General features: G+C 34.4%; 8 protein-coding genes across 17 annotated transcripts; 5 read left to right on the top strand and 3 right to left on the bottom strand.

Annotated features, from left to right (window-relative positions):
• The first annotated feature begins 1,953 nt into the window (after nt 1-1,953).
• TBL5 (TRICHOME BIREFRINGENCE-LIKE 5) lies at nt 1,954-6,487 on the top strand. Its single transcript, XM_022035788.2, has 5 exons — nt 1,954-2,981; nt 3,889-4,081; nt 4,560-4,753; nt 4,908-5,066; nt 5,659-6,487. The coding sequence occupies exons 1-5, from the start codon at nt 2,125-2,127 to the stop codon at nt 5,993-5,995; spliced, it is 1,740 nt and encodes a 579-aa protein (XP_021891480.2). The 5' UTR covers nt 1,954-2,124; the 3' UTR covers nt 5,996-6,487.
• Nucleotides 6,488-7,138: 651 nt separating this feature from the next.
• On the bottom strand, nt 7,139-9,237 carry LOC110809836 (ribosomal RNA processing-like protein). The gene has a single exon (XM_022035783.2). It carries the CDS (start codon nt 9,025-9,027, stop codon nt 7,345-7,347), a length of 1,683 nt encoding a protein of 560 aa, XP_021891475.2. The 5' UTR covers nt 9,028-9,237; the 3' UTR covers nt 7,139-7,344.
• Nucleotides 9,238-13,308: 4,071 nt separating this feature from the next.
• Nucleotides 13,309-15,301, top strand: PLA2-ALPHA (Phospholipase A2 family protein). Its single transcript, XM_088207689.1, has 4 exons — nt 13,309-13,771; nt 13,898-13,940; nt 14,029-14,154; nt 15,011-15,301. The coding sequence occupies exons 1-4, from the start codon at nt 13,634-13,636 to the stop codon at nt 15,184-15,186; spliced, it is 483 nt and encodes a 160-aa protein (XP_088063815.1). The 5' UTR covers nt 13,309-13,633; the 3' UTR covers nt 15,187-15,301.
• Nucleotides 15,302-16,132: 831 nt separating this feature from the next.
• DOT2 (SART-1 family) lies at nt 16,133-25,824 on the top strand. Of its 6 annotated transcripts, none has more exons than XR_002538889.2 (15): nt 16,133-16,333; nt 16,476-16,554; nt 17,004-17,876; nt 18,522-18,663; nt 18,745-18,799; nt 19,863-19,976; nt 20,076-20,172; nt 20,255-20,321; nt 20,427-20,486; nt 20,594-21,206; nt 21,594-21,967; nt 22,419-22,639; nt 23,168-23,252; nt 23,810-23,953; nt 25,457-25,824. XR_002538889.2 is itself a non-coding variant. In XM_022035733.2 (15 exons), the coding sequence occupies exons 4-15, from the start codon at nt 17,041-17,043 to the stop codon at nt 23,882-23,884; spliced, it is 2,739 nt and encodes a 912-aa protein (XP_021891425.2). In that variant the 5' UTR covers nt 16,133-16,333; nt 16,476-16,554; nt 16,734-16,797; nt 17,004-17,040; the 3' UTR covers nt 23,885-24,187. The 6 variants fall into 6 exon arrangements, 5 of the variants coding, with proteins under 5 accessions (XP_021891425.2, XP_088063813.1, XP_021891426.2 ...); XM_022035733.2 differs by lacking the exon at nt 25,457-25,824 and adding an exon at nt 16,734-16,797 and having other exon boundaries at nt 23,810-24,187; XM_088207687.1 differs by lacking the exon at nt 25,457-25,824 and adding an exon at nt 16,734-16,841 and having other exon boundaries at nt 23,810-24,187.
• GALAK (galacturonic acid kinase) lies at nt 25,211-33,096 on the bottom strand. Its single transcript, XM_022035736.2, has 15 exons — nt 32,916-33,096; nt 32,679-32,779; nt 31,793-31,906; nt 31,511-31,582; nt 31,036-31,079; nt 29,992-30,145; nt 29,425-29,490; nt 28,136-28,215; nt 27,437-27,536; nt 27,117-27,292; nt 26,509-26,549; nt 26,364-26,392; nt 26,187-26,256; nt 25,991-26,080; nt 25,211-25,629 (listed from the first exon to the last, which is right to left on the bottom strand). The coding sequence occupies exons 2-15, from the start codon at nt 32,709-32,711 to the stop codon at nt 25,373-25,375; spliced, it is 1,326 nt and encodes a 441-aa protein (XP_021891428.1). The 5' UTR covers nt 32,712-32,779; nt 32,916-33,096; the 3' UTR covers nt 25,211-25,372.
• A 42-nt stretch (nt 33,097-33,138) lies between these two features.
• On the top strand, nt 33,139-41,023 carry ISA1 (isoamylase 1). Of its 2 annotated transcripts, XM_088207688.1 has the most exons (18): nt 33,140-33,916; nt 34,595-34,777; nt 34,955-35,047; nt 35,334-35,486; nt 35,818-35,909; nt 36,256-36,397; nt 36,475-36,582; nt 37,032-37,117; nt 37,229-37,300; nt 37,407-37,533; nt 37,690-37,776; nt 38,330-38,422; nt 38,584-38,742; nt 38,930-39,013; nt 39,233-39,313; nt 39,407-39,489; nt 39,581-39,698; nt 40,476-41,023. In XM_088207688.1, the coding sequence occupies exons 1-18, from the start codon at nt 33,518-33,520 to the stop codon at nt 40,737-40,739; spliced, it is 2,424 nt and encodes an 807-aa protein (XP_088063814.1). In that variant the 5' UTR covers nt 33,140-33,517; the 3' UTR covers nt 40,740-41,023. The 2 variants fall into 2 exon arrangements, 1 of the variants encoding a protein (XP_088063814.1); XR_015813342.1 differs by lacking the exon at nt 40,476-41,023 and having other exon boundaries at nt 33,139-33,916; nt 38,584-38,761; nt 39,233-39,489; nt 39,581-39,646.
• Nucleotides 41,024-41,935: 912 nt separating this feature from the next.
• LOC110809849 (DBH-like monooxygenase) lies at nt 41,936-43,894 on the top strand. Of its 3 annotated transcripts, none has more exons than XM_022035800.2 (4): nt 41,936-42,085; nt 42,178-42,360; nt 42,496-42,709; nt 43,213-43,894. In XM_022035800.2, exons 2-4 carry the CDS (start codon nt 42,247-42,249, stop codon nt 43,578-43,580), a joined length of 696 nt encoding a protein of 231 aa, XP_021891492.1. In that variant the 5' UTR covers nt 41,936-42,085; nt 42,178-42,246; the 3' UTR covers nt 43,581-43,894. The 3 variants fall into 3 exon arrangements, with proteins under 3 accessions (XP_021891492.1, XP_021891493.1, XP_088063349.1); XM_022035801.2 differs by having other exon boundaries at nt 41,975-42,081; XM_088207223.1 differs by having other exon boundaries at nt 41,985-42,360.
• A 793-nt stretch (nt 43,895-44,687) lies between these two features.
• On the bottom strand, nt 44,688-51,041 carry LOC110809828 (ethanolamine-phosphate cytidylyltransferase-like). Of its 2 annotated transcripts, none has more exons than XM_022035770.2 (10): nt 50,883-51,041; nt 49,850-50,271; nt 48,803-49,038; nt 48,334-48,491; nt 47,537-47,608; nt 46,763-46,830; nt 46,511-46,631; nt 45,996-46,061; nt 45,788-45,910; nt 44,688-45,073 (listed from the first exon to the last, which is right to left on the bottom strand). In XM_022035770.2, the coding sequence occupies exons 2-10, from the start codon at nt 50,200-50,202 to the stop codon at nt 45,002-45,004; spliced, it is 1,269 nt and encodes a 422-aa protein (XP_021891462.2). In that variant the 5' UTR covers nt 50,203-50,271; nt 50,883-51,041; the 3' UTR covers nt 44,688-45,001. The 2 variants fall into 2 exon arrangements, with proteins under 2 accessions (XP_021891462.2, XP_088063348.1); XM_088207222.1 differs by lacking the exon at nt 50,883-51,041 and adding an exon at nt 50,720-50,828.
• Nucleotides 51,042-56,588: the final 5,547 nt, after the last annotated feature.

The raw sequence follows: 56,588 nt of genomic DNA, 5'->3' as shown, positions 1-56,588 counted from the left end.
GATTTGCTTTGTAATTTAAAATATTTGAATAATTTATGACATACGATAAATCATTCTTACTAATTTACTATTATCCTTTTGACGAAATATATAGATCATTAAATATATAAACTCTTTGTGAGCAAAATTAATTAAAAATGTTTATTAATAGATACTCTGGATAATTATTTCTAACATTGTTTTTAACCAAAAGTTTAAAAAAAAAATTGGTAAAATTGTTGATTCTTACCTCTTTTCAGAGTCATAGATTTGAACACTGAAGTAATGGCACTATTGAAACTTTTGCAAGGAATTCATATATGCTCTAGCACATGTTCTCTCCATCTTTATCAGTGTGGATTTATTTTAATTTAGAGATTCTTTGACTATCCATATGGGGAAGAAAGAATTTTGATGGGTCTTTGAACTTTGATATGCTAACACATCCCTAGAATGGTGGCTTTTCCTATTAGATTAGTTTCTTGCCTGCTCGTGAATATTATTAGGTTTACAAAAAAGGGTATTTCTTGGGTTTGTTAATTGGTACTAAGGTCCACAAATATCGTCCTAAGTGTGACTTTAGAAATGCAATTATTGAGTTCTTTGTGAATGGACACAATCGTGAGTGATATGTTTATGTCAAATTGATTCCTCTTATATCAAATTAAATACAACATATAATACCCAATTAAGACAATAAATTATAACAATGCATATTATATTTTATTATATTTATAGAATTTAGGATTCGTTGTTCAGTTTTATATGAAATTTTATGTGATATTAAATTTATTATTTTTTAAGAGAATTTATATCTCTCAATTGAATTTGTTAATGCAATTCACTAAAAATTTTTAATTGTTGGGAAAAAATTCTCAATATAGAGATCAAGACTAGAAATTAATAGAAATAAGCAAATTATTTTTATCTAAAAAAAATAAAAATAAACAAATATATAGAAATAGCCAAATTCAAGTCCGATATAAAATTAAAACTATTAACATAAATAAACAAACATATAGAAGTCGCTAAATTCAAATGCAAACAATTTTGGCATGTTATAGTTAACCTAATTAAGGGATATTAATTGTCACATAATATTTTTTTTTATTTGAATATGTTATAATTTATTAGAATTAAATTTAATGTTATTGCAGTTCTATAAATATATTAATAAATTAAGTAACTGATCTATTGAATCAAGTCACCATTTTATCCTGATAAGTTAAGTTATTTTTTATTAAATTAAGTTCATAAAATAGTGAGTTTTTATATTTTTTTTGAAATAGAGTACAATAATTTTAATCACTAAATTAATTTATCGGTGATAATTTATTTATATATTAAATATATAGATGTTTTAATCAAGAAATAAATAAGTTGATCCTTTTAATTGTCCATTGTAATTTTTTTTTTCATGAGAATATATTTTGCAGTTTATCATATATTTATTTGTATAAATATATAAATTTAACATTTTTCAAACACTCATAATACAAATTAAATAGTTATTTAAAGATAATTAAAATAATATTTTAAATTTTTTATTTTATTATCATTTTTTTCAGTTTTTCACCTTATTTTTTAATAAAATGAAATTATTAAAAAAAAAAAATAATAATTTAAAAAAACAAAATTAAAAGACATTTTTATATATAAATAACTATTGAAATATATTCCTAAAAAAAAAAAATAAGGTTTAGATTTCGCAATTATATAAGTGTGAATTTGAGTTGATTAAAAAAATGCATATTAGGGTGAGATTAGATTTTTCCTTTCACAAGTCGTCCAAATTGTACCTATTATATCTATATACATATATTTAAATATTTTTATTATAAATATTTATATTGATATTAATAGATATTATTTATAGCCAAATAGATTTTTAATTTTTTTATTAATATACATTAATTATATTTGTTAATATAATAAAATAAATAATTATCGGATTCAAATGTGACGGCCAAACAGGGCCGTACTATTTTCGATCCATGACGAAAGCACTGGCAACAATGTCTCTGCCTATTCTTTTCTCTTATTGGGAGCTTTCTCGCCCAACTAGGAGGAAGAAGAAGAAGACGACGACGACGACGACGACGACGACGACAAAAATTGCCATGCTTTTTCTTATGCTCTCCACCAATGGCGAAGAATTCCTCTTGCCCCAAGAACCGTTACGCTTTCACAACTTCCCTCTTCATTCTCTTGTTTCTTCTCAGTATCTTCGTCTTTAACGAGCGTGTTCTCGAGCCTTCGCTCTCTCGCTACAGGATTCTCACACATTCACAAGCTTCCTCGTCCCAATCTGACCTTCTTGAAGCCTCCATCCACCAGGGCAGTTCAAAGTTTTCCGAGGAAGAGGAACTCGACGATGCTAGTATTGTTAGCTTGGCCGGCGATTCTCGATCTGAGGGGGACGAAGACGATTCTAGTTCTGAGAGCACTACTGGCTATTCTCAATCTGCCTCTAGAGCTGATAACCTCCCTGTCGAGGGGATTACGGAAAAACCAGGTGCAGATAACAAGTCTGTTGATGAATCTGGTGACAATGGCGTTCAATCCGGGAGAGGGGAATCTAGCACTGGAGCTGATCGCTTCGAGAGTGGCCTCCCTGTTGAAAGAATCGCGAAAAAATCAGTTGCAGATGACAACTCTTTTGATGTTTTGGGTGATAATGGTGTTCAATCCGAGAGAAAGGAACCTGACATTAAAGCTGATAGGTCCAATGGTAAAATATCCGTTAAGGAAATTACGAAAAAACCAGTTACAGATGACAAGCCTGCTCATGAATCGGATGGTAGTGATATTCAGTTGTTGACGAAGAAGGTAGAAAGTTGTGATTTGTATACGGGAAGTTGGGTGAAAGATGCGGCCTATCCACTGTACGAACCGGCTTCTTGTCCTTATGTGGACGAAGCTTTTGATTGCCAGGCAAATGGAAGGCGCGATTCAGAGTATCTCAAATGGAGGTGGAAGCCTGATGATTGTGATCTTCCAAGGTAAGCACTTCTGGTTTCCTGCTTACGATATTATGCCGTTTTTCTTTAATTATTTGCATTAATAATTTTATTGTCTACATCAAAAGTAATTGCAAGTTTAATGAAGCTTATAAGTTTGGGTAGCAGTTAGAAGCTCTCTTTTGAGAACATTAAACTTGGTAATATCAATATTATCAATATGGCTAGCAAAGCTAATTTCTAGGTTCCATATTGTAATGCATAATTTTGTAAACTAGTAAATTGAAAGTGGACGGTCTGTAATCTCAATTTCCAGACTTTGATGATCATCTGAAGCAATTCTAATTTTTTCAAGTGTGCTTAACTTACCGGACACTTTATTATCTCCAAATTTGCACCTTTTCTTAACCTGGTGTGATTCTGTTCTGGTCAGATTCATTAACAAAAATTTAGCCGGTCCGATTCTAATTGCAGTTTTTGTGGGAGTTTTTCCCTTTATGGTATTTTTAACTTTGAAGATTACATTACTTAAAACTTCAGGTTTAGTCATTATTAGGGTCTTAGGTTTTTGTCTTCTTATTAATTCTATTTTTGAGATCATTATACTGAATTTTACTCTTAAAAACCAAACTCTTCTTTTCTTTTCTTTTCCTAATTACTTAAAATAGGAAAAATGACCAGAAATGAGTTAGTTGATTTCATCTCTGCATTATGAAAGTATTTGGCAACTGAATCCTCATGTTATTGCCACACTTGGACTTCTACTTGTTTTTTCATTTCACTCTACTCTTTGAAACAGTATCAGAAATATTGCCTATAGATAGTTGTTCAATTGCTCAAATTTTTATACTAAGGATTCTCTGTTTAAGAACTTCCCAGGCTAAGTATAATTGTTTCTTCTATAAAAGATATAATTGATTTCTTTTTTGGATTTACTTTTCAATGTCAGGTTCAATGCCACAGATTTCTTGGAGAGATTAAGAGGTAAACGACTAATGCTTGTTGGAGATTCCATGAACCGCAACCAGTTTGAGTCAATGCTTTGCCTCCTCCAAGTAGGTCTGCAGGATAAACGTAGAATGTACGAGATCCACGGCCACAAAATAACAAAAGGAAGAGGCTACTTTGTGTTCAAGTTCAAAGTAAGTTTGAAATTTTGTGTTGGACAATTCTCTAGATTCCAGCTGCATATGGTTTGCAATATCATATTGCTGAAAAGTGGGTCCTGAATGTTGTGTATGCATCCTTCTTTTTAAACCTCTGATTGGTTGTAAATGATAATAGTTTGCAAGTTTTCTGCTAGCTAGTTTCAAATAAATGTCTGTCCTTATTTTTTTTAGGGAAAATTTTTTATCCTGATCTAGATAAATGTCTACTTTTGAGATCATCATACGGATTTCTTTGTTTATTGTGAAGGAGGTCACATCCTGTTGAAGCCTTTTTGTTTGAGATGATAGCTTAATAAGGAGGAGCTATGTGACTGCTAATATTTGTTTTAGTATCTCAGGTTACCAAGGACATGGCATTAAATCACTTCTAATATCATGCTACAGTCATTTGTAGGAAGCCTCTCAGATCTCATATTGCTAATGATTTTGGTATTTTGAATAATTTTGGCAGGACTATGACTGTACGGTGGAATTTGTGAGGTCACATTTCCTGGTGAAAGAAGGGGTTCGCATCAATGCACAGGGAAACTCAAACCCTACTCTATCAATAGATCAAATTGACAAGACAAGTGGCCGATGGAAACGAGCTGATATCCTTGTCTTTAATACTGGTCATTGGTGGGGTCATGGAAAGACTGCTCGAGGGTACATCTACAATCTTACAGCCATTAGTTTGTTTGAAGTTTGTAACATTAAAGTAATTTCCTTCTTGGGGAGGAAAGGGTAATTCAATTTTTTCTTATGCAATCATGAATGGAGCATCAAATTTAGAACTAAATGTTAGAATTGTTTCCTGCAGGATAAATTACTATAGAGAGGGTGATGTGCTTTATCCCAAGTTTGATGCAGTTGAAGCTTACAAAAGGTCGATAAGGACCTGGGCAAAATGGATTCGTGCAAATATAAATCCAGCAAAGCAGCTGGTCTTTTATCGTGGATACTCTTCTGCCCATTTTAGGTACTTTCGACTTCCTTTATTTCAATATTCTCCAAAAGAAGAAACTAACTTGTTTTCTGGCGAAATACTCTTTATTTTGCTACCATTTTCAGGATATATATGGAAATGAACCAAATAAGTAAATAGGCCGACATAGTTTTTGTCATATGAGTACCATAAATATGAAAAGTTGATTCTTAATAAGAAAATGAATTGACTATGAAGAGGACCAGAGGATAGGTACATTCCCACCCAAATACAAAAGGTGTCTTTCTAGCCTTCTTGGTCTTGAAAAGGAAATGACTTCTTGCTTTCTTGGTCGTCAAAATGAATAACTTAAAGATTTAATTCAAGTAACCTAAGCAGTTAGAAATCTAGTTACTTTTCTCAAGGCCATACCATAAAAAAGAATACTTATACATGCACTAAATCAAATTGGGTACAAAATTGACTTGAATTTGAAATGGTATTTTGTTAAATCCTTATTGTATTTTTATCGTGTTCTAATTCCTATTGAAAGTAATAGAAATTTAAACCAAACATAATGTTAGCACTTATTCTGTATACTGTAACACGTTTCCTATTAGCTTGTTGACTGTTTAAAATGAAACAGAGGTGGTGATTGGGACTCTGGTGGTTCATGTAATGGGGAGACTGAACCAATCTTGACTGAGGCAGCCATCCTTGAAACTTATCCTTTGAAAATGAAGATAGTAGAGGAAGTCATTCGAGAAACACAAATTCCAGCAATACTGTTAAACGTTACTAGGTTGACCAATTTCCGCAAGGATGGTCACCCATCAATATATGGCAAGAAGGCAATCAATGGTAAAAAGGTATCCACAAGAAGGCAGGACTGCAGTCATTGGTGTCTTCCTGGTGTTCCAGATGCTTGGAATGAGCTGATTTATGCTACTCTATTGTTTCAACAAACAAAGTCAAAGATTTAACTCATAAACAAGAGTTGGATAAAAGATTTCTTTGGTGCATTCGTTTTTGGGGATGACAAGATAGGATTACTCTCAGAGAAGGATTTACTAGAGTCAAGGAAAAAGGCAGATGGCAGGGAGAGATTTTTTCCTGGTAATCCATTTGTTCAACTTTGATTTTTTTGAAGAATTATTTAAATCTTTGCAGTAGAGTGTGCTTGAAAGAAGAAGATATAAATGCATTCTCATACATAGATGTTAATTGATTGGAAAGCACTTAGGACTTTCTCACATGCTAACACAATTTCTCAAGAGAAGGCGTAGTAAGAAATTTTTGGCATCCATCTGTTATGAGCGAGCGTTGGGTCATTGAAAGATCTATTTAGTCTTGCCTCGTTTTCCATCATTACCAAGACAAGATGAATATAAACTTCTGTAAATTTCATCCAAGCACTGTTGTTCTAGTCCAAATCTTCTTAGGTCTGGATTGCAACATTCTGATGAATTCTCCAACTCATTCTACATTTGTCTGTGGCAAGCATAATATTTTTACATAAAATTTTTTATTGCATCAACTTGTTTTTTCCTTGAAATTATTTTCAAGTGGTTTCCAGGATTCACATTGTATTGTAGATTCAAAATTTCTTTTGTTAAGGGTTTTACAAGGAATAAACTTAGAACAGAATCTTACTAGTCAATATGGGGAGTATATGTAGCACCATCTCTTTTGGGTTACACAATCTTTGGAGCTCATAATATCAGAAAAGAAAATCGTGTAACATTTACTTTCAATACATATTCAATGTGCATAAAAAAATTTAAGTTTCTGAGCAAATTTTGTACTTTTTCTGAATTCATATCTTCCAAACACAAGCTTAAGATGAACAAGGTGTCGTCCTCACCCAAGTTATTCCTAATTGCATCTCTGGACCTCACATAAATTTTGTTCATAAACAAACATATACAGAATTCAATATTGAATTCCCAAATGTAAGAAATTTTTTCTTCAAACGTCACAGACTTGGGGGCAAACGAGGATCCAATGGTAGCTCCCCCTAACTGGGTTTCTTAACAATTGTGAGAAAGCTGGGGGTCGCTAAAACCATAGCAGAAAATCATAAACACTATTCATAGTGGAAGGATTAAAATCAAGGGATCAATCAATTTTCATATGTAAAAAGTTGAGCAATTGTCACTCTTGATCTTTTTCTTTTGTTTAAATCCAGTGCCAACTTTCACATTATAGGGGCTAGAAATCAGCTCTCCACAGAATATAGAAATAACAATAGGGGCAAAAAAAGTAATGCAGGCATCAAAAGAAAAGCTTGGAAGAATTTTGATCACAAGGAGAACAAACATTAAAAATAGCCCTAAGAGGGCGTTAGAGACTTCAACTTCTTGTATTTCTTTACTACGAACGAAATGCTCTTTATTGCCTTCCTTGCCTTCTTCGGAGATTTTGTCTTCTGTTTTACCTTTTTAGTTGGAGGAGGCATCTCCCTAATGGGGCCTGGAGGAACTCCTTTCTTGAGAGCACTTCCTCTAGGAGTAACTGAAGGCGGCAATCTCAAACTTTGTGGAGGTAGGGGATTGTGAGGCTTCCACACCAAGTTGTTTTTCATCGAAAATTTTACCCTCTTTACGCTGTTCTCACCACCTTTTGCTGTTGCACTAGCTTCAGCATCCTCTTCACCCACAGCTAAGTCCATATTCTGAGATCCTTGACTATCCATTTTCTTTCCTCTCTTTCTCTTCTTCGACCCAGCACCATTACCTACTGCCTCAGTCTCATTACAAACACTTGCCATATTGCTTTTCAAGCCCCCTTCAGAAGCAACTTTCTCGAATTTCACCTGAAGATTTGATATCACATTTTCATCGAACGTCAACAAATTCCCATTGCTATTGCCTTCCTTCTTTGAATTCTCGCCATTTGCAACAACAATGCTATTGTGATTACCATCCATTAAGGTATCTTCCGGGTCATCAGAAACTGACTTCTTGCCTTTCTTACCTTTCTTTTCACCTCCACCCGAAGTTTTCTTCACTTTGACGCACTTCTTCAGAGCCTTGTCAGAATTCCCATTACCATTAGCAGGTTTTGCAGCAAAACCTTCCTTCTCATCAACACTAGGAATCAAAGTGGGCACCTCATCTTCCTCATCACCAGTCACCTCAGGAATCGATATCTCAATACCAGATGATGCCAAATCCTTCTCCAACTTCAAAAACTTTTCATGTAATCCAAACAGAGTTTTCCTATTTCCCTGACAGCAGTTGCTTAAAGAACCCAACTCATAAAACCTTGCCGAAAACCCCATCACTAAGGCAATTGATCCCAATACCACTGCATCATCACCCTTGTCAATGTCAACCCCCGATTTCTTAACCTCCAGCAACTTATTCCCCACCTTCAACAACTCATCAAACACATTACTCTTAATCTTCCCAACTAAGACCTTATTAGCTACCGTCCCCATAACCGATACAAACGGCATTAAAACTACTTCCACAACCTCCTTCCTCACCGGTAGAAAAGGCCTGAGTTCCTCAAGAAAAACAGAAGCAATGTGATAAAGAACACCGTTCCCCTGAAACTTATCCTCAGCCAAAAACGTCTTGTCTACCAAGAGACTCATTAAACGACGAGTCAACTCCAAATCCCACGAATTGTTCTTCAAAATAAGAAAATAACAATGCAAAAACCTTCTAATCAAGAGATAAAACTTATCTAACCTGAGCCCATCTATACTTGTCCACTCACGGCGCATAGTCAGCAAGAAGACGGAGAAATAGTGCAGAGAAAGAGGGACGTCAAGAGTGGGAAGCACGGAAGAGATTTGGTCGATGAGTTGGGTCTGAACCGGAAGCTTGTCGGCGTGCCACACGCAGTAGAAAAGACCTTTCCAGAGCTTCTTCATGTCATCATCGGAGATCTCAGATTGATTAGGAAGCCAGTTCTTGACAAGCGTGGCGAGAGCTTTGTCGCGGGTGGCCTTGTCGCATGAAGCCAGCAACCGGATCAGCGACGGCCCAGCTGCCGCTACCTCCATCTTTCTTTTGATCGATGGATTTCTAGACTCTGATTGTTGACGATGGAATTTTGTGGATTTTGGGTATTGGGGGGTTGAGATCAAACAGCGGTGTAGATGAAGAGAGTAGGCATTTCAAACGGAATTATAGTGAGGTTCTCGGTTTCTCCCTTCTGGAACTGGAAACAAAGAGCAGGTATCAAAACCCTAGCCGCATTTCCTTATCCCGTCGGATCCGGATTCGGGTAATTAATTGAACCAACCTTGTTTGGCTTCCTAATTCTTTTTTCAATAAAAAATAATAATCACTTAAATTAACGAATAATATATATGATTTTTTTTTAGACGTCGTGCTAATGTTTGTATATCTCTAATATCGTTCCAATATGCTTTTAATAAGTATTAATCTGTAAGTTAAACTCTCAAAATATCAAAGTTTTTTTTGAATTATATAAAATTATTTAAATTTCTCTTCAAAACATTTTCTGTTCAAATATTTATCTGAACTTTTTAAAAAATAAAATAAAATATTTAATATCTATTAAATTTAACACGATGATAAATTTAAAATAAATATATACGTGGTTTAATATGCACGTGTTACATCAGCATGCACAAATTGTAAGATCGAACATTAATTAAATGATAATAATTTTACTACTATTTTTGAAAGTTTATGTAAAATTTTAAATAAATAAAAAAATACTTCAGGAAAAATTTAAAATTTTTTTGTATTATTTAAAGAATTTTTTGGTACTTCCATCTTAGTTCAATTCTTTTGAGATAATGGAGACTATACAAGTTTTATTGATTATTGTGTTATGTTCTACCAATTTAAAAATATATTATTACTTATATATAAAAAAAAAGGTTTACAACCAAAGACAAAATAACAGCATAAATTTTCTTGTATAAAATAATTTCAATTTTTTTTATGATACACTTTGTTCAATTTTCATCTTATTTTAAGAATTCATAAATTTTTAATTTTTACATTAATTTTAGTACTATGTAATTATAATATATATTATTGTTTTTAAGTCATCATTACTTTGCTTTAAATTGTTTAATGATGAAAATTTAGTCTCCCATTAAAAGGAGCAAATTGATTAAGCTATATACTACAAGTTTATAACACATAATATCAATCTATGGTTGAATTAATTTGATTTTGTCAATTTTGCCTTTTAATTATGTGAAGAATACCATAATTTCTTTTTTTTTTAAAGTTTATGTCATGTTATTGCTATAAAAAAACTAAAGAAATGTAATTGTCATAAATATTCATTTTGATATAATATATTATGCATCGTTTGAATTTAACTAAATTTGATCATCATAACCAAATTAATATACTAATGAATTAAATATTTAATCTTATTAAATTAAGTATTATAAGTTGATGTATAATATAATTAAAAAATAAAAAGTTCTATATCTTAAGTGAAGTAACAATGAAATAGCTCGGGATTAGAAGGAAAATAAATTTATAAATTTAATGCGAAAACGTATAAAAACGTTAAAGTTTACATTTTTTACACATAAATTTAAATACCTAATAAGATTATAGAAATGTTCATTTAATAATAGTTCATAAAAAAAAATAAACATATAAAAGTAGTAAATAAATTTTGTAGGGAGGTTAAATTCTACTAACTCTTGATGGAATTCGAGAGACACCTACTCACAGTTCTCCTGCTTATTAGGATTTGAGTCTTGATATTCTTGATCTGAAATGGTTAATAGGAGTAAGCTACACTAACCCAATAAGAATATCACACTACTCACCGATATGGAAACTTAAGGTTAGTAAAAAAAAAAAACTACTAATGAAATTTTTAATTTAAGTAAGATCATTTATTGCATACTTATCGTTATGAGATTTTCAAAATTAACCATAAAGATAATAACTCAAATAATATTATGATTTTTTATACAAGTGAGTAAGAACAACAACTTTCATTTTTTTTTTTTTTTGCTTACTAATACCTCTAGGGGTCCATAGGGATGTCCCTATACGTGTGAATTCAATATCTAAATTCGTCAATTATCCGGCTGTCCCTGTACTCTGTTCGGTATAAGTACAAAAAATATCATCTCTCGATTCCTCGTTCAGTATAAAGGTGAATCGGGTCGTTCCCATATCATATCCGGTATGAGTGCCAAAAATATCATCTCTTGATACCTCGTCCGATACGAAGTGACGTTCACGGTAAGATTTTTTATGTATTCAGTCCGTCTACCATATTTCAGAATATTCAATAAGACAATCATTTATTAATTCACATCTTGCGTGACGATTGAAAAATGCCATCAGAAATTGAAAAAAATGGTTACGAGCTTGGAAAAGGAAGAGGATTGGAAAACACAGTGTGAGAAAGGGAGTTCTATTGATAGGTACATGCAGTTTGGTAAAAAAAATGAGCCAAGTCAGAAAGGGAATAAGAGGGGAAGGCTTGCGATGGCTATTCGCTGCTTGGTGTTCATCTATGTCTGTTAGGTAAATGTCACATATTCTTGCATAGTATCAATCTACTTATATTATTGATTCAGTGTTTTGATTGTCGGGTTATGAACTGTGTATATATGTATTTGATTTAGAATGTGGCTTCCAGATGTGGTTTGAAATGAACGTTGCAGCCTCACTATTGATTAGTTTAAGGCTTCCATTTTGAGCGAATGAAATGAGTTACATCCTATGCTTGTTTTTCTTTCTCTTTTCAAAATCTGAAGAATGGATGATAATAGCAAGAAGATAATGATTTGAACAGTGCTTCTATAAATGAGATGAGTTGAGTATTTATATACAATACCTAATTCTAATTAGTTACACCAATGCAAATTAACTAACCAATTAATCTAAATTACTTTAATTAATTACAGCAACCTTTTTAACTGTAATACTGATTATAGAATTTGACTTTTCTAACCGCTAATTGTACATGTTGAATCGTTTTACTTCCTATTATATAATAAACATGACTAATCTTATGGATATGATGGAAGCCTTTTTAATATACTGGTATTAGTTGCTCGTGAACTGCTAAATCATTTCGTCAAATTTGTGTTTAAGATTGTTGAAGAATTAGTTTATGTTGGATTTGATGAAATGACAGTGAGTATTTTGTGAAATTTGATGGCATTTGGTCTGTAATTGTACGTGGGATACTTCATTTTCCTTCGGATCTATGTTAGTTTCGGGAAGATTATATTTCAAATTATGTAATCTGTTCTTTAGCTTTAGAGAAAGGAAAACGAGGATTGACTAGCTTTTTTTTATGTTTATTGATTTGTGTTCATTCTCCAACTTTTTTTTTCCTCACACCTCATTTTCTAGGTACTGTTTGTCTTTTCTTTTTAAGAAAAAAAGAACTCTTTTGTTTTGTGCGTTTCATTTGTAAATGCTGTGAATTTACCATTTATTAAGCATCCTTTTAATCATTATCACTTTCATTATGCCTCTAGGGTTCCTTTTTCTCTAGCTTTATTCTCACCTGCAAGGTCTCTGATGCACTTAAAATTCCTCTTGTTTGAGGTGTTCGGTAATTGGTTTAAAAGAGGTCCAAATTTGCATTGCTTGTTAACATATTTTGCTCAAGTTTATTTCAATGGCTGTTTATTTGAAATTATCAATCTTCTTTTTTCCTTACTTTAATTAGTTCCTGCCTGATACTGCAATCTGTTTAGATTGCTGTTCATGCTTGTCATCATCTTTCTACCCAACTGTTTTAACATGTTATCCATTCTTTACTGCTCTTAATTGGTTTTTATTTGAGCACATACCTTTTTGTGTGTTATTTCATTTGTAATTGTTGTTTCATAGGTGTGATTGGCTCTCCCAGCTTTAGTGAAGGATTTTTGGCTTTCTTCTGTCTGTGATATTTCTTTTACTGCCATTAGTTTGTCATTTTAGGTTTTAGGGAATTATGGATTGTAGGTATTTTTGTATTTTATTGCTCATGCTTTCTGGATCGTTCTAATAATTGCTGTTGTCCAATTGTTCTTTAATTGTCTTAGTTTTATGAGTTTGAGATTTGAGGTAACCAGCTGGTAACTCACAAGAACTGAAGACCCTCTTTGTATATACATATTTCATTTAAAGATTTTAGAAATCTAAATCTATAGAGGAAATAATTAGATAAGAGTTTTGTATAACTTAGTCTTGTATTATTTATTCATAAGAGGATTTTGGATTTGAGTTATATTATTCATTCCTACATGTTCTTATTATTAAAAGATTGTATTGAAATTTGTGGGTATGATCGCCTGTGTATTCTATAAAAAATTTATTAGTCCGCGACTCCATTAAATGAATTCTCCCCCCTCAACCAACCATTTTCCACTTGCAACTTCTCTGTGTGTCTATGTTCCTGCTGTGTCATATTCTTGTGTCTCTGTACTACAGTATAAAGAGGGTCCCCGCGTTGGATAAAATATTGCAGTAAATTTGGCTTCTGGTGCCAAACGTGAACAATGATCCAAAATCACTTCACGAGCTGTTACAGGACAAAGACAAAAATCACACCCTTTTAATTTCTTCTTCTACCTCTGCTTCTCCTCCTCCCATAAACTCAGTTGCTTTTAACCAGAACCAGGCTTCCTATTTCAGTGCTTTTGATTCCCAACAATGGCTTTTACCAATCGTTACTGCTTTTCACTGCTCTTTCTCTTCTCTTGTTCTTTTCTCCACTTCATGACCTTTTTCTCTGTTCCCGTCCGCGGCTTAAACATTGGTGTTCAAGCCGCAGATGCCTCTATCTCTGTGGTCAGTACTTACTCTTCTTCTTCTTCATCATCAAATCATCTCCATTAACAGATTTGAAGATTTCTTTATGCCATGTCAGATTGATACTGTTAAATATTGATTTTGTGTATCCTTGATTGTTTGTAGAGTAAGGAGTGTAGCAGAAAATGCGAATCTAAATTCTGTTCAGGTACGCTTTCGATTCTTATCAATCTAATTGTTTATTATTATTATTATTTTTATATATATATATATAATTTTGAGTATGATTTTGCCAGTGCCTCCATTGTTGAGATACGGCAAGTATTGTGGACTTCTGTACAGTGGGTGCCCTGGAGAGAAGCCTTGTGATGGTCTTGATGCTTGCTGCATGAAGCATGATTCCTGTGTTCAGTCCAAAAACAGTGAGTTTGTACTTCCATTTTCAAACCCTAACATTATTATTGGTTTTTGAAGAATATAGTTTATTTGATTGAACTGTCGGTGGCTCTGTCTGTATGAAATAATTTTGTTGGTTCAACCATTTCTGACAGCTTAATCTGGTAAGAAACCGGCTGAGTAATCAGAAGAGGATGCTACTATGAGATTATTTTTGGAATAATTTAAGAAATTTTGTAAAGTTTTATTTTCTATTCAAAAAACTTATTTGTTTCAAATCATAGCTTAAATTTGAGAGTTAGACAATATTCATAGCATTAACAACACAGTTTTCTTAACTGTAACAGGTTGGTCACAATAGGAAGAGAGATCTAAAATTTGATTACAATGACTGTACTGACCTCCTTAATTTTATTTTAGTTTTTCATCATTACCCTTAATCTATGAATATTCATAAATAAATCCAGTTTTTGTTCAAAAGTTGTTTGACAAATAGTTCTTGTGTAGGTAGATATTAAATAGCAGATGCTGTTTATATATATAATACAAAACAAATTTACAGACAATTTTAAATGGTTGAAACAATATGTCCTCCCATTTCATAGTTATAATATATTTATATATATGTAAATTTTTTGATTAATTTTCCTTTGAAAGTCTGTATGTTCCGAACAAGTATGGTGTTTGGTAAGTTATTGTACTTGAGATCCAGTAGTTTTTGATGGTTCTTTGAAGTTTTGCTACAAACTTACTGAGGGCTCAAAAAAACCATAAAGGTTGCCGTGTGTGTGTTATACATGTGATATTGATATATATATATATATATATGTATGTATGTATGTATGTACGTACGTATGTAAAGCAATAATGGGTGTGTTACAGATGACTATCTAAGTCAAGAATGCAGCCAAAACTTCATCGATTGCATGAACAACTTCAGCAAGTCAGGAGCTCATACCTTCAAGGGAAACACGTGTGATCCGGATGAAGTTATTGATGTCATCAATGTGGTTATGGAAGCTGCTTTGCTCGCAGGAGGAGTTTTTCATAAACCCTAACCCATCTATGCATAAGAAGAAGATGCAAATTCAGAAAACAAAATAATGTATTACATTACACTACCCTATTTTTATGGCAAATGCTACCAATAATGTTATTCGCCCATTCTTTTAATTACTCTATTTTTTCGATAATTATTATTATTATCATCATCGTTATTTCTTAATTTTTATTTTACGTAATTTAAATTTTATATTTTTTTTCATAAAATTAGATAAATATTACGTATATATATTTTTTTTAACTAAGGAAAATAAATCTTATTCGTTTTTATTATTATGGTTGTTGTTGTAATATTATTATTTTAGTGTTATTACATTTTTTAGTAGTTTAGCCTGCCCTAGGTTTGACATTCCAACTCCAATTATTTTTAGTGGAAAAATAGAATTACAAAACCATTATAGAAATTCTATATTATTTGAAGATAAAAAATAAATAAATTTATGTTAAAAATTACATATGTTTTTTTTTAATGGAAGACTAATCAAACTTTTATATATATATAGAGAGAGAGAGAGAGAGGGATACGTATGTGCCATTTCTAAGAATGTGATGGGTCACATTATTGAATTGATTAAAATTTAAATTTATTTCTTATTTATTAAAGTACGTGTTTTTATTTATTAATCTTAATAAAAAATGTTTAAACGTATTTACAAAAAAATTAAAATTTTATAATTAATATTTAGTAATTAATTTTTTATTTTCTATTTTTATATTAGTTATTATATAAAAATTTTATAATATTATTTAATCAGTAAAGATCTAGTACATGGTTACTATAAATTTATTATATGCTTTTTGAAAAAGTACATCACTCAAATTACCAGAAAATTATATAATCTTTATTACAAGCATTTCTAGGATTCAGCCCTGGTCGGGTCGGGTATAAAGTAATTGGATATTGCTGGGCAGGAAGGTCCGGGAATAAAAGTATTCGGGTTAATTAGCTCCGGCTATTTTTTCCACCATTGAACACGGCCGTTCCTGGTGTTCCTCTCCTCTTCTCTCTTCTCTGTTCTCTGTTCTCTTTTCTCTGTTCTCTGCTATCTTCTATATCTTCTTAACGATATCATTAACACGCTCGTGGTGGAGTTTGATGGACGCGTGCCTCTGAATATTATTTCACTTCGACTTTGTGAACAGGTACCAATTTTTTCAGTCTTCGCGCAAAGACCGCCTTTCTCCGTCTATCGCAACTGGTTTATCGTGGCTTTCTCTTCTTCAATCTCGCTCTCTCTTCTTTTACTTGGTTCTCACTCTCTGTTCTATATTTTATTGGATCTAGGTTGGCGAATAGCTTTCGTGTTTGGTATTTGCAGTCTGCGATTGAGGCTTCGTTCTAGGTTTCAGTCGGCATAAATAAGGTATGACATTCGAATTTATCTCATTTGTTTACTTCTAGTTTTCAGTATATGTATCCATTTCTTCGTTCATTATGAAACTATATGGAGATACTTCCTTTGTAGAAAATAATTTGGTGCAGCTTTTCAATTTTGCATCAACATTTAGGTTGAGGGTCTATGTGCATGTTTGGTGGCTGCAGGGGTGAGTGTGCCAGTAGGTTGAGGGGTGAGTGTCTGTGTGCTTGGTAGGGGTAGACGGTGGAGGTGAGTGTGTCTGCTCGATTCTGTTGTTTCTTCAAAGTGAAGAGGTTTTTATTCATCTCTTGGACTTCTCTTTGAGGGCCTGTTCGAGGTTCCTGGATTTTCAATTGATCTGTTGATATGTGTTTGTACTTACTACTATATAAATATTGATGTTAGCCACAGTAATTTCTAACTATTATTTTGTGTGTCATAATTATTTGTGGCAGTTGAAACTTCTAAAGAAGTTTGAGTTTTGTGTCTGCAATGGACATGGATGGGCATCAAGATGAGAGGGAGGACATGGACTCACAGATGCGGGAGCACAGGGAGGGGGATTTGGAAACAGAAAAATCGAGTAAGCATCGGAGGAAAAGCAAGGACCATCGAAGTAAAGACCGGTCGAAGAAAACCAGTGATGATGTTTCAAAAGACAAAGAGAAAGGAGTTAAAGATTTTGAGAAAGATAGAGTGTTGAGTGGGGATAAGAGGAAGGAAGATAGAGATGAGCACGATAGAGATCGAAGCAAAGATGCTAAGTCAAGGGAAAGAGACTATGAGAGGGATAAGCATCGGGAAAAGGAGCGTGAGCGGGAAAGGGAAAAGGAGCGTGAGCGGGAAAGGGAAAAGGAGCGTGAGCGGGATAGGGAAAAGGATCGAAAGGACAAAGGGAAAGAAAAGGATCGAGGAAAGGACAGAGATGTTGAGGAGACTGATAGGGGGCGAGATAAGGAGCGAGGTAAGGAAAAGAGTCGGGAGAGGGACAAAGATAAGGAAAGAGAAAGAGAGAAGGCGAAGGAAAAGGATCGAGAAAAAAATAGGGAAAGAGAAAAGCAAAGGGATTATGAAAAGGATAGAGATAAGGAAAGGGCTAAAGAGAAAACAAGAGAAAAGGATAAGGAAGCAGATAAAGTGAAAGAGAGATTGAGAGATAGAGATCGAACAAGCAAGAAAGCTCATGAAGATGTCCATGAGAGTGGTAAGGATGAAGCGGAAAATGACAATGAAGATAATGGGAATAGGGTTGAAGATGAACAAGTTGCTAAGCGTACATCTGGTGGAGTACAAGTGCCAACGTTGGAGCTTGAGGAGCGCATTTTGAAGTGAGTAAATCTAGATGCCTCTTATCATCTATGTTATCTATTAATGTTTAAGATTGATCACCAATATGTTATCATTTCGAACTTTTCAGGATAGTTTTCTGTCCCTTGGAATGTTGAAACTGTCACAGTCAATTGGTTATGTCTCTGAGTTAGTTGCCTCTTTTGTTGTTGGCTTCAATTCTGTTTAACACTAATAAAAGCTAAGGAATTTTCCTGTAACAGCAAAAAAATTTTCAATCTTTTATTCTAGGTGTCTTCCTTATGTATGGAAAATAGAAGCATATCCAAGAATCATGCTTAATGCTTGAGATAAGAAAAAAAAGGTCTTGGCACCAAGAATTTTAATGTATTGAATCTGGTCAACATATCCTGTTCTGTTTTATCCGTACATCCATGTGGACACTCTTAGCTGATCAGTTAACAAGTAGAGAACTTGTGGATTGTAATTCTAGTAATGTTCTTTTGGTGGCCATAAAAATGAAGAATCCTTATTGATGGGAAAATATTCTTTTTTCATGCTCTTTTGCTTGTCAGGTTGAAGGTCTTTCTTATCAGCTATTTCTCTCTTTCATAGCACATGAATGTTGCCCATTTGTGGCTTAGTTATCCCAATTGCCCATGACAATGGATTCAAATCTTTTTCAGGATGAGACACGAAAGACCCACGAACAAGTCTCAGGGTGTTTCTGAGGTTTTAGCATGGGTGAACAGGAGTCGTAAGCTTGAGGATAAAAGATATGCTGAAAAAGAGAGGGCCTTGCAGCTCTCAAAGATTTTTGAAGAGCAGGTTAGTAAGTCTTGTCTTAGTCATTTTCTGCAATATGTAGGATCAAGATTTTCTGATTTAAGCAATTAAACCTTTTATCAGGATAATATTGTCCAAGAGGAAAGTGAAGATGATGAGGCTGGCCAGAATGGTACTTGTATGTTTTTCTTTTACTTCAAGTTTTTCTTACTCACAGCAAGCTAATATCTTAGATTAGTTAGATGTAAATGGATATTTTGTTGCTAAAATTTTGTGGTGGAATTCTTAAATGATGTTTTTCCTTTCTCTCCCTTTGTTGTATTAAGCAAGAGGGTGACATCCATATAAGCAGGAATATACGTTAATGATACCAGTATATAAGATTCCCAGACTCACTGAACCAGAACTTGGGAGACTGTAAAACTTAATATTAAGACTTAGAAGTTTTGGGTCTCGCTGAGGCACTAGAGAGTTTTGTTTCTTCTGCCCTTCCAGGGAATGAGATTGAAGAAGGAGAATAAAGCTCTTTGGTGAGAGGCTTTTTGTGCTTGGCTGTGGGGGATTTGGTTGGGGAGACATGCGTGAATCTTTACAGATCATAGTTTCCCTTTTTGATTCTTTAAGATAAATGTCCTTTTTGGCCTTTATGTGGCAAGCGATTGCCATTTTAAAGATGCTCTTTCTCTATATTGAGTAGAGATTGGTAGTATTCTTTTGCAAGAATAGATGATCTCATTTTTTCTTTCTTTTTTCTTTTCTTTGGGAGGGTATGTAATCCTCCATCTTTTGCTTTCTTCTCCATCATGTTAAAATTTTCTTTCTGTTGAGAAAAAGACTTAAGATTTAAGCATATGAGAACTAAATATCTAACCCTACGCAAAGTGGACTCACCATTTTAATTACTCACCTTTTTTTGCTTTCTTTAAGCCCAGAACATAGCTAGAGGAATAAGAGCAATAACCCTTTTACTATTTTGTCAAATTCAATTCTTCCTGTGCTCTGCTATGATTGAACCCAAAACTACTCAACTAAGTTTCCACAGGCCTAAGACAGACTCCTACAGTTGATAGTTCTGGAGCCAAGCTTGGTGGAATCAATTGCATTTTTACTATCTTATTCTTCATGTAGTATTTTGGCTATAGCTCTCTAGCTGCATGCATGCTTGATGGTCTATGCAATGATTTTCTTACGTTTTTATGTAGTTTTGCTGATCCACTTTGGTTTTGAACATGTCTTGACAGACAATCTGGCTGGGGTTAAAGTTCTACATGGTATCGACAAAGTAATGGAAGGTGGAGCAGTTGTTTTGACTCTCAAAGATCAGAATATCCTTGCTGATGGTGATATTAACAATGGTAGGCATCATTTTGCACCCGCTCATTTGTATTATAAGCTGGATTGCGATAGATAATTGACATTTTTGTTTGACAGAGGTTTTTGATCTGATCTGGCAGAGGTTGATATGCTTGAAAATGTGGAAATTGGAGAGCAGAAGCGACGAGATGATGCATATAAAGCTGCAAAGAAAAAAACAGGGTTGTATGATGATAAGTAAGTTGAAACTTCTATGGTGCTTTATTATTTTGTGAATTTGCAAGAATTAATTGATTAAACTACCATTCATTTGTCTTAGGTTCAATGATGATCCTGGTTCAGAGAAAAAGATACTTCCACAATATGATGATCCAGCTGCAGATGAGGTCTGTCATTTGGCTTAACCTGTTTCTTGAAATTTCTTCTTGAAGCAATCTGCGTAAGTTTATTTTATGGTAATCTTTTTCTTAATTGATATATTCTTTTTTCAGGGCATGACTCTGGATGAAAGAGGACGTATTACAGATGAAGCAGAGAAGAAGCTAGAAGAGGTAACTTACTTATGTCGCATGCATTAGTGTTAGAACGATGGGGAATATGATTAGTTTTCTTTAGCTGATAGATGACCTTTTTTTTTTCTTTTAATTTGAATTGTCAGCTTCGTAGAAAATTACAGCGTCCTTTAACTAATCGTTTCGAAGATCTTGAACCCTCTAGTAAGATCTCCTCAGATTATTACACTCATGAGGAAATGCTTCAATTTAAAAAGCCCAAGAAAAAGAAATCGTTGCGGAAGAAAGAAAAATTGGATATAGATGCACTTGAAGCAGAAGCAGTTGCCGCAGGATTGGGGGCTGGGGATCTCGGTTCTCGTAATGATGGGAGGAGACAAGCTGTTAGGGAGGAGCAAGAGCGATATGAGGCTGCATTGCGGAATAATGCATACCAGTCAGCATATACTAAAGCAGATGAGGCATCTAAATCACTGCGACTGGAGCAAACTCTTCCTGTTAAAGTGGAGGAAGATGAAAATAATGTGTTTGCTGCTGATGATGATGATCTTCATAAATCTTTGGAAAGAGTTAGGAAATTGGCCCTTAAAAAGCAAGAAGAGCCTTCATCTGGTCCTCAAGCAGTTGCACTTCTTGCAACCTCCACCACCAGCAATCAAACTACAGATGATCAGAACCCTACAAATAGGGAGTCACAAGAGAATATGGTAGTCTTTACAGAGATGGAAGAGTTTGTCTGGGGCCTCCAGCTTGATGAAGGTAATTTTTCTTATTAAGTATAAAACTTGTATATTCATGGTTGAAGTGAGGGAAATCTTTTATCTAGTCAGCAGGTAGCAAATCTTTTGTTGTATCAATATTAATGCATCTGGTTACCATCTTTTTTCTGGAATTTGATTATTATTACATACATCCTTGTCATTGCCAGTGCTGCATTATTATTATTATTTTTTGATATTATTATGTCCATATCTTCAATGAATTATTTCTCACTGTATGGTTTCCGAATATATATTCTCAACTTAGTTTGAATTATTCCTGGAAGAATAACTATCATGAGCATTCTATTTCCTTGCTTATCGTGAAGTGAATTTTTTGTTACTGCTTATATTTAAATGGATATCATTTTTTATTTTGATCCTTCAGAAGCCCACAAGCCTGAGGGTGAAGATGTCTTCATGGATGAAGATGAAGCACCAAGAGCTTCTAATCAAGAAATAAAAGATGAAGTTGGTGGGTGGATGGAAGTTAAAGACAGTGTTCAAGATGAAAACCCTGCTGAAGATGATAAGGAGGAGGTAGTTCCAGATGAAACCATTCATGAGGTTCCAATTGGCAAAGGATTATCAGGTGCATTGAAACTGTTCAAGGAGCGAGGAACACTCAAAGAAAGTATTGAGTGGGGTGGGAGAAACATGGACAAGAAAAAAAGCAAACTTGTGGGAATCGTAGATGATGATGGAAACAATGACAGATTCAAGGATATTCGCATAGAGAGGACTGATGAATTTGGGCGAATTGTAAGTACTAATTAACCAAAATTTACTTTAGATTCGTTGTGCTGTAAATTTGTTACTCTTATATGTTTCTGAACCATGTACATATTATATTGCGAAAAAAAAAAATCACTAACTGTATGACACCATGCATGTGCTACATGCAGAAATAGGATAGGCATCTCTTTCTTTTTCTGGCTGAGTGGTATCTTGCCCTATTATATTTGCCATTATGATTAGGTTTTTAACAGTTTGATTAATTATGGTAATAATAATACTTTGAAAATTATTGAATTGTGTTTGTGATTTGCTTAAACTGCATAAAGTGGATGTTCAAATTTTGGTCTTAACTATGATTATCTTCATCTTCATTTGTCGTCTTTTTAGTCTATGATTGTCATAGTTAATTTGAACTGTGGGTAACAACAATTTTAAGCTCTGTTTCCTGTTTTGATTCATTCTATTCCCTTGCCAGATGACTCCCAAGGAAGCCTTTCGAATGATTTCTCACAAGTTCCATGGTAAGGGGCCTGGCAAAATGAAGCAAGAAAAGCGTATGAAACAATATCAAGAAGAGTTGAAGTTGAAACAAATGAAAAACTCAGATACACCGTCACTTTCTGTAGAGAGGATGAGAGAAGCTCAAGCTCGATTAAAGACGCCCTATCTTGTCCTCAGTGGTCATGTGAAACCAGGGTATGCTTTTTCTTAACAATGATGGCTAAGATTTTATTGATGGTAGCAGGACAGCTGTTGTTTCAAAAAGTTAAAAATTATTATTTGGTCCATACAATGTGGTTTAATGACATAATTCTAACAACTTATATAATATTATATATATATATATTATAGCTATCAAGATTTGCCTTCATGAGTTTCAAGGAATTTCTGCACTTTGGATGGTTGAAATCAATTTATCGCACACCCTACTTTAATTCACAAGTCATTATTTGTTAAAATGGTCCTTGATGCAGCCCGACTTGCATTTGATGTTGATGCTATCTTCCTTACATTTAATTCTATTGATATTTGGGAATTTTTATTGGTTGGTTGTCTGATGAATAACTCTGTTGATCTATAAATGATCAACGGACTGCTTGCCTTTGCTAAAAAGTCTAAACATATGTAACAATATGTTTCTTTTTTTTTTGTTTCATACTTTTTCTTTTCTTGTATTGATGTGCTAACATATTCTGCATTCTTTACATGTTGTATTTTCTTCAGTCAAACCAGTGATCCAACTAGTGGTTTTGCTACCGTTGAGAAGGATGTTCCAGGGAGCTTGACACCAATGCTTGGTGATAAAAAGGTCAGTCAATCCCTAAATCATTCTTCACCTGCACATAGATGCATATATGAGGCATATGTTTCTTTGTAAGTGCATGAGGGATGTTTTTTGTGGTTGGATAAAAATATATATATATATATGTGTATGGAGAAAGGCTTGTATGCATGGAGACTAATGCATGCTACGACTGGACTCTTTTTTTTGTTTATTTGATCGGAGATCATAAGAGATGCCTTCTCTTTTAAAAAACCCTACTTCAGAGCTCCCATAGCTGGTGGTAGTTTTGTGCCAGCTTTCTTCAGGGCTTTCACAAAGGTCTGCTCTTATCTGCTCTAGTAGTTGTTTAGTCAGTACGTTTCTGAGTTCCCCAAGTTTTCATACCATCGTATATTTAAGCTAGTGAAATATGAACCATTTCTTGTGATCCAAGCTCACTTGTGGCACTTGGACATGTTGGTTGGTGATTCTGCATAGTCATGATTGTAGAAAACAAGATTTTATTTGTTTCAATCTTCCCCTTTTACAATTTTGAATACGAAAAGCTAAAAGAAGCTAACAACAAGCTGGACGTCTGTCAGGTAGAACATTTCTTGGGGATAAAGCGCAGGGCTGAGACTGGGAACGGAAGCACACAAAAGAAGCCAAAAATCTGAAAGTTTGTATTGCCAGTATACAAGCAAATTATGAATTCTATGCATGGAAAGCAGAATATTGATAATTTGGTACATTAGTTTACTATTACTCTATCTAATCTGCTTGATCATATAATATATATATTTCATGTAGATCAAGAATCTAAGCTTTCTGCTCTGCAACTCTGCATGAGAATCTAAGCTTTTCAACTCTGCAACTCACATAATTTGCATTACTCCTGAGGTGGGTAGAGGATATACAATGATGAATGGAGATTTTTCTATGAATGATGAATAGAGATTTTTCCATTTACAGTTTCTGTACGTACTGATCTTAACCTGTTCTGGCGATGCACGTTATTCTTTATTCCAAGTGACCTATTTCTTGAATCAACGTGGATTATATAACTCAGATTTTTTTTTTTTAAAAAAAAAAACAAAAGTTGATCATAACTCTCCTAATTTTCCTTTGTTGGAGGATATTTTATCGCAAATTCATATAATTTTTTATGATGTATGCAATAATCTTGTATAGATTATAATATTAGAATTCATAAGAATTTTCCTGACCGTGGGCTGGATGTACTTTATGATGGTAGAAGCACATACTTTATTCTGAGTTTTTGTCTGGGTATTGTATTTTTTTTTTTCAGTTTATGTAAATTATTAATTTTATAAGGGGGCACATTTTTATATGATAAATAGCATAGACTTAACAATAAAACTATTACTGAAAGGCCATTATGTGGCACTCAAGTACCCTTTTAGAGAAATTCTTTTAATCTATATAATATTTCTAAATCTACACGATTTATATTAACTATAATATTCAAGTTAATGAAATATTGGGCTGTAAACCACATATGATTCACAAAAGTAGAACATTAAAAGATCATAGTTTTATATTCTATTTGTCTCTATTTTCATTTGATTTTCACATAATTTTTTGAGATTTATATTAAAATAATAATAAAATAAAAATTTAAAAAATAGTCAATATAACTGAAGTATATCTCAGGATAATAGAATTTTAGAAGAAGATAATCTTGCACTTGAATATTAAAAATAAAAAATATATGTAGCTCATAGTTTGATTCAAACTTCGACTTGATATTACCTATTACGGGCTATGCCAACAAGTCGGCTAACCCTTTTAGAATATTTCTTATATTTTGGTCGAGTCCAACCTGCCTTAGCTTTTGTATTGGCTGATCCCAACCCATACTGATCAAATCAGCCCATCTATTTTGACGCCTTTTCTCGGTTATGTAATTGAAATTGAATGTTTAACTGCATAAAGCTACTTTAATGATTACACAGAAAAGAAGAGATGAGTACAGATCAGTATAGAGAAAGAAATGGGTTGCAACATGCCCAAGAACTTGTATTTATGATGAAGTGAATAATTTTCAGTACATTCATAGTTGATATACCCGAATGAATGACAATATACATACATATATATGCTCCTGCAAAATGAAATGGATGAATAAACTTGCAGAGATGAAGTTAATGAGTTGTGTACTTGCGAACATGAGCACAATCCCCAGCCTCACATATTAACACAGCCTTCTCCTCTATATGATTTGCCAGGTCCGGTTGCAGCTTAAGATACTCCTTCCTGACAAATGAAGCAGCTTTTTCAGCATGATCTGTATCTACAAAAGCAAGACAGCATCCCCGGAACCCAGCACCACTGAACCGTGTCCCAAATACGCCAGGAGCCTTCAGGAGGATCTCGTAAAGTTGTATCAGCGGCTCCGAACCTTGATAACCATCAATTGTCAAAATTCTCAATAATGTCAAACTGAAATCCCATTATTGATTTTTATTTTTGTTTGTTTTGCAAATTTTTACTAGTTTCGGAAATTTGTCAATCTACCGGATGATATTAGAAAATATTTGTTAATTAGAATTTTGAAATGAGAAAACCTTGCTTTTAGAGAGTTTGAAATAAGAAAGTCTTCCGTATGTAAAGCTCTCGGTAAAAACAGCAAGGAAAATCAAGTATGGAGAAGGGAAAAGCAACGCTGTCACTACATCACCATGGTTCTATGTGCTGAGCATATACAAGTTTAATGATTGTATAACTTCTGAGTCATGGAAGCTAGAGTTAATAGACTATACCACATTCATAGTTTTTGATGGAACTTAGGCCAGAAGCTGAAATGAGCTTTCCAAATTCTTCCAGATTTCCTGAAGCCCAAGCTTCAAGTCCTGAAATAGCACAATAAGCTCCCAGTTGATGAATAACAAAACATTGCTAATACAGAAACATGATAGCGGAGCAATATATACCATTATGTTTGGCATAGAGCAGTACCTTTCCTAACCCGCATATTCTCAGAGAAATAATGCTCTGCTCTTTTGGCTAGATCATGCTCTAATTTGCTCTGTATGAGAAAGTGAAATATGGATTAAGAATTCCATAGATAGAACTAGCTTGAAATACAATTCTGTTGTTTGATAAATTTCAACGGTATGAATGTATGGCAATTACCTTGTGAGCTTCATAAAACTCTGGGTCAACTGTTTGGGAGAAAAAAAGAAGAAAGAAAACAAAAACCCAAGTATTAAGAGATCTTTTTCAATAGAAACTGATAGAAATTAGCGGAAACTCGAAGATGAAGTCAAAAAATACTTGCCATTGCACAACCGAGGTTCCACTTCCACATTTCCAGAGGCTCTGAACAACATAAAAGAAAGAGGTGTCATAAACCTCTAGTCACATCCTGAAACCTTAGTATTCCGAAATGTAACAAAGATGCGTCGGTTACCAACAAGATAGATTTCAAATCTAAGTTTCTGGTGTAAGCCAACAAGGTTTTCTATCAATTGATTAACGTTGAAGTTAAGTCCAACAGATTTGAAGAGAGTGAGCGTCCTTTTGAATTAACTATAGTTTTCACATGATATATTCTTTGCGCTAACAAACCTAAAACAACTACCAGTTGATTTCCTTCACCAATGCACTATCATCACCTCTCAGCAACACAAATATTGACTAGCAGAATTTACATCTCAGTTAAGTGCTTATTTTGATTTCCTGCAATCTAATTCATTAGTTACATTACATATCAGCAAAACTATTGCAGATAAGCATCAATAGGAATTGACTTTATACTTTACTAATTAGTTAGCATGGTGTCCGAACTCTATGATGCACATACATTAACCAGAAGTAAACGGAAAAGAATAGGAGCATCAAGATACAATTCAGTTAATTTTATATGTCAAGGGAAATGGATCATACTCAAGAAGGATCCTAGCAGCCTCTTGGCACTCTGCAACGCGGTAATTATATCCAGGATTCGTAGTCAAAGCCTGCCTCAAGCCTGAAAATGCCAATAATATCTTGTATGCTTTCTGAAATTCAGTTTTGTTGTCCTTTAGCAACTTCGGTGGATGTATAAGACAGTGTTCTTTAGTCTGCAGGTGTCACATTGGCCTCATGAAAATCAAACTCAATGAATATTATAGAAAATCCACAAATTCCATCTTTTTATTTCTAAAATTGTGGAGTTGGATTCTTCACAACATTCACAACTAATACAAGCAATAAAGAAAAACTACCTTGCAGTCCATGTATGTTAGACACCCATAGCTTGAAAGCAAGATTGCAGATTGGTCCAAAATGCCATTCTTCAGGCCCAAATACTCATTTTCAATAACCCTACACATGCACCAAAGTCAATCTTAAAATGCCCAATGCTTTTACAAAAAGGGATGTGCGGCCTTTGTCCATAATCCAAGTATAATTACAACGAAACTGGTAGAAGCTTACCTAGGACAAAAATCAAGCTCGGTTGCAAGTAATAAACCTTTCCTTTGGTTAACTAGTTAGGGCATGAATTGAAATAAATTATTCTAGTTTTTGTATAAAAAAATTCGTAATGAGGTGAAACTGAATGTTAACTCAAGCCACTCAAAAGATCAAATCACCTTACTGAGTGGCTTCCAAAGTCACCTTCTATTTGAACTTTGGAAAAGTTTACTCTTTGTGAATTTGAGTATTTTCTTTAATAGAGGAATCGTAAAAAATAATATATGGGTTGAAAATAGAAATAGAGAGAATTTAGTCAAAAAAATAAAAGTCCTAAGAGGTTTTTGAAAGCTAATCCTGAATTATCAAGAGGTCTCCAATAATAATGCCAAATGAAAATCCTGAACTAAATATGTAGCTCATGTTTAAGTTCTAGATGTGATGTAAACATATAGAAATCAAGTAGATTGGTTATATGGCTAAAAAAAGAGAGGGCACAAAGAGCACACCTGTCATATTCTATATTTTCAGTAGGTGAAATCATCAAATTATTTGCACTTTCTAAAGCTAGCAAGTAAGCAACTCCAACCTGTCAAAGAAATGTATCATTTAGTTAATAGTAGGTATCAAAAGAAGGATTTAACTTCAAAGGAACTACAAAAACTTCAGAGATTCTATATGTACGAGATATTAGTGAGAAACCAAGAGCAAGTCATAAAAGACACTGAAATTGTCAAGAAACTCTAATAAGTAGCTGTTTCAATAAATTTTGATGGTAACTATATATCTTTTCACACGAGATACCAATATTAAAACCCTCCATCTTAATACATGCCCTGGATGACCTTAATAACAAGGTAAGCACACCAATTACTTTTCTCTAGTTTTCATAGCACTAGTGCCAATCTGAACTTGGAGTAACTAGCTAAATCTAGTTGCATTGAAGCTCCAATTACAACTTCTAAACTATGTAACTGTTGCTTGGAAAGATTTTAAACCAAATTTGAAGTGTTTGCGGAAAGTACAAGAATGACTTTGATGGTTTTACTTTACCTGCAGAAGCCATTAAGATTTTGGTTTGGAAATTGGGAGTGAATACCCGTGCAATATGTTTTATATGTCACTGGATGTTATTTATTGATGATAAGATGTCAAGGTTGTCTCCCAGTCTCCATGTTTTCTATGGCATAAGATGGTATTGTGGTCTTCTTTGTGGGCAAAGGTTCATGATTTTTTTCTTGGGGGTTTTCTTTATCCACTTAAGAAAGGGACTGGGCTGTTTTATTTTTTTATTGAAGTTAATATCTTTTTTACTTTTCTGTGTTTCAGAAGAATTTCTCGTCCTTCTTTGTATTTTATCTCTTTCAATAACTTTTTTTCTTTTTTTAATGAAAATAAAAAGATCAAGCCCCTTTAATTTATCCCCATGAAAAGTTATTGGAAAGAATTTAGTACAAGTATCCCAGTCAAAAGTTTGAAAAGGTAGTTCGCTTTTCTGCTCGATTGTATAATTTTTAGATCCACATACTAAAATCAAATGATGGTTTTCATTTAAACATGAACCAGGATGGCCCAAGATAAAGATATCTCAAGTGGCCCTCAAAGCCAAAATCATCATTATATAAGTCACCATGTTTAACTGAAACAACAGAAGGAAATTCTGCTCAGAGGATTAATGCTGATGCAAATATATGAAAAAGAGTACACTCAACAATAGAAAAATGACATGGTAATTCAAGTATGAATGAGCTGTGGATAGCTTGTAATAAATCAAACAAGAAGAAGAACACTAACTTACAGCAGCAGAAGAGCTAAGGCCTGAGCTGTCCATACCCTCGGAACCACAAATATATCCTATGAAGCCCTGCAAAAGTTGAAACAAACGATGATCTAGATATTCCAAAGTCAAATCAGAGTTTGAAAACGATAAAAGGAGTATCAGCCCATTCCTAATGCAGCTTTCCACAAGGCAGCTATTCAGAAATACTCATTAGACAAGGTAAAGTACTTGAGGCCATATTGGAAGATACTAGTTGGTTTTCTATACTCTTTTGGATCCTAAGAAGTTCATAATCAATCTATGGATGGGAGAAGGAATCCGCTCAAGATGACAGAAAGCATTTTTCTCATAATTCTGCAGAGACGCGTGAACCTGAGAAAGAATGTGTCAAAGGAATCAGAACTCGGCATCATTTTCTCTCACCAGTGTGATTAAGATATCTCTCACTGTTAGACACATTACCATTTGATTAGCCCTTATTCGGTGTGGGGGTAACTTGTAAAAGATTGTTTTTATTTCCATTCTACAAGAAGAGTTATGTAGACCAACATGAAGTTCTTAGAAAAACAGGGAGATATCTCTAACCTGTGATATATGGTTTCCTCTGCTCTGCAGTGCATATAGCGCCCCTCTAGCATAATTTCCCCAGCTCGAATATTTTTTTATCTGGGAAGACTCACTTGCATGGATCTTGCTGTTCTTCAGAGCAATACCTTTTGGGTGCTGGGCTTCATCCACTCTATAAAGCCGTTTGGTTAGCTTTGGGTTATTATATGCCTTACTCTAGTGCAGCTTAATGTGAGCATATGCTCATAGAATAACTACAATATCTTTCTTAAGCAAATGATCGGTGAATATTATCACACAGCTGCTCTTTCAGAAAGCAAAAAAAGTACATATTTTTGATATGGAGTCCGCCATGATGGCTACACCACCAGCACTTAATAAAAGGAATAACCCCAAAATGAAGCCAGAAGCTTGAACTCCTACGTCCAAGGGTGGTGGGTTACCATCCATCAGGTCAGGTCTTTGGTCAGAATGCACCCATTCAGAGTTTTTCTAGAGGGTACCAGGAAATGGTTTCTGTACTCGCCAATCTTGTATTTATGAACAGCTTAAGAGACTTTCAGCAATTGAGAGCATAGTGATTAGCAGTGGAGCAATTTTGAAAGATGTACATAAAATTCAAGGGTATGGTTCTTGCAGTAGGATAAAAACAAAACTAATGTTTTATCACATTCTCCATATGGGCACAAAATAGAAGAAGTATTCAAACTGATATCAACAGATACATCCCCCAACCACCATAGAATAACCACATAATTCCAATTTAAATACCGAAATCTAATTTAGTCATCTGATGACAATGTTTACTCCAATTACCACAACGTATCAGGAATTGTAATACTCAACAGAATAGAGACCCCTAATTAACATGTAAGTCACCATAAGAAGCAAAAGTGTGCCAAGCACCAGTCCTTACAATACACTTCATCCACTGTTACATTTCTTGGCGGTCAAGGCCAATTTACTTTGCCTCTTTATCAAGAATTAAATGCCAAAAATACTAAGTCAATTTTCTAGCATCACATTTTCAAATATATTGCAAGAGATGCATGAAGAATATACCTGAACTTAACTTCTCCGGCAAACTGCTTTGAATGCACTAAAACCTAAACCAAGAAATCCAAGGACAGTTAAGCAGAAGATGACATTGCAAGACAAAAAGGAATGGTTACATAGGAAACATTTTATGTCAAGGCTCTTATATAGGCACTTCTCAATACTTTTGGCCAGTAACTTTATTCCTTGCACCCTGTTAAAGAATCTCAGAGAAATGAACAATAAAACACAAAAGAGCCCACCTTGATTTGTGGTTCAAAACCACTCATGTAGCGATATTTTTTCAGGATATCCAACTTCCATAACTGAACTATCCATTCTTCTTCTCAAATACTAGTAGATAAATATAGTACGTAAGAATTTACTTGCTTTTACAAAGGCTTTTAAACACTTGCATGATACTCAATGTTCTGATACTCTGGAGGTTATTATTCTTTCCTTTTATTGTAAAAATGAAAGACCAAATGATACCTGTAATTACCTCAGGGTTACCAGAAGGAACAAATCCAAGGAGAATTCCCCTATTAACTGTCATAGCTGATACATTTCCACCCTGCAAATATTAAAGGCAATTGGGAAGCAGATTTTTAGATCTCTGCATATTACACTTTGGGAACTTAAGACTTGGATGAAATGTATCACATAGGAATTCCGTAATGCACAATTAGTGGGGGTGGGGCCACAATGTTCATAGCAAAGAGTCAAGTACTGGTATTTTAACAAATTGAGAAAAATGAATCGAATAATGGTACAGTAAACCAACCTGGTGATCGATGTGGGCTCCCAAGGGACATATCCGATAAGGGGAGACAACAACCCGGACTTCCTCAGTGCCTCTTCCAGACAGCTCAGAGACTTTTTCCTTCATTGCCTTAAACTAACATCCCAAAGCATGGCAAGGAATACAATATCAGCATACTAAATCAATACATACAAGGTCATATGCATGAGTTTAATAATCAATTTTGAAGAAAATATTTTTAGCGAGAGAAATGAGGAAAATAAGTTAAGCAGGGGATAAGAGATCCTCTTCAGCAGCTAAAAAAGAAAAATGAAACAAACAAATAAGATCAATAGAGATCGAACCCCATTTCTTTTGAAGTTGTGTTTTTATTAGTTTTATGCAGTAAATTGGTGTTTGGATCAGCTTCCATATATCTCGAAAAATTTATTTTTCATTCTAGTAAAAAACAAATTATCAACATCTAGAATCCCCATTCCAGGAGAATTACTTCTCATCTATTACCACTTCAGTACACTTTGCGAACCAAATAAAAGCTGAGGAAATAAAGGCAGCTCTTTCCAAAAAGGATGTTTCCTTAAACTAAACCTGAACCACATTCCTCAATCATAAAAAAAAAAAAAGAAAAAGAAAAAATCCGCTTAGCATATAGCCTTCAGTTTCGAAATGAGCATTTAAACGACTCCCTAAAAATATCCAACAACAGGAGACTCCACTTGCTGATTTCTTTCACCACGTCAAACCATGAAATGATCACCAATGAAACATTGTATAGAAGAAATTACATACAGATCCCAGCATATTTATCAGAATAAACACAGATTTGGAGTTGTTTAGAAATACCCACTAACGGGAAGAACAACAAGAATGCAGTTCAAATAATCACAACACAGATAAGGATAATCACCTGAGACTCGGTTGGCCAAGAATACTCGCCCATTTTCCCAGTTGCTCTGGTACACTCAGATCTGTCCCTTCTTCTTCAACTCGAACCCGATTAGCAAAATCCTTCAAAACAAAAGAAAGGACCCGATTGAATTCAAGCTCAATCTTTTGCTCTTATAGGAGGTTTCACATGCCTAAGTGTTGTGACGTTTAATATATGCAAAAGAATGAAATGAACGAGGAGGGTCGGTTCGTGAACCGGAAAATTCGGTTGAAACGTCAAATTTATATCCTATTGATTCAGACCAGAGACCACCTCGGTGCATGCGATAGGACTAAACAGAGAAAAGATAATTAGTTAATTTAATAGTAAATTTCTATTTTTTTCTTTCGTCAAAAGTCAAATTTATTATTAGATTTGGGATAAAAAAGGGCAAAAATATTTTTTTTTAATTAAAAACAAGTATCATCTGTATCTTACTTTTCCAATTTTGTACATACAAACACGGACAAAAATAGCTGAACTTATCTGATTTTGCAATGAAATATCTCTCCAACGATCTGGATCGAAATGTTTTGATAAACCTAGCAAGTGGTCCTAATCCTTCCTTGGTTTCCGGAGATGGGGTGAGACGGGACTCAGCAGTTCAGATACGAGTAATAGAGTGTTATGCCATCTGTTCAAGAGTGATTCTTAGCAGCCATGCACGATCTTAAAAAGAGTGCAACCTAAAAAAGAGGTATCTGCTACCCCCCATTTCCGTTCGGATGAGTGAACCAGAAGCAGCTCTACAGTCTACAAAAGCTACTCTCTCAGATATTGGGGAAGTCTAATAATTGATTGGTTTTCTTTCAGTTAAAATGCAAATGGAGTTAAGTCGTTCTAGTTCAAGTTCAACCCTGCTCAATTCTCCCAAGCTCCATCCTCGAAACCCGCGATTCATCAATCCAAACAAGGCATTTAATAGGGAAAAGAGAAGCACTAGTTTGAATTTCAGTTCCGAGTTGAGAAAATACGGTGACGTTTTGGGACGTTTCTCGAGACGGGAGTCGTCGATTGTTATCAGAGCGAGCAGTGGAGAGGCGGAAGTGGGAACTGCAGTCGTGGAGAAGCCCAAATTGGGAAGGTTTCAGGTGTCTGAGGGTTTTCCGACGCCGTTTGGCGCTACAGCTAGAGATGATGGGGTTAATTTCGCAATTTTCTCAGCCAATGCGGTTTCTGCTACTCTCTGCTTGATGAGTCCCGCTGATTTGCAGGAGGTCAGTAGATAATAGTTTAAGGATTTTCACAATTTTGAACGATACCATATTGAATCAACCAAATTACTCTGTAGTGGTGTAAATACAAGACAGTGACTGTTTAATTAGTAGCTATCATGTTCGAAGTACAGCAATTATTTTCCTTTTCTTTTAATCTCTTCATCATATTTCATCTGTTCGCTCATCTCCTATATGGGGAAAACAGAGTGAATCCTTTCGTAGTTAGCAACACTTGGTCCATTTTCTATTCGCCAATTTCTAGTTTTGATTCTAATGCTACTCTTAATATTTATAATTATAATAAAATTTATTATTACTTTGATTTGCCAACTGTAAATTCCCACAATCAAGTACAGAATTCATAAAGGATTTGAAGGTGGGTTACAATCAGTTTAACACTATTTGTCTTTTAGGAACTTAGACACAATGTTAACGTTAAGCATACAAAGGCTAATATGAAATCTGAACTGGGATTGAGTAGGAACCGAATGGATATTAATCCAAATGGAACCTTAGTGAATAGCACTTCACATCAAATCATGTGGATGACAAGAATAATCCCAAACAATATGCTTTTAGAAAAATCCTGCGACTTCGTGTGCATACTAAATCTTAGTATTGTTAAATTTCTTAGCCTTTTAGGTCTGAGTGACAATTCTTTCTAATTCTCTGGTGCAGAATAAGGTCACCGAGCAGATCTCTCTTGATCCATTGACCAATAAGACTGGTGATATCTGGCATGTTTTTGTAAAAGGAGATTTCAAAGATATGCTTTATGGTTACCGATTTGATGGCGAGTTATCTCCTGAAGAAGGGCAGTATTATAATTCTTCTTGGATATTGTTGGATCCATACGCAAAAGTTAGTATTTTGAATTCATGCTTTATTTATAGATTGCCCTCTAGTGACATTGAGTTCATTTGCCTTTGTTTTGAACTGGGACATAATATGCTTCTTGCGTCCTGATCCAACAACTACCAGGGATGGGTTTATATGTTTTGAAGTTTTATAAAAACCGATTTCCCTTCATTTTTCCAGGCAGTTTTAAGCAGAGGAGAGTATGGTGTTTTAGGACCTGATGATAATTGCTGGCCTCAAATGGCCTGCATGGTCCCTACTTATGAAGATGAGGTATACATATCACTTGGCAGTTCAGCATGTATCTTTTTTTTCCATTGTATTCTTTTAATTTTTTTGTTTAGCCATTTAGATGGCATGTGCTATTCGACTCCTGGTAAAATGTAAGAATATAAGTAGAATAGTCTTTGAAACTTCGCATCATTCTTATAGAAAATTGAATTTTTCTTTTCTTGTACTTGAGTAAAAACCAACGAATTTTTGTATCATCTCGAATGTAAAGTTATTTGGATTTCACTCTGAGTCCATTTAAATATTTGGATATTTGATGGTTTTCCAGTTTGATTGGGAAGGGGATTTGCCTCTGAAGTGCCCGCAAAAAGATCTTATAATATATGAAATGCATGTGCGAGGTTACACGAGGCATGAATCAAGCAAGGTTGAATTCCCTGGTACATACCGTGGTGTTGCAGAGAAGCTGGACCACTTAAAGGTAATGACATGATTGGAAATAAGGCTGGACCTTGTAAATATGTTTCATGGGTTGATTCCAATAGAAGTTACCAAGTCTAATTAATGTGATTTGTTTACTATGGGCATCTTTAGACAATAAAGTGCTGCTGCCAATCTTGCATTATACTGATAATCATTGTTGTCATGGCCTTGGCTGTAATCGCCATTTCTTTAAGATATTGCTAGAAAGATTTGTAGGTTTTTGTTGTGCAATTTTAGCTCTATTGTGGATCAAATAATCACAAAATTATCAGTAATTTTGTGTAGGTGATTAATATTCTGTACATATAAGCTCTTTATCTGTTTGGCAGGAACTTGGGGTTAACTGTATAGAATTAATGCCATGTCATGAGTTCAATGAGCTGGAATACTACAGCTACAATTCTGTCTTGGATGACTACAAGTACGATCTTTGACCTTTGGTAGGGAACTTAAATATTTCAAGATGCAAGACTTTTTCAACCGGTGAATTTTTTGAAGTTTTTGTACAATTTTTCACCATTAAAACAAATGTTAGCTTGCATGTTAATTACAAAATCGTAAAATTAGGACTTGTTTTGCTTGGTTTTATAACTTAAGCATTGATTGACGTAAATATCCTCAAATTGAAGAGTCCTTACTTATCTTTCTGAGTAGATGACCTGAAGAAACAGGTTACTTTTTCCTAATTCATGAACTTCAAAAATTTGCCTACCTGTACCTTGACAAATTCTGGTTATAACATGATCTAATTAAAATGTCTTGTCCAGGTATAATTTTTGGGGATATTCTACTGTCAATTACTTTTCTCCAATGATTAGGTATTCATCTACTGGCATTCGCAACAGTGGCCGAGATGCAATTAATGAATTTAAGCTTCTTGTCAAAGAGGCACATAAAAGAGGAATCGAGGTGATTGCTAGTTGCAATATGATTGAGCATTTATTTCTACAAATTGATATACTCCCATTTCGAATTTGCTTATGCAGGTTATTATGGATGTTGTTTTCAATCACACAGCTGAAGGAAATGAGAAAGGTCCCATTCTTTCTTTCAGAGGTGTTGATAATAGTGTCTATTACATGCTTGCACCTAAGGTATTGCTCAAGTAACTATTCTGAGTTTGTTTCTGCTTTTTAAAGAAAAATTAATAATAATTTGGAGATTATTGTTGTAATTGGCATTTCGTTAGTAAAGGGCTGTGCTTCTCCATTCTATTTGCTTCTGCTTCTAAAATAAGTTTTGTAAAAAAAAAAAAGATTAAAAGAATAACAAGTGTTGCTTCTTTCAAACTTCTACTACAACGTGGAACTCACTGAATATGATTCAACTAGAAGAGCTGAAAATTGTGCAGAGCTAAAGTTATATTGGTGAAGTAGTGAAAACACATCCCTTTTAATTAGGCAAACTTTTACTACCTGCTAAAATGGATCTGAGAATATTAGTTTTTATGTCACTTAATGAAATTGACATGCAATGTCATCTTGATGGTTAACTGCTAAAATGCATTACTACTGTGAATTCTATCTTGTCTCTTATTTTACAGGGAGAGTTTTATAACTATTCTGGCTGTGGGAATACATTCAATTGCAACCATCCTGTTGTACGTCAGTTTATAGTGGATTGCCTAAGGTAGTTTAAGTAGAATTGTCTACTTGAGATTGTTTCTTTTTTATTTGGTTCTTCTTCTTTTTTTTTTCTTGACATGGAGTTGAAATTCTGTGTTGCTTTCATGTAAAACAGATATTGGGTAACTGAAATGCATGTGGATGGCTTTCGATTTGATCTTGCTTCTATTATGACCAGAAGTAGCAGGTATCTGCTGATCTTCCACCTGACTTCTTTGTCCTTGCTGAACTAATACAAGTAATTTGGGTTTTATTCTGTTTCTTCTTCAATTTAAGTTCTTCTTTCTCAACAGTCTATGGGATGCAATCAATGTATATGGGAATCAGATAGAAGGAGATTATCTGACAACCGGTTCCCCCCTCAGCTGCCCTCCATTAATTGACATGATAAGCAATGATCGAATACTCCATGGAGTAAAGGTATTTTACTTCCTGCTTGTTGTCACTCTGCTTCCGGATTATGTTATCATTCTGATGAATTAAGTTACTATACCCTTGCTTTCAGTCAGCAGTCCTCCAGGCAATATCTTTAATGTGCCACCTCTCTAATCAAATATCTTGTCTTTTTCCAAGTAGCTTATCGCTGAAGCATGGGATACAGGTGGTCTGTATCAAGTTGGTTCATTTCCACACTGGAGAATTTGGTCGGAATGGAATGGGAAGGTTAGTACAGGAAGTTGAATTTTATGTAATATCAGTCAATCTTTTCTCCTATATTAGCAGGGAAGCAGCGTAAGATTTAAAACATGAATAAGGAGACTCAAATTCCATTATTATAGTTTACAAAACTGCAGATGGTGACTTTGTTTTATCAGATGGTTAATCATCCACTACTTGTTTCACTTTTTTCATGTAAAAAAATATTCAGCAGATAGAGAAGAAGCAGGATAATGGGAAAAACAAGAGCAGTTATGAAACAGGACATTTTAGATCTGTTAAAATATGAAGAGATGCACAGATGTCTGTTCTCTTACATTGCTTGAAAGTGCTTTGCCTTCTGAGACATTTTAACCATCCATATGGAATGTTTGAATTGTCCTGGAATTGCATTTCACTCTTCAATAGCTACCATTACAGCCAAAATGATAAATTCACTACATAGCTTTCACCTCTAGCACAGTTCCTATTTTTCTAGACCATATAAACATCCTCGGGCAAATTTTGACATGATTCAGTTATTGTTGTTAATGAAAATCCATATTGTTGTCCATTTCAGTATCGTGACATAGTGCGGCAGTTCATCAAAGGTACTGATGGGTTTTCTGGGGCTTTTGCGGAATGTCTTTGTGGGAGCCCTAATTTATACCAGGTCTATCTTTGACCTTGTTATTTTTAGTTACTGGTTTTTAAACTTGTGTTTGCTATGATCTCTTTCTGTGCATCTATTGGTAGTTGTCAAATCTCCCACACCATAAATTCTTCTAAGTTCAATTAACTTATTGAACTTCACTAACTGTATTTACGATTCAGGAAGGAGGAAGGAAACCTTGGAACAGCATCAACTTCATATGCGCACATGATGGTTTTACTTTGGTGGATCTGGTAACTTACAATGACAAGCACAACCAGGCAAATGGAGAAGACAACAATGATGGGGAGTCCCATAACAATAGTTGGAATTGTGGACAGGTGCATGTTAATCGTAGAAGTATGTAATAATCCCCCATGGGTTTTTTTTATGCTAACTGTCATTTTCTGTAACTGATATGAAAAAGAAAAAGGCAGAAATGCAGTTAAGATCGTAGCTTGCTCTGATTAGCTTTGTGCTCCCTCACATACTGAACACACATGTTTTACTGAGGGAAATGTTATGTAGGAAGGAGAATTTGCCAGCATTTCAGTTAAGAGATTGAGGAGAAGACAAATGAGGAACTTCTTCCTCTGCCTCATGATTTCCCAAGTAAGATTTCAGTATGGGCAACTCTGTTTGCTTTTTTTTTTTGTGGCATCTGTAGCTTTCCAAGAAATAACTTCTTGTCAGTATCGGTTGATGTAGTAGCCCAAAATGTTGTCTTTACTCTTTAGGATCAACATTTGTGATGAACCTCCCAGCACTTTGTACAACGAATTGTTCTGGAAATGTCTTTCTTCTGACTTCTTAGTATGATTTTTTGGCCAGGGTGTCCCAATGATATACATGGGAGATGAGTATGGTCATACTAAAGGGGGAAACAACAACACATATTGTCATGATAACTATGTTTGATCCTCTATACCTTATGGTGTCTGCAGTTTTTGTTAAACCCTATTATTGAGTTTCAGGGATCGTTGACTTCCTGACAACTGTGTACAGATAAACTACTTCCGGTGGGATAAGAAGGAAGAAGCCTCTTCAGATTTCTTCAGATTTTGCTCTCTTATGACCAAGTTCCGTCAGTAAGTATCTTTCTGCATCATTCTCTTATTATTCTAATTGGTTTCTCAGTTGATGGCATTGGCATATATCTTGTTGAATATGATCTTGCAGTGAATGTGAATCACTTGGTCTAAACGATTTCCCCACAGCAGAGCGACTGCAGTGGCATGGTCATTCGCCTGGGATGCCTGATTGGTCTGAAACAAGTCGATTTGTTGCATTTACCCTGGTAACTTTGTCATCTGTCCTTCAAGTTTTCCTTAGACATTGATATACTGAACATAAGTAACCGTGAAGGATGGCATGAAAAACATAGGCCCTACTGAACACATTTTTGGCAGTCTGGTTTTGAAATAGAAATAAGGTCATAGCTAGGGGAAATTTTGCTTTGAAGTGAGGGAAGAGCACATGTCAAAGCTAGTTTACAACTTGGCCAGACCAAGAGGGTGGCGCCAGGTTGGTCTAATTTAGGTGGTTCTACCCTGGCCAAGAGACCACTTACGTCCCAGACCTTTCGTAGCTCGATATCATTTACCGGTATTTAGGTTGAAATTTATTATATTCTCATTCTACTTCTAAAACTTAATTGTTTACTACATAAAAAATTTAGTCATAATCTACATTTTGATGTTTATTTGAATTAATTTCAGTTATATGTCCAATTAACAATTATTGATTTATATTTCCTCCTGTTAAGAGAAGAATCACAAAAATAACTTATTTGTATTCGACATAAAACTGAATTAGAATTAGAATATCATAGTCATAAATATTTATTCTATATTTATTGCATTCTTATTTGTACTAAATAGAATTGAAATTTGAACTAAACTCAAAACTAGATTTATGAGGCTTTGTCTAGATGTGGTTATTGTGAGGCGACTTGGCTGCATGTCTTTTAGTTGGGTTCATATGGACCTCAGGTGCTATGACCAAATCCTAGAATTCCATACTTGCTGTTTCCAGTTGAATAATTTGATCGAGCCTTGCTACACTTTTTCCCCAGATTGACTCTGTGAAGAAAGAAATCTATGTCGCATTCAATACGAGTCATTTACCCGTCACCATTTCACTACCAGAGCGGCCTGGCTACCGGTGGGAGCCCTTGGTAGACACTAGCAAGCCTCCGCCATTTGATTTTCTCTCAAGTGACGTTCCGGGAAGAGAGACTGCTCTGAGACAATATGCTCATTTTCTAGATGCCAACCTCTATCCTATGCTTAGTTATTCTTCCATCATTCTATTTTTGTCACCGGATGAAAATAGTTAGCTTAAGCTCTAAAGTATGAACATATATGTGCGTTTATATCTACGTCGGTGCCTTATTATTCTTTTGCGAGAATAATTGATTCAAAGAAGTAAATTTTTTTGTGCTTCATTTCAAAAGGCTTGCAAATTGTATCACCCTCAAGAGGGGCCAGTAAGAGAATGTCATATGTATACCTCTATGCAGTCTGTAAACATATGTTTATGAAGTTATATGCTTCTGGTCAAACCAAAGCATGAAGAGCAAATGGAAAAGAATACTGAAAGGCAAAGTACGGAATTGTTTGATGTGGTTGGATTTTGTTTTACTTTAAATTTTATGATTTTTGTTTTGTTTTGTTTTGTTTTGTAAGAGTTCAATATGTTGATTTTCTGAAAATGATTAGTTTTTTAATTATTATCTTATGAATTCTTTTTTTTTTTCTTTCTCAATTTTAATTTATCTGTCATTCAATTTTATGTATTCATATTTAAAAGATAAAACATATGTCGATATCTTTATATATATATAAAAAAAATTAGTGTGTTTTATATAAAATGATACAAAATTAAATAGCATAGAGTTGGAACTATAAGATATGTATATTTGAACTTAACAAAATTAAATTATAAAAGTAAAATTATACTTTGCCTTGGTTATATTTGAACCATAAAAAAGAAAGCATTGTACTTAAACAATAAAATATTTCTAAGTAATTCTTTTTAGTATATAATTTATATATTTATTATATATGTAAATAAATTATAATACAGTATAAATAATTTCTTTATTATGTTTGAATCTTGTAGCAACATTTTGATAATTTATATATTACATGTTAATGTAATGATTTGATAATATATATATATATTATGCTTTTCATTAAATTGCTAAGACAAACCAATATATATCCATCATACAATGTACTTTCTATAATTAATTAGATTTATTAATCTAAACAAGTTAAATTATTATTTGCATCACAATATTATGTAAATCATTTTATATTTACAACTTTATTTGTGTATTTTACAGTTTGAATTGATATTTATAATATAGAAGTATAGACATAACAATGATTATTTTTTATTATTTTTAATTGTTAATTATTTGCAAATCAAAAGTTTATGAATTGTATTAATGAAATAAAATAAATTACAAGTTAAATTTAATTATTATTATTATTATTATTATTATTATTAAAGGATGATGAAGGTAATTGTTTTTTTAGGAATTAAAAAAAAAAAAAAAGAAAGAAAATTCGGGGTTGACGTGTTTCTGGAGTTCTCTGGAGAGTCACAGAAAGCTCTTCTTCCGTTCTTCAGCGTTCATTTAACTCCTCCGCTAGTTTCCATTGTTGTAACCGGCAGGTTTTCTTCTTCTTCTTCTTCTTCTTCTTCTTCTGCTTCTCTTGATCATCTAATCCAGACTGTATCTCTTTATCCTCTTCTTGCTGTTGTAGATCGAGCGCGCAAGAATTGGTCTGTTGAGAATTTAGGGTTTGATCTTTTGGGAATTTCGTTATAAGAACATGGCGGGAGGTGGCTTCTTGCCTATGAAGCTGAAGAGGAAGGATCTTGACCAAGTTAACGATGATTTCTCCGATTTCTCTTTGTCTTCTCCTGCTAGAAAGATTCGCCGCCTGGTACATTCTCTCACTTTCTCCTGCTTTGTGTTTGGAATTGTTTACTGTTTTTTTTTTTTTCAACGAAACCCGATGTCTTAAAATTTGAAGCAACGGCAGGCTTTTCCTTATCATCATCATTGTTGTATTTTTTAGGACGCGGATTTACCGCCAATAATGGAGGAAGAGGAGCACGCTCTTCCAGAAAAGCTGGCTTATGGAGGTGTAGTAACGGGAACGGAACTGAACTCAGTCCCAGTCAACCACGAGAGAGCCATTGTTCTCTTCAACCCTGCTAACTCTCCTTTGTACTATTCGCCTTCTGATGTTTCTGTTTCTGTTGATCCATTAGTCATTTCCGAATTCAAGAGTAAGCTCCATAACTGACTTAACCTTCCTTTTCAGTTACTTCTTACGTAGTATTGAGCCTGGTGTATCTCGTTGGTGGACTTGAACCGTCTTCTTTCATTACGTCGGTACACATTGCACAATGGCTTCTCAAGTTGCCATTTGTATATTGTTCAATCCGAAGAGATTCTAGATATATTGGTGCATAAGTTTAAATCTTGGTCTGGTAATAGACACAGCTCATGTCAACTCACTTTGATGAACTGGGTTCCCTTGCAACTTTTTCTTTTTTTTATCGATCAGCAGTCTTTATATATTTCTGCCATGAGAGTGATCTTTTTCGATTCAATTGCCTTCAATCTGAATGCTTTCTATATTTGCTTAAACGGAGTTTTTTGGTGCTATACTGTAACTTATACTCCACCTAGTTATCTATTATTCAAACATGTGATGTTAGCTTTTAATGCTGGATTAGTATTTTGCAGAATTTTTACTGACCGAGTTGTCTGCTGCAATGTTTTGCAGATGAATTTCTTCGATCTGCCTGTTCCGATGAGGGAAAATCAGTAGATGATGATGAAACCTCTAGATACAAACAGAAAAACAGGATAAGCAATGGATGTTTAGCTGTTGTTCCTTGGGTTCCTTCTCAATTTCCTTACACGCAAAGCACAGAGATGTCCCAAACAGAGACTCCAGAGTTGATGGAGGCGGACGAAGTTGGGGAAGCAACTATGGACATAGAAGAAGACAATAATGCGACTTTGCCAATGCAGAATGCATATGAATTTGGTGGAATGAGCGGTAATGAAGGGTTACAATGGCCACAACAGCATTGCATGATGCCACTTCCTCCTCAAAACACCTCCACTCCGATCACATGGTTCCAATAACAAGTTCTGGGTGGGGCAAAAAATACTGCCCTTGCTGATGGGAAAGGCGAGTAGGATTAGCAACAGAGTTCCATGGTTTGTTTGGCTTCTGAATCTCCAAGCCCCACCAAGAAGGATCCGAAAGGAGAATGGAATTAGCTAAGAGTTCCTTATGTTTTTTTATTTCTGAATCTTAAAAGCAAATGCCAAGGTCATTGTAAAAAAGTGTAGTTAAATATGGGACTCAGCTTGGAAATTGTCAATACCATTTTGGATGAGTGGGTTGTATGACTTATTGCTTCAATGGTAAGAGTGATAGTGGGATTGAAATGTTATGGAGTGTGGGCATTTTCTTTAATGGTTGTCTGAATTTGTTTTTTTTTGGCTGTTGGTTGGCGCTTAGCTGCCTTGTACAGTTGCCTCAATTTGATTTGGATTTAAGACATTGGTTGGGCCCAAACGTTTTAGAGGCTATTAACGCAGACCGGATTATAAAGTTAAGAGGACGTGATCTTGTGGGGCACTCTTCGGGCTTTTTCTACACCATGAATTTACTGCAGCTTATGCTCCATCAAGATCCGTAAGGGCCACCTTTAATGTTTACTATCTGAACATTTTGGTTTTTTAGTAAATCATAAAATTAATAAAAAGCAAAAATAGACGTTACATAATGTGTGCGGATTATGTATACAACTAAAACACCAGTAGAACAACAATAATTGTTGATTTCAACAACTATAGGGGAAAAATAATCGTATAATTTCAACAATAATATTTGTATATTGGATTCTGTGTATTTGAATATGATGAATAATCTCGTTAAGAACAAAGTTAAAACAAATTGAACTGTAAATTTTTTTACAAAGTAATTGCTACTACTACTAGCTGCACCCAAATTAGAGGTTTACTTATGTGACACATACTTCAGGTTGGACCATATTTCACCACTCCCATCTCTAACAAAGTACATAGACTTCAATTCTACACTCTCAATTGCAATACAAGTGACTCAAAAATTGCCATCGACCTTTTGTTGCCACTCTCTCTGGTTTATTTCCGACCCAAAAAAAAAAACACATTAATGAAGAGAAACTTAACAAGATCAAACAGCCACACGGTTACACCAGATTAAATCAATAAAAAAATGCCTCAAAAATATTAAGTAAAAATTAAAATAGTTTACAAGAATGTGAAACTCCACTATTTCGACAGATTACTGAAGATTCACATCTCTATTCCAAAAGTATTTCATCAATATATGGGAATAGATATGGTCATTGAGGCCCTGAGAGCATACTTCTAACATTCCGATTCCTTGTGCAGTCAGTGCTCCAACATCAAGCACAGGACCTAGTCTGTAACTTGAACGACAAAAGACTCTACCTCAGGTTAAGGTTGAACAGATAGTGTAATAAGCTCGCCAGCCAATATTATTGTGCTTTCTAATCTCCTGCTACATATGTCTTCTCCTCATAATACTTCTTCTCACTCATTGATTTCTTCGCATTGCGTTTCTACAATGTAAATTGAATCACATAATGCTATAAGCACTGCCCAAAAGATGGAAGCGATAGTAGAAACTGTAAGCATCATACTCTACCTACACTTGATCTTTTTATGAAAAGGTAGGTTGACCTTTTTGGCCTCGTTGCAATTTAATTCCTACAGTTCTTTCTGATACTCCAGTACCCGTGGTTTAGGGTTTTGTTAGTTTACATAGATCTCTTGGTTCTCTAGAAAAAATATGCATATGATATCTAAACATGAACACATACAAGTTCAAAACTAAACTCATCAAGAATAACGAGAAAATTAAAAACCAATAAAATAATAGTCTAAATACTACTAAATTTAGAATGACAAAATTTAAAGAATGAGGCACTCATTTATCATCCAAATAAAAACACAGAATTGAGTCCTAATAAGATCAAATGACAAGGGTTAAACTGTAACTTACTTTTTTTCTTAGATCTGCAACGATGGGCAGGTTCCAAGAAAATCAAAAAGTCATCCTTCTAAATTAATTATGACTTAGATAAAGGGCTTCAACCTATATTCAGGTAATCATAGAGCTAGCTATAATAAAGATTTGTTAGGGGCTACTATTTGCAATTAAAAGTTTTTTGACGGCAAAAAATGAATCCTTGATTGATTGGTAATAAACTCACCTGCCCAGTGAATCTATTGGGACTCAGTATGAAGAAACATTAAATTAGATAACCAAATACCTTGTAAGCCTTATGATTGGCAACTATCCTTTGGGCAATGGAAGTTGTGGTTATATTTTTAGGGCTTTCTATCATCCGAAAAATTCCCATACTCTTAGGAACTGCATATGGGTCCGCCTCACCCTGTATGAAACATACCTATTTTGCTTAGATCCATTGTTGAAGACATTATCAAAATATTCTTAAGAAAAAGAATTAACAGACTTACAGGCAACAAAGAGGTGGTCTCCGCCACTGTCCCATGCACAACCAAAGAGATGTTGAAAGTTGTGAGCTGCTCATGCCAAGACAAAAGAAAAATTCAGGACTCCCATTATCTTTTTTGATAAGTAAAAACCATAATTTGAGTTGCTAATGTAGCACAAGTCATGAAATATCAACGTCCAGGTTGCCTTCAGTATTGTTTTAGCAGAATGATTAAATCAATATATATTATGTTAGCAGGAAAGTTACGACATTGATTAAAAGGGTTGCATTTGCATATAATTTCTACTTCATTTGTAACAAATACGGATAACACCATGAAGAGAGTTGAGCATTTAGTGATCCATCCAAATCTATAAAAATAATTTCGCCTAGAACTTAACCTGCAACATGGTATACTTATCATGAGGAATGGAGGATCCAACACAGATTATATATATCAGGCTTTCGGCTCAAAAAGAACATATGTATATACATCCACTTTGAGAAACACTTTAAACAATAAAATAAATAGCATACCATGTCCCTTGTGATTTCCCAAGGTGCACCAATGATAACTTCATCAACATACCGACAAGCCAGAACACTAAGGCTACGCTCGTGTAGATGCATGATAGGGTAGTGCTTCCCTCTATGCTCACTGCATGAGCAGAAACGTAGAATTATTCCTACTATTTTCCTTTCAATCATGAAGGCTAACGTACAGTTGCAAGCAGCCAAAACTTCCAAAAGGATGAAATAAGAAACATGTTGTAAAAATTAAATTCATACCTCACAATCAGATCAGTATGGATACCAACTAGCAAGAAGTCACCAAGCTGCCTAGCGCACTTCAAGATCTGCATAGCCAAAAAGGTTAACCAGTGACAGGTAAAGTGCAATGAAATAACAAACTAAAAGTTCCTTACCCACTCAAGAAAGAGTAAGAGAACTGTACTATTTCCTCCATATGCAAAAGATAAAAGATTAACATTCTAAATCAATTATTACTAATAATTCATTCGATACTTCAATTTTTAACTTGACCAATGGCATTTGGTGCTTCACCAGTTCTAAGGTAAACAATACAAAAACAGCCATATTTTCACTAACCTGTAAAACTTGAAAGAATATTTTTTTTTTTTTTTTAAAAGGCAAAACAACAAAAGACAGTTAATTAAATTACATCCACAACATAATATAACCAAACTAACTGCTTGTTCAAACAGGAAAAGAGAACCCTTAAATCTCAAGCAGGTGAGACAGTTGATAGCATTCCATGCTCAAGAAGAGAACAATGATGAGAATAAAATGACTACATTAACAGATAAATTTGATTGATAGCATTAACAGACATCACATTAACCTGCATTTCAAAATGGGAGAAAATCATAAAACATAATTAAGAAGGAACCAACTCACTTTGGTTAGGTGATTATGTCTCCCTCTTTCTCAAGAGGATAGAGGTTCGAGCAATTAATAGCCCCATTTGGGGGCCCATAAAAAAAAACTAAAAAGGAAAGCAAGAAATTATTTGCAGGATTAAATTTTAAAAGACAACAATACCTCCACATGCCCTGCATGAAAAAGATCAAATGCTCCATCGATATATACAACACGAGCATTTGGTCCAGGCCCCTGAGACAGAATTAAAAAAATAAATCTTACTAGTGAAAAAGAGATTTCGACAAGGACCAGAACGAAAGGACAGGGGGAGAGCGGTGACAAGAAGACTCGGGCACTTCTCTTTATGGAGGTAGTTACGGGAGCGAATTTACAATAGACTAACAAAGTTTAATGCAACTTCAGAATAATATATATTAGCAACTTAGCTCTTGGATAATAAACTAGAGGAAAAAGATCAGAAGAATAAACGTAAGGAACGCAGTTGCTCCTCCTTTCAGTTGTTTGTCTCAATTCAGACTATCTTTTATTACATTATGTTGTTCCACTATGCTTATATCCAATCATAAGCCCCAAAACTATCTTAAAGGGATTATTTCACTAATAAATATCCTTGCTGACTTTAATTTATGGTAATTTATTCTTCAAAATCCTGTATGTAATATATTGTCTTAAATATTAATAGGAAATTCCAGTAACCAAAGTGCTTATACTTGTACTGAACTAGAAGAAAGATTATTTTTTTTCTGAAATAAAACTAGAAGAAAGATTATGTTTTGTGTAAACCCAAATTAATGCAAACAGCACAGATCTCCATAACACTAGTTGCTCGAACATGGGCTGGTTCAATTATACATGGTATAAGAATGATCCTTCAAGTTTACTATCTATTCGGTAAGACCCTGAAAGTGGGATGCTAAATTATCCATTTCTAGCTTTAAAAATTGAGGATGGAGTACCTTCCCATTTGAAAACTGCACAATCCTTCGAGATGTTGGCAGGAAATGAGAGATGTGGGCAGCCATGGATTGGCTTCCCTTCTGAGGATCTTCATACAAAGGCACATCATTGTGCTCTTTACAACAATCCACATCCTTCACAGAAGATAGTATCCTCCCTGCATTTAGACAAATTATGAAGTAATTTAAAACAAAAATAATTAGCATGTGTGTTAAGAAACAAAGACATGTTAAACAATGCCGAAACCCGAAAATGCTTAAGGACATCTCATGTCTAAACAATTATGTTGACTTGTCCTCAGAGTCTAATAAATTCGAGCCCTTGTTATAGAAACCCTAAGAAGTAAAAGAATAGTCGTGCTGAACAAAATCCTGCCTTTTCTCAACAAATGAATGGTGTTATTTTCCCAGTCCAAACGAAAAGGAAATTGAAAAAAAAAATTGAATTGGCATAGCTAATCAATAGTACCTACAATATCTGTGCTGGAGACACCTTCAGTGCGCTTTATCTGCTTGTAGCGGCCAGCTTTCTTAGCCAGAGCATAAGCATCAGTTCCATCAGGAAGCAGACAAGGGTCATCACCATGTATAATGTAATCAATCTTATGCTCATTGAATAGAGTCTTCATAAATTGCTCAGTAATTGCATATGGAGCATTGGCAATAACTTGATCCACCCACTTCAGTCCACTCACAAGGGCCAGCCTAGAGACAAATCAGATCAATTATTATTGGCTAGCCTAAGACCTATGGAAATAGGAAGCTGAAAATGGTGAACTGTTAAAAAACAGCACAGGAAGCATGTCAAGTTTGCTATATTTGCCTCTGAATCTGTCAGGTAAATTTAAAAATTCTGGCCATGATTTAAACTTATAGTAACCAATTGTAAACGACCGAAATTTCTTCATTGGCCGTGCAATTCATATAAGTTTGAGAGGACATCTCCTCAAGGTCCGTTCGTCATAACACCATGAAGCTTTTTTTCTAGGTGCAAAATTTTAAATAAGTTCAAATTGTAAGTTTTTAGACCACATAAAGTTCAATATTGCTTAAAAAGAAGTGACAGTATTTATGTCAAAATAGTAGCTTAAAGAAAACATTGGAAGACAAAGTCCAGTCAATACTGCAGGCTGATGATGTTGAATTCTTTTTACAAGTACCCGTCTTTCTTCCTCCAAGTTTTACAGTTAAGCTTCTGAGACATTTTAATAGACTTTCCAATCAATTCAGTGATAATTTTAACAGTTGGACAGCTGCCCTCTAGTCAAAGAACATTGTGAATCAAAATGATTGCACGCCTGGAGCAATACATGTAACTAATGAAAGAACTTAACTAATTTTTGTGGTTCCAATATTCAGTCAAGCATGCTCCACATATAAAATGTACAAAAACTGGCTCTGGAACTAAGACCATATTCCAGCTCAACTACACCAGTTCATTAATAAATCACAACAAAAACATGCACTTAAACATGTAGACTAAACAAATATAGACAGAGAAGAAAATTCAGAATACCTTTCTTCCATGGGCAAGACAGGGGGGCCTTTGTTAGCAATAATCTCCTCATCACTTACAACACCAACCACCAATTCATCACCTAAAGCCTTTGCTTGCCTCAAGGCATTGGCGTGGCCATAATGCATAAGATCAAAGCAGCCATCCATGTAAACACGAATGCGCTTCTTCTCACGTCTTTTCTTGTGGAAGAGCCCCAAATCAGACCACATATAAGGTAAAGAGAAGATGCCAGTCCCACCAAAGTAGCTCGTGGACAACCCGAGCAAGGCAGCGGTGAGCATTAGTCCACCAAAGAGATGTGGGCAGTAATAGACCCCATCCCAAATCCAACTGTTACTCTCATACTCCATTATCGATTTTTCTTTTCTTCTTTTCAGAGAGTATATTTTATGTTTTGCTCGCTAGAAGAGACACAAAACCTGCAAGTTAAGACAACAAAATGAAGAAGGTAATCGAAACTATTTTCATTTTGAATCAAACCAGATGAGAACATCGGCCTTCAATTATCAGAATACAGCATCAACGTGCACGTGTCCCGAACCGAAATTCATCATTTTCTTTAATGTGAAAAACCAAAACGATAAAGAAAAAAGGGATGGATTCCACCAAACCACTAGGAAAATTGGAGAATCAGTTAAAAAAAAGAATTCAGAAACACAAATTTGAATAGAAATATTGAAATCAGATGATAGCAGCTTGTGTTTCAAATCTCAATTCACCCTACCAGCCACCCCACCCAGAATATATATAATTTCTTATACGTCCGGCAGAAAACCAGAAAAATTAGGAAAAGTATACGATAAACACGAACTGAACAGAAATATATAACTGAAGTATTAACTGAAAACGAAATAAAATTTGACTCACAGAATTGCGAAGAAAAACGAAAAGCTAAAGTTGAGAAAACCGAGGAAAATCATTACGATTTCGAATCCAGATTCCAGAAGAGAATTGAAATCAGAAACTCCAAAACATGAGTGTGAAAAGGAAAGGGACAGAGGTGCTGTCAGCATCAGATCGAATCTCTCACCTCTTTTCAATGGCGTTGGGTGTTTGCGTCTTGTGTCTCCTCTTTTCTTCTTCTCTCTTCTCTCCCTCTCTCTCTCTCTCTCTCCCTCTCCCTCTCTCTCTATCTCTATCTCCCCCCCTCGATTACCAGAAGGACCCCCTGCACGGGTATGGCGAGAAAAGCTGTCTTAAAATACCTGTTTTTTATTTTTATTTTTTAGGCGAAAAAAACAGGTCATTTTTTAACGTGTTGAAGTAATACTGGTAACAGTGGTAAAAGCGTAATTTCATATAAAGTTTCTTTTAAACGATGCCGTTTTAGATATGAAAAGACGTACAGCTTAAAAAAGGTGTCCTTCCAATATGAAAATTCCAACCAACCATACCAATATATTCTTTTCATATGTAATCATGATTTCTTAAAAGACTTTGAATAATTAATTTAACTGTAAAAATGATTATACTATTTACGTCACGTGTTTGTTTTGGCAACACGTGATTATTTTATCGTATGGTCTATTTATAGTAATAAATTATTTCATATATATTGATATTATTTTGAATTATTAATAATGTTAATTATCAATTACCGTTTGACTAATAAAGATTAATAATTATGTATTCGCTAAAACAATGAAAATCATAGTTAAAGGTATTGTAAATAGGTTTAAGTTATTAAATAAAAGTAGCTAAGTTTTTAATTTTTTTTTAAAAAAAAAATATATATATATATATATATATTCAAGTAAAATATTTACTATAAAAAGTAATGTTGATTATACTTTTTTCCAAAAAGCAAAAGATGGTTAAAAAGCAAATAATCACATGCTTTAAAAGTTCTCATTTTGAATTAAAAATAAATAAAATCTAGTTAAATTATTTACTGTGACATAATAAAGATCATATTTATTGGAATATCAAATAAGTAAATGATTATATAGTTCCATTTAAAAAATGTGAGAAAATTAGAAACTTCCATAACTTGCACTTTCTCATTTGATTTTAATCTAAATTGTGAAATTTACCCGTTTTATTGTAAATAAAACTCTTACCTTAATTACTAAGCTATTTAATTTGAGGTAGTTTACCTAATCTTAACAACTATTTAAGAATTATTTACTAAATAATTTAACTTTTTAATTTTTCTTAATTACATAGGTAGAGACATATATTTTACTTAAAAATAGGACTACATTGAACTCAAGAAATTAAAAATAAAATTTATTTTTTATTTTTTATTTTTAAATAGAACAAAAAATAATATTAGTTTAGTTCAAAATTCTACTATTAATTGATATTTTATTTCGTTCTTATTTTGTTTAATCTTATTCCAAATCAATGAATGCTTTTAGATGTAACTGGGTTTGGTTCATATCCATATACATGCGGAAATACAATTATATCGATTTATTAAAAAAAGAAATAAGAAAATTACAGTTTCTCCAAAAAATTTTTGACAAATAATAAAAAACCGCCCACTTTGCAAAACTAGAGTAAACTTCATGCCTTACGAGAATTTCATATGTATTATGTTGATTGTTTACTTTTAGTTTTCTTTTTCAAATTACAAATCGAACCAAAATATAAACATACAACCTGTTTGGTTTGCAAAATAAGAACGAAAAAAGACAACGTTAAGTGATGTCAAATACCATCACCAGACAACGTTAAGCCCTCCATCATGATTTAATCTGAACCGTCCGATCGTAATTAAATTGAAAATAAATCTGGGCTGTCCATCACGATGCGATCTGGGCAGTCCGTGCGTGATCAAATCTGGACCGTCCGTACGCGTGAGATCTGGGTCATCCACGCGCGCCTTTGATCTGGGTCGTACGTGCGCGTGGGAACAGATCTGGACCGTCTAATCGCGCGCACGCAGATCGCCCACGTGTCTCCGTCCCGCGTGGCTTCCCGCATTAGCATCCCTGCCACGCGGCGTATCTTGGTTGGCCGGAGCTCCTGACGTGGTACTATTTTTCTAAATGACGTTTTGACCTCCGGTTTTCGATTTTCTTTTCAAAAAAACCCTCATAATCTAAATTTTCACAACTTTTTCCCAAATTCAATTTCAATTAAATTCCAAAAATAATTTTACCCCATTTTATTATTATTTTTATTTTTATTTCTATTAAATTAAATTAAATTAAAACTTTATAAATTAATTATTAAAATAAAATAAAATTAACAAAATTCTAAATTAAATTAAAATAAAATAAATAACATAAATCTTCAACTAGAGTCAATTCTACTGATTTCAACATCTGGATTCACCACACAACATTCCATTAAAGATTCGCTTGAATCAATACATCAACTATGTATTCCTGACACTACAACCCTCGCAACTCCTCAACAAGCACAAGAAATTAACCTTTCCATAAGCAGTATAGCTTATACTGTTTTGTACTTGGTCTAAAATGCTATGTTCTTTTCTTCATATACTTTCTTTGGAGCAAAAAGAAATTATCAACATTAACAAGGCACTAAACAGCTGCTATTCAAGCACTCGTAAGCGTTACAAATCAGTCAAAATTTTATAGTTCTCAAATCCTCATCAGAATTAAAAGCAACTCTTAGATAGAGAACCATGATCAACAGATCATACATTCCCTGACCCTAATTAGAAAAAAAAAAAATCTAGATAAAAAAGAACTATTGTATTTTTTTTTTTCAAATGACCCACATGATATACAAAGAGATGAGAAATGAGTTTTTTTCTCCTATGCTCACAAAAGATGCCTAGGTTTACTCTTGTCAGATCTCGATGAGATGCTTAGGTTTACTTTCACCAGAAATGGATATATAAGCCCACCTTAACACCCATGGAAATGGTTGAATAGTTTAAATAAACATAGAAAGCACAAATGTGGATACAATCATATTAAATTGCTACTCATCCATCTAACCCACAGCACAACCTCACACCCACTATACCTTTCAACTGCTCTCGTGTTCCTAACACTAGCACAAGGGTAAAAAAACTTTGAAAAATGAAAAGAAAATATATTATAGGCTTACCTTTCTGACTGAAATTAACAACCACCAAAGAGGATGACAAAGAGAATGAACCATTCAACATAAACAAGCTTGAAAATGAGAACAAAGCTATTTCTGCACTGCTAAGTCAAAACTTCAACTGACCAACAAAGAAGAAGCATCAGAAGAATATTGCGCTGGTAATCAAACGTTTATTGTAAGCTACTACAATGACTCTTAGACATCATAAAATTCGTTGTAATTTTTTATCTTTTTAGAGCAAATTTTTTCTTGAGATAATCCTTCTAGAGCAAATTGATAACTTTGCATAATAAATTTACTTATCAGTAGCTAAACATTAAGTGATTCCTAACAAAATTAATTAAATAGCTATAGAATGTTCCAAAATTTATGAGTCATGATACTCCAAGGCTATACAGTAACACTCTTCATTGGTAGATCAACTAGATTTTTTTTTAAAAACAATGTTTATGGTAACAAGTGTGTCTCCCTTTGTTCCTTAATCCCGTGATCTTAATTGAACTCTTTACCTATATATCTTTAGTAAAGTTTCCTTTCCTAAGCCACTCAACCTCCATCAAAGAGTTTTCACATCACATAAATCTAAAAATATGAAGAACTTTGGTTCATAATAGCTATACACGGATTTTACTTCTTATACCCAAATTTAGAACAATCACAAAAACAAACCCATATAACCAGCATTAGTAGTATCAACAAGATAATCATCAGTTACAATATAAAACCCTCATGGCTTGTGATACTGATAAGAAAAATTCAAAATTCTAAACTAAACAAAACTAAAAAGTCCAAGATCATCAAAGAGGAAATGTCGTCACACCCAAGCAAGACTCTCAATGTATTAGTACGCATCGAGTCATCCATCACACAGACCCATCGTCCCATACCAATCTAAATCACGCAGATTCTTGAATGTATTTTTTGCAGCATTATAAATAATTATCATACCTGGAATTCGGGTGAGAACTGATATGCCATGTTCATCTCCTCCACTTAAGGAGTAAAAGAAAAGCCAACACGGAGTAACCAACCGGAACAGGAAGAGAGGTGCGAAGCTCTGCATTTACAGCAATGGCTTCTAGAATATCTTTTTGGTACTTAAAAACCCAACGGGCGTAGTCTTCCTTCATGAGAAATATATTGAACATGGTATCACATGCGCCATAGATCTCAATAAGGTGGAGGGGGCCACGATGGTTCCCAAAGTATTTATACCTCCACTTCCGCTGGGAAGCCAGAATAGGATCCTGCGGTATTTTCACAACAGATCGTTTGTCCATATCAAAGCCAATGGATCCCCAATAGGGTTGATCCAATGGAGCACGCCATTCCAGAAAAATGCATCGTCGAAAACTATATTATATGGCGTAACAAAGGGACGCCCACAGACACTCCAAGTACCAATATCAGATTAATAGATCTCAATTTCATAACGGCACACTGACGATAAAATACAACAAATGCAGACCACCTAATAGTGACGAGACTTGCTGGGATCAAAGGCTAAATTAACGCCCAAATTGGTGGCGGATTTAGCAGCGATAGGAGAAAGCTTCGAGAACCATCTGATGGTCAGATTGCAGAGGTAGTAGTCGTGTGTGGAGCCAATTTTGACCAGACTCGAACAAAGCAGCAAGCCATCGCATTATTGCAAAATTTTCAATCCGGTTGGATCATCGACAAAATCGAGAGGGTTGGAAGTGGATGTATTGGTTTTTTCGGTGAAGGAGATGAATTCTATTTCGTTCGATCTCCTGCGCATGAAAGCTCCGGAGGCTTTGGGGGAAGCATTGCAGCGAGCGTGCCAGCAACAGAATTGGGTGTTGGAGATGAGAGCGAATCATTATTTGGATACCAGTTTGAATCGGATAAGTTGTGGTGCGAAAACACGTCGGAGGATTTCTTTAAGTAGATTTTCGTTTCTAAACACTACCACTGCTAATGAAACTGAGCTCGCCATTTTCGTTTCACCTTTCATTGGCGCGACAACAGTCGGGGTAAGATAAATGATATATATATATATATATATAATTTTTCTTTTTTTTTTCTTCTTCTTTTTCTTTTTTGTGTACAGATGTCTGAAGAGAATTGATCAATTGCTTAGATGCCCATCTAGGCTTTAGTGATTGTATGTTCAACTCCACTAAGGGTTCTTAAAGAAATTCATGAGATTACAAGGCCGAAGCTTTCCATTAAGGCCCTAGTTTCCTGTTTGTTTATAAAATTTTTTTTGTAAGTCACTTAAGGAAACTCCAATTTGATTAGCAGAGAATGAGAACCAAAGTAGTTAGATGAGGAGGACATCCCCATCCCCATCCCCATCCCCATCCCCACTCTGAATTCCCCAATAACCTTTCTCTGAGGCTACTGGAACGAGCCGCAGCCAATCTGCATTGCCATCACCAACAACACGATGAGGACAACGAGGACCACAACACTTGCAGAATTTGGACTCTATCTACCTATTGTCAAGCCGAGGTTCACTCTTTATTTAAAATTTTAAAGAATAAATGAATTTAGATTTGGAAAGAATATTTAATGATATTGTTATTATCTTTTCAAATTTTAAAAAATTAAAACATATCGGACTATGACATCTCTAATCAACAAAATAATTTTTTAAAGTAAGTTACTGAATTAGTCTTTTAACACTTATTATAATTTAATTATTAATATTTTTGTTATGAAAATAATATTTAATATTTTT

This window comes from Carica papaya, chromosome 7 (genome assembly GCF_054855325.1).
Source record: "Carica papaya isolate Zhongbai chromosome 7, ASM5485532v1, whole genome shotgun sequence".
In the NCBI taxonomy this organism is placed as follows: domain Eukaryota; kingdom Viridiplantae; phylum Streptophyta; class Magnoliopsida; order Brassicales; family Caricaceae; genus Carica; species Carica papaya.
This window is presented reverse-complemented; position numbering and strand designations above follow the sequence as displayed.

Coding starts and splice junctions, on each gene's coding strand:
- PLA2-ALPHA (XM_088207689.1), top strand. CDS start 13,634: ATGGCTTTTACCAATCGTTACTGCTTTTCACTGCTCTTTCTCTTCTCT. Junction 13,772..13,897: donor CAGATGCCTCTATCTCTGTG/GTCAGTACTTAC, acceptor GATTGTTTGTAG/AGTAAGGAGTGTAGCAGAAA. Junction 13,941..14,028: donor CGAATCTAAATTCTGTTCAG/GTACGCTTTCGA, acceptor TGATTTTGCCAG/TGCCTCCATTGTTGAGATAC.
- GALAK (XM_022035736.2), bottom strand. CDS start 32,711: ATGGGCGAGTATTCTTGGCCAACCGAGTCTCAG. Junction 27,293..27,436: donor TAACATACATGGACTGCAAG/GTAGTTTTTCTT, acceptor TGACACCTGCAG/ACTAAAGAACACTGTCTTAT. Junction 26,257..26,363: donor AGTTTTATGAAGCTCACAAG/GTAATTGCCATA, acceptor TTTCTCATACAG/AGCAAATTAGAGCATGATCT.
- TBL5 (XM_022035788.2), top strand. CDS start 2,125: ATGGCGAAGAATTCCTCTTGCCCCAAGAACCGTTACGCTTTCACAACT. Junction 4,754..4,907: donor CATGGAAAGACTGCTCGAGG/GTACATCTACAA, acceptor TGTTTCCTGCAG/GATAAATTACTATAGAGAGG. Junction 5,067..5,658: donor TACTCTTCTGCCCATTTTAG/GTACTTTCGACT, acceptor AAAATGAAACAG/AGGTGGTGATTGGGACTCTG.
- ISA1 (XM_088207688.1), top strand. CDS start 33,518: ATGCAAATGGAGTTAAGTCGTTCTAGTTCAAGTTCAACCCTGCTCAAT. Junction 37,118..37,228: donor TTTATAGTGGATTGCCTAAG/GTAGTTTAAGTA, acceptor CATGTAAAACAG/ATATTGGGTAACTGAAATGC. Junction 38,743..38,929: donor ATAGTTGGAATTGTGGACAG/GTGCATGTTAAT, acceptor AATGTTATGTAG/GAAGGAGAATTTGCCAGCAT.
- LOC110809836 (XM_022035783.2), bottom strand. CDS start 9,027: ATGGAGGTAGCGGCAGCTGGGCCGTCGCTGATCCGGTTGCTGGCTTCA.
- LOC110809849 (XM_022035800.2), top strand. CDS start 42,247: ATGGCGGGAGGTGGCTTCTTGCCTATGAAGCTGAAGAGGAAGGATCTT. Junction 42,361..42,495: donor CTAGAAAGATTCGCCGCCTG/GTACATTCTCTC, acceptor TGTATTTTTTAG/GACGCGGATTTACCGCCAAT. Junction 42,710..43,212: donor AGTCATTTCCGAATTCAAGA/GTAAGCTCCATA, acceptor AATGTTTTGCAG/ATGAATTTCTTCGATCTGCC.
- LOC110809828 (XM_022035770.2), bottom strand. CDS start 50,202: ATGGAGTATGAGAGTAACAGTTGGATTTGGGATGGGGTCTATTACTGC. Junction 46,831..47,536: donor TTCATGCAGGGCATGTGGAG/GTATTGTTGTCT, acceptor TTGGCTATGCAG/ATCTTGAAGTGCGCTAGGCA. Junction 45,074..45,787: donor CCAATCATAAGGCTTACAAG/GTATTTGGTTAT, acceptor TTTACATTGTAG/AAACGCAATGCGAAGAAATC.
- DOT2 (XM_022035731.2), top strand. CDS start 17,041: ATGGACATGGATGGGCATCAAGATGAGAGGGAGGACATGGACTCACAG. Junction 20,487..20,593: donor CAGAGAAGAAGCTAGAAGAG/GTAACTTACTTA, acceptor TTGAATTGTCAG/CTTCGTAGAAAATTACAGCG. Junction 22,640..23,167: donor AGTGGTCATGTGAAACCAGG/GTATGCTTTTTC, acceptor TATTTTCTTCAG/TCAAACCAGTGATCCAACTA.